Source organism: Mesocricetus auratus, unplaced genomic scaffold, assembly GCF_017639785.1.
Source record: "Mesocricetus auratus isolate SY011 unplaced genomic scaffold, BCM_Maur_2.0 Super-Scaffold_100023, whole genome shotgun sequence".
In the NCBI taxonomy this organism is placed as follows: Eukaryota; Metazoa; Chordata; class Mammalia; order Rodentia; family Cricetidae; genus Mesocricetus; species Mesocricetus auratus.
The window spans coordinates 4,294,124-4,364,976 of record NW_024429204.1 but is presented as its reverse complement, the minus strand read 5'-3'; the positions used below and the strand labels follow the sequence as shown (position 1 = coordinate 4,364,976).

The following is a 70,853-nucleotide window of genomic DNA, read 5'->3' as shown; positions in this document are numbered from 1 at the left end:
AGCAGTTTCTTGCCAAATGGCTAATCTTGCCATGTTGAAAGCAAACTCCATAACAAGTTTCTTCGATGCCCATCTCATATGTAATTGGTGCTGCCAGGAGCAGACATTTCTCATTGTCAAGAAAAACCCTAAACCATTTTAAATGCTATTTTCTGAAGATCTTTGAAAGGTTTGAAGACTATCTATCTATCTCAAATATATTTCTGTATATCTAGAAAACCTAACTTACTTAACTATAAATTCTGACTATTATAAGTAACTATCTGTAATCTGTATTTAATTATGCATTACATTTTAAAAGATCAGTATAAGCACAATACTTAATCAAGAGGAGAAATATACACATCACAAAATTGACCATGAATTTGTTTCAATAAATGAAAAACCATACCAATACAAAGTACTCATTTCCATACCACATAGCAAATGGCCAACAGCTGTATAATTAGTAAAGTGTCTCGTGTTGTTATTTGGGGGCTGAGACAGCAGCAATGGGACCCAGGTGGAAATCCCACAACACACACACACACACACACACACACACACACACACACACACACACACACACACAGGTGCCAGTAACTTACAAGATAACAAGAGAAGAGATTTTTCCACCATACTAACATAGAGGCTGCCTGCTATTTTAAGGACCAGTGCTTTTTACTCTGCCCATAGCCCCGTTCTGTCTAGGCGACTGTGAGTTTTTTTGTTTTTGTTTTTGTCTTTTGAGACAGGGTTTTAGCCCCATTCTGTCTATGTGGCTGGGAGTTTTTTGTTTTTGTTTTGTTTTTTGAGACAGGGTTTCTCTGTATAACCCTGGCAGTCCTGGAACTCACTCTGTAGGCCAGGCTGGCCTTGAACTAAGAGATCTGCTCTCCTTTGCCTCCTGCATGCTGGGATTAAAGGCGTGTGCCCCACACTCAGGTTAGAAGGCCATGTAAGCCCTGACTGCCATAGGCCTGCTCTGCTGGCTCTCGGGCTTGGAGGCATATCAGTGCCCCCTACAGGAGTATTGAAAGATGGCCGAGACTCTAACCTGAGCTGAGCCTTCTCTGAAAGGCATCTGGCTGCTCTTGCAGAGGGACCTGGGTTCGGTTCTCAGTACCCACATGGTGGCTCACAGCCATCCGTCCTGTAACTCTAAGGCCAGGTAATCACACACCCTCTACCAAGCTCTGCGGCCACCAGGCATAAAGCTGGTGCACGTGCACATGCGCAGACAGAACACGTAACACAAACAGACACAGCTTTCCTTTCGGTAGCCCTGGTGCAGAACCCAGTGGACCAGAGTCCCCACATGTGGATGCTAAGGCCGTTCACAGAGCCTGTCTCCCCTCTTTAGTCCTCATCTTCATTCTCAGCCCCGACCGTGGGGTCACATCATGGGTTTGACACGTCGGAGATGCGCGTTGATCCTTACATGTGTTTAATGATATTTGTTTTTTTTTTTAACTTTTGTTTGCATTTATTGGATGATTGTGCGGGCTAGTTTCATGTCAACTTGACACAAGCTGAAGAAGACACCAGATAGGAGGGACCCTCAAGCAAGGCTTCCATGAGATTTGGCTATAGGTTAGCCTGTAGGACATTTTCTTAATTGCTGATTGGTGGGAGAGGACCCAGCCCATCGTGGGTGGTGCCCTCCCTGGGCTGGTGGTCCTGGCTGCTACAAGAAGGCAGCTTGAGCAAGCCTTGAGGAACAAGCCAGTGAGCAGCTCCCCTCCACGGCCTCTGCATCAGCTCCTGCCTCCAGGTCCCTGCCCTGTGTGAGATCCTGTCCTGGCTTCCTGATGGGCTGTGATGCCGACGTGCGAGCCGAATAAACCCCTTCCTCCCCAGCTTGCATTGGCCGTGGTGTTTCCTTCACAGCGACAGGAGCCCCCAACTAAGACGACGTATTCCTGTACCTCACGTGTTTGCTTCTTCAGTTTCCGGGCGCCTTTCCCCTGTGTGCAGCCTCCTCTTCTGACTTGAGAACAGCTCGTCCCGCGTTAGTGAGGTTGAAAGCTCCCGGTGGTGCGGAGCTCATGCATGCTGTCACTCAGCTCTCAGTTCAGCGGCTCCTCTTAGATGCTTTGTCCATCTGAGACGCTCAGTGACTGGAGAATCCATACCCTGATTCCTTAAGTTCGTTATTACTCTCTGCATTTTTAAGCTTGTCCAGCAAAAATCCGGCACTGTTTCTGGGCCTGGCCCACTGACTCTTGTCCCTCCCTACTGTGCGCCTTGGTGGACCAACCGGGCTCCACCCTTACACTGCCAGAGCGCACACATTACTTCTTTTGAAGTGGCATCGTTCAGACACTTGGTTTTGTGGCTACCCATGCCACACCATTGATGGCTTGGGCAGTTTCACAGCTGATTGGCATGATTTGGTAGGGTTTTGGGGACTCAAGAGAGTAGCGAACCTTTCTCAAAGGTCACCTCAGGCCGCTCAGAAGAAGAAAGGTGTGCGTTTTTCAGTGGATACTCTGTTCTTGTTTTCATTCTTAAAGACAGGGTTTTTTATGAAGCCCAGAATCCCAGGATAATCTTGAATCTCTGGTCCCCTTCCCGCTGGGATTGCAGGCATCGGCTTGAATGAGGATGGCCTCCGCTAGGCTCACATGTTTGAATGTCTGGATCCCAGGTGGAGCACTGTGTAGGAAGGATTAGGGGGTGCGGCCTTACTGGGGGGACGTGCGACCTTGTTGGAGGAGGTCTATCACTGGGCGTAGACTTTAAGGTTTCAAAAGCCCATGGCAGGACCAGTCTCTCTCTGTCTCTGTCTCTGTCTCTCTCTCTCTCTCTCTCTCTCTCTGCCTCCCTTTTGCAGATCAGTGGTGAGCTCTGTTACTGCTCCGTGCTTCCCACCATGACCATCACGGACCAACCCTCTGAAACTAAGCAAGCCCCTAATGAAATGTTTTCTTCCATAGGCTGTCTTGGTCATGGCGTCTCTCCACAGCAATAGGACAGTGACTAAGACAGCCGCCACACCCGGTTATATACTGGGAACCAAGCCGGGCAGATTCCTGCTAGGCCAGCGCTGTACCACACGGGCAAGGGGATAGGTTTCCTTGTTCCTTTCCTTTTCCCCTCATAGCAGGGCTGAGGTTCTCTCATTGTGGGTGAATAGTTCATTCAGGGTCACCTAGTCCAACGCTGCATTCTCAAGGTGGCGCTGTCAGAGTCTTCAGCTCTGCCCAGCTGTGACTGTTGTACACTGGACCCAGGGACCCGGGGACCCAGGGGAGGGACTTTTTGGAAGAACCCTCACTTGTTCCCCACATCCTCCCCGAGATAGAGCTCCACCTGCCTCTGCGCCACCTCCCAGCATCCTCCTTGTTCTTGACACAGAATCAGCGCTGTGGCTCAATGAGTCGGATGTGTGATCTTCAAGGTTTCCACACACCTCCCTGTGGGCCCTGCCAGTGCCTAGCTGAAATCTGAGACACCCTGGCTGCTTTTATTCCACACAAATCTCCCTTTTGGGGGGGGGGGTTCGAGACAGGGTTTCTCTGTGGCTTTGGAGCCTGTCCTGGAACTTGCTCTGTAGACCAGGCTGGCCTCAAACTCACAGAGATCCACCTTCCTCTGCCTCCCGAGTGCTGGGATTAAAGGCATGCACCACCAATACCCGGCTACAAACCTCCCTTCTGAGCCTTGGAATTGTAAGGAAGAAATGAGGGGGGCCGACTGCAAGAATTTATTAAATATGAGTCTTTTCTACCAAGTGCTGTGAAACTTGTGTTTGGGACAAGGAGTTTAAGTCTATGATCTCCCCACCTAGTAAGACTTTTATGCAAATGTGTTAATCTACCCACCCAGTAAAACTTGCTTATACAAAGACCCCAGGTGTTGTATATGGCAGAGGCCATATGTGGCTAATATAGCAATAAATCTATGAAGTCGTGATCTGTTGCAGAAATTTAATACCCAGATTAACATTCCTCCATTATCAAAAATGGACCATAAACCAACTTATGTTTATGGAGAAAATGTTATAAGGCACTATATAAAATAAACACCGACCATGCAGCTGTACAAACCAGAAGGAGCTGCCAGGCAGATACCATGTAGCTGCCAGGCAGATAGGACGGCGGGCATTCTGGTAAGCCAAAACCACACGGAGATACACAGATTCACAGATATGGGGCCGGGCGTCGGTGGCGCACGCCTTTAATCTCAGCACTCTGGAGGCAGAGGCAGGTGGATCTCTGTGAGTTTGAGGCCCTGGTCTACAGAGCCAGTTCCAGGACAGCCTCCAAAACAATACAGAGAAATCCTGTCTCCAAAAAAAAAAAAAAAAAAAAAAAAACTGAGAGCTAGCCAATAAGAAGCCTGAGCCATTGGCCAAGCTGTTTACAATTAATATAAACCTCTGTGTATTTATTTGTGACTAAAAAGAAAGTCTGCCTACCAGGTGTATTTCGAGAATTTGATGGCCTGGAACAGTCCCCTTTCCCCTTACTTCATCTCTTGGGCTCCAATTCTGTTCAGACTAGCCAGCTGAATAAGACTGTGAGGTCGGACCCCAGCCATGGGGAAAAGGTACAGCTACCACCTAAATTAGAGTGAAAGCCAAGTATGCTTCCAATCCCTGTGTGTTTGCTCTTCCAAGCCCACCCTGTAGATCGAGTGGAATTTGCCTTGTCTAGACACTTCCGTGGGAGTGACAGTCAGTATCTTTCTTCTTCGCCTGAAGCTTATTTCTAACGCCATTCTACGTGATCATGGACCTTAGATGATGTCTTGTATTCATTTTCTGTGTTACTGTAACAAAATGCCACAAATTTAACTTAAAACAACACTAATTACTTTCTTCTCTTCCAGGACATTAGATCCAGCAGGCCTGAGTCCCCTTTGCAGTCTGGGGGGGGGGCTGTTTCCTTGTTTTGCCCAAATGCTGGAGCCTACCGTTGGTTTGTGTCCCTCTGGCTGGGATTACTTCATACTCTGCTTGTCACAGCCCTGCCTCTGGACGGGACCCTCTTCCCTGCCCTCACTTAAGGATCTTTTTTTTTTTTTTTTTTTTTTTGTTTTTTGGAGACAGGGTTTCTCTGTGGCTTTGGAGGCTGTCCTGGAACTCACTTGGTCGACCAGGCTGGCCTCGAACTCACAGAGATCCGCCTGCCTCTGCCTCCCAAGTGCTGGGATTAAAGGCGTGTGCCACCACTGCCCGGCCACTCTACATTCTTTAGATAGGTGTCCCTCACTGTCACGGCTAATCTTGGTTGCCGACTTGACTGGATTTGGAAGCATCTGAAAGGCAAGCCTCTGGGCTCGCTTGTGAGGACGTTTCTTGATCTGCTCCGTAGAGTGGGGAGACCCATCCTATGCGTGGGCTGTAGCCACTGGTGGCAGTCCCGAAAACAAGGCCCCCCAAAAGACGCTTTGCTTACGAATACTTGCCTTGCTCTGACTGGCACGTTCATCTGAGCTATAGGAAAACCCAGCTTGAGGGGGCTTCCTACAGGGGCTGAAGGCAAGAGGCTCTCCAGGAACCCTCCAGGCTTTAGCACCAGAGTGGGACTGCTGAGACGCCAAGCCTCGGGGACTGAGAAACCGCCAGGTCCTCTGCCACTCGGTGTGAGGCAGCCATTGTTAGCCCTACCCAGATTACATTGTGTAATCCAACTGAATATGTTTCTTTACATGGGTAGTCATGCCGCAGCTTCTGTCAGTCTGGAGAACCCCCATCATCTCCATTCCTCAATGCTGGGGTTATAAGTGTGAACAACCACATCCAACTTTTGGTGGGTACTGGGGATTTGAACCCGGGTCCTCCCACTTGTGCAGCCTGCACTCTGACCCACTGAACCATCTTCGTGTAGCCTGGCATCCATACTTTACAGCCCCTCAAGTGATTCCCAAGTGCAGCCACACTGAGAAAACCAGTTAAAGGACACAACTGTGCAAATAAATGTTTGTGTTTCCTCTAAGAATCTAGACCAGCGTCAGCCAGTTCCTCCCTGGGGTCCCTTCATTCTTCCTTTATACTTCTTGGCAACCAAGAGCCAACTCCGGAAGCCAGGCGTGTGATGCACACCTTTAAACCCGGCACTCAGGAGGCAGAGGCAGGTGGATCTTTGTGAGTTCCAGGCCAGCCTGGTCTACATAACCGAGTTTTCTGGTCAGCCAGAGTTACACAGTAAGACCAACCTCAAAAACAACCAAGAATGGCTTTTGAGCTATGTCAGTGAGGATCCACATTCAGTTGTTGAAACTGGAATTCCCTGCTCCGTTGACCTTTTGTGCCTAAAACCAGTTTCAAGAACTGGAAAGAGAGAGCTGCAATAAATCCCCAGGAGGCTTCGAACTACCCCGAGCCACAAGTGCAGTCAAAACCACAGGAACGCCGAAACACTGGGGTTGGATGGTCGCCTGTCTTGGATCTGCGAACACGCCCTCCCCCAGTAAAATCCACAGTCCTGTTGGGCTTGGGGAGGAGGTTGCAGCACCACCAAATCCTCACCCAGCCTTAGCTTCCACCCAGACTACTCTCACAGTGTTGTTCTTTGTGTGTGTGTGTGTGTGTGTGTGTGTGTGTGTGTGTGTGTGTGTGTGTGTTGCCTCTGGGTTTAGAGGTTGTTGGGAATGGAGGACAGGAGATCAGACCTCACACCTCCTGTTCCACCGGGTTCCTCAATTCTTCAGTTAGCTAACTCTGCTGGGAGTCAAACCAAAAGACTAGCACACAATGCCGTCAGATTGCAGTTATGTATTCAGTTTCCTACACACTTAAACTACGCGGGCTATGGGAAGGGGAAGAGAAAGTTGCTGACGAGCTGCCTGGTTGGAGGACTGACTTCTGCTAAGACATGGCTTCTGACGTACGCCTTACAAGATCATCTTCCTACAGGAGAATCGACTGCCACAGGGGTAGCAGGGGTTGCAGGGGTTGCAGGGGTTGCAGGGGTCGCAGGGGCCGCAGGGACCGCAGGGGCCGCAGGGACCGCAGGGGCCGCAGGGGCTGCAGGGGCTGCAGGGGTTGCAGGGGTTGCAGGGAGACGTGCAAGGGTAGCAGGGGGATTCGATCTTGACACAGCTGCCGAGCCCGTAGGAGTATGTCACGTCTTTCTCGTCCACGCATGGCGGCAGGCTGAACTCTTTGCAGATGTTCATGTAGCTGTACTTTTTGGATCCCAGGCAGTCGTATCTGTTCTCCCTCTCGGCCGACACACAGACCTTTCCGTCCTTCACGCGCACCTTGACCTGGTCGGGTTCAAAGCCGCACACGTTCACGGATCCTAAGATGTTGCTGCTGCAGCAAGAGGAAGCCAGAATTCTGTTGGTTGTCCTTCTGAGTCTGTGGTTGGGAAGGAAGGGAGGGAGGAGAGAGGTTAGACCTCGGGACTCAGTCACAGCCACCACAGCCCCACCTCACCCCCTTTTGCCTCAAATCAGACTGATCAACTTCAGTGGCCTTTCAGCGTTTTCTCTAACACTCGAATCCAGCTCCTCCGGTTACCAGCTATAGAAAGTTGGCCTTTCTGTGACTCAGTTTCCTTACCTGTGATAATGGTGATAAATGCATCACAACGCCTTTTGGCGGGTTAAACAAAACGGTGTTGTATTCGGTACTGAGCCCGTTTCATTCTACGTCTTGCTCAATTACTACCACGAGCATAGCTGTTATCCCAGACAATTTCGTTCTGGTTTTCTGACGCTGAGGTCTGAGCCTCGTGCATGTTAGGGGAGCACTCCCGACTAGGCTCCATCCCAGCTCAAGGTTCTTTTATTTTTTTTTAATGAGACACGACCAATAGGCCAGCATTCGAACTCTGCATCTTAAAGATCAAAGCCAGGAATCATGCTATACACATACACTTATACACTTAATAAAACATCATGGGACTGGCTTAATGATGTGAATTACTAGTATTGTATTGAAAATTACAAACTAAGACCCGGCTAATTACAAAATGGTCAATAGAACTCATCCCTAGAGGACACTGCCGCAAACAATACATCAGATGACACAGAGCCTTCACCTCCCGTCCGCCTTGGCCCTGGGGAAACTGAGGGCGGCGTGGTAGTCAGTCCATGCCCTGTATGTGCTGGTGTGCTTTAGGTCACACCAAAAAGGGAGGAAGATGGCTGGTCCCCTTGAAACCACTGTCTCCGTGAAATAAGTGGACTTAGCCCCATCTCCCTGGGAGGGCAGAGAGGAGCTCACAGAGGTGTAGGGGACTAGCCTGGACACCAGCCCTCTCTGGCTGGATCATGGCTTGAAGAAGCAGCCAAAGGCATATGTGAAGGGTTGTGTGTGTATGTGTGTGTGTGTGTGTGTGTGTGTGTGTGAGAGAGAGTGCATGTGTGTGTGCACGTGTATGCTCAGACACACAACACAGGGACAGTCAGTCTTGGTTAGGTGGGAAGCATCGAGCCCTGACACGAGTGACAGTAAAGACAGGCTGTGGGACCCAACAGAGCAAGCCGAGAATCCCGAGCAGGTTCCCTGACCCCTCGGTAGATTCTTCAGGAAAAGCTCAACCTTCTCACCACAGAAGCTGGGGCCTAGCCTAGGAAGCTGCCTTCTCAGTCACAGCCAACTTTCAGATCTGTTTCCTCTTGGACACCTGAGTCCCAGTTACAGTCAAAAGTATTCTGTTACTGGCCTCTCTTCGCCTTCCTCTGTTCCTGTCACTTGGCTCCTTTGACCCCCCCCCCCACACTGTCCAGGGGACCCACACTGTCCAGGGGACCCACACTGTCCAGGGGTTCCACATTTGAGACCCTAGAAGACTGCCTAAAACTCTCAACCAGACCAGGTTTCATTTCTACGTTAGTGGTTATAAGTTGGAATGTGTGGTTGCAGGCAAACTTGTTGGGCTCACATTTGACTCATCAAACTCAACCCGAACTTGGAACATGCCTCTTGCCTGGTATTTTCCTGATACTGCAGGGAACATGGCCTCCTGTGTGCCCTAGTCCCTTGGATTAAGGACGCTTGCCAGCTTGGGGCTGGGGGGGCTATGCCTATGCACAGAGATCCCCACTTTTCTCCTGGTCACAGCTGCGTTCACTGCCATGTCCAGCTACACCCTTGAAAGCAAACACCCTGCCTCCCTGTAGAGTTTTATACTCAGCTGTTTCCACAAAGGTCAGTTTCCACCCCGAGAGGGAGAAAGTAACAAGGACCTGACCTGAAGACCACAGACAGGCGGGCCTCCCTCTAGACTTCACTGGGATGTTCTTTTACCTTTTAAATAAATTTAAACCCATTCCAAAGTGCTACCTAAGGACTGGAGAGATGATGGCTCAGTGGTCAAGAGCCCTGACTGTTCTTTCAGAGGACCCGGGTTCAATCCGGCAGCTCACAACTGTCTGTAATTCCAGTTATAGGGGACCTGACACCCACGGCAAAACACCAATGCATATAAAATAAAAATAAAAAATTAAAAACTAGCCATCCCAGATGAAAATATTAATTAAAAAAAGAAAGAATCCAAAGAGCTACCTAAACTCCACTCCTCACGATCTTCACCTGCCTCCTCCTGCCCCATGTATGTACACATGTTCGTGTGTGTGTGTGTGTGTGTGTGTGTGTGTGCGTGCGCGCGCTCGCGCACATGTGTGTGAGGAGGCCCAGGTTGACCTCAGGCAACCTTGGTTTTTGAGACAGGGTCTCTCTCTGAACCTGGACCTCACTGATTAGATTAGACTACACTGAGATCTTCCTGTGTCTGCCTTCCCAGGGATGAGGTTACAGATACCATAGCACTCAGCTTTTTTTGTTTGTTTTTCAAGACAGGGTTTCTCTGTGGCTTTGGAGACTGTCCTGGAAGTAGCTTTTGTAGACCAGGCTGGCCTCGGACTCACAGAGATCCGCCTGCCTCTGCCTCCCGAGTGCTGGGATTAAAGGCGAGCGCCACCACCACCCGGCTAGCACCCAGCTTTTTGATGTGGGTGCTGGGGATCTGAACTCAGGTCTCCGTGCTTGTGGGGTGCTAGCCCTTGAGCAACTGAGTCATCTCCTCGGCCCCTCTCTGCTTTTTCCTTTCCTCTGACTTCCGGGGTAGACAGGGTAGACAACCGTCACTCCGCAGCAGGAAGCAAGCTGTGTGGTGTAGGCGCACCCTCCTTCCTGTAGGGCTCACAAAGCACAGGTGTCTGGTTCCCACCTGAGTTCTACATCTACTAGATTGGTATAGAGCTGTGACTTTGCCTGTCTAGCAAGTTCCAGATGATGCCGCTAACACTGGTTCAGGGCCACACCGAAAATTGACAGGTAGCTGTGCTCACATGCGCTAGACTCTACCACCTCCTAGTGATCAAGAACACTACTCCTTAATGACTGAGAGTAGTCGACTGCGGTGTTAGGGGTATTAAACAGGAAATGCTAGGTACCTAGTTTTCACTCCGTGAGCTGTAATTCATCAGGCTGTGTAGGCTCTACCTCAAACACTTACCCTAAGTCTGAGACCTTCAGTGAACCAATCCCAAGCCTGTATCATTAAGCAAAAAGGTTAAACCAAATAACAGGTGTGCATTTGAGACTGGAGGGTAATTCAGTGGTAGGATACTTACTTAGTATTCACAAGGACCTGGTGTTAGTATTCAGGCATCTGTACTGGCCTGTCCTTGGGGTCCTGACAGGACACACCCTCAGCTGCAGCCACTAAGAGCACCACCTGTGCACATTCACTAAGTTCCCTTTTAAAAGGGCCCCCCATCCCCCATTCTCCCTCTCCCTCTCTCCTCCCTCTCTCCCTCTCTCCTTCCCTCTCTCTCTTCCTCTCTCTCCGTTCCTCTCTCTCCACCTCTTTCCCTGTCTCTGTTCCTGTCTCTCTCATCTCTTTCCTCTCTCCTCTCTCCTGCTGCTCCTGTCTCCATAGGCTGGTCTCCCTCCTCCCCCTTCCCCCTCCCTTTCCCTAATTAAGAAAAAAAAAACCCTCTGCTTGAACCCTGGCCATGGCTTCTTTATCTTGAGCGCCGCTTTTCTTAAATTACAATACCTGGGTTTTATTTCCAGCACAGAAAATAAAATTAAAAATTGCATTGACCTACATGGTCTTGCCTGTGTAGTTGAGTGATGATGGATTCTAGACCCGGGGGTTTGAAAGATCTAAAAGACACTAAAAGAGGCTGCTTTACTTCCATCCTTTCCGTGGACACCGAAGAAGAAAGGGGGAAGAAAAATCAACTTTTTGGTAGCCAAAAAACCTCTGCCTTGCATCAGCCTTGCTGACTGAGTAGCTTCAGTGAAAACCTCAAACTGAAGTGTGGAAGTAAACGAGAAGAGAAACATTCGAGGTTTTAAGATGGCATATTTTGAGTGTGGGATTCGCCAAGGAATTTATTAAGAGTCAGGCTAAGCACAGATGCCTGGGGAGGTGGATGAAGGCAGGCAGTCTTGGGATTGGTCTCTAGGTACCAGGGAAGGGCACAGAGATTGAGCCCAGAGCAGCTCAAGGGCACAGCTCCAAACTGAGGTGCACCGGGTTGTAAGTACTCGAGTCAGACGTCAGTGTCAGCTCGAGCATCCATTGGTTAGGGTTACAGAAGGACAGGGCTTTGTTAGTTTCTCTATCTTTAGTACAAGAGACGGGGAGGACCGTGAAGACTGGATGTACAAGCTTAACTCAGGTTGGTGGTGTGGCTTCATGAAAGAAAACCATATTCTGGCCGGGAATTGGTGGCACATGCCTTTAATCCCAGCACTCGGGAGGCAGAGGCAGGTGGATCTCTGTGAGTTCGAGGCCAGCCTGGTCTACAAGAGCGAGTTCCAGGACAGCCTCCAAAGCTACAGAGAAACCCTGTCTCAAAAATCCAAGCCAAAGGGGAAAGGAAGGAAGGAAGGAAGGAAGGAAGGAAGGAAGGAAGGAAGGAAGGAAGGAAGGAAGGAAGGAAGGAAGACCAAATTCTGTCATCACCATCCCTTTGAATCCAAAAGTGAGGGAAGAGATAGTTGACTGCTGGAATTTGGAGTACAAAATGTAAAAACAGGAAAATCCTGAAGCAGATAAGAAAACAGAAGAGCTGGGTCTGGTCCCTGCTAAGGAAGACACTATCTTCTAAAGCAGAGACTTAAACAGTGGTAGTGGGCAGGACTTTTTAATCGTCATCTAAAAACAGCCCACTGTAATCACCCAGCAGAGACTTGCGGAGGGAATTTTAAAAAGTTATTCCAGTTCTCTACCAAGTGGAAGGAAATACTAGGGACACAGAAGACTCCCACACAGGGAGAAAAAGTTCAATGTAGCTGAGACAATTGCAGATCAAGGACAAAAGAACCTTCTGAACAATAGTCAGACATCTGAAGAGACATGTCACAACCCACCAATGTCCAGACATTCTTTCAAGGGGTGAAAGGTCACACAAATATGAATTCTAAACTCAAAAAGCCTTGAGTTAATTTTCATACTAAAGATGGTTTAAAAAACAAAACTGAATGGAGGTTGATTATTTCAAAATCTATTCAGTAATGGGTCAGGAGCTAGATTGAAGATAAAGAAAATAAGAAGGCATTTCATTGAAAGAAAAAAAAATTAGTCACGAGTCCTTTGGGATTGGAGCTCAGATCTGGGCCTTATCAGTTTTCACCCCTTCTCTGGAAAAATGAAGTTGTAGGTTTACAGGTGGCACCAAACCCTTCCAGACAGTGAAAGTCAGGCTGTTGGAACTAGACATGGAAGTCTTTCATGGTGGCATGAATTGGAAGAAAAACGCTGGAGAAGAGATCAAGGGGGCAAACTTGAGAGTCACAGGTCCAGGAACCAAGTAAGGTCACTGCCCACTTCCCACATGCTGCCTGTACTAAAGAGACACAGGCCCTACCAGAAAAAGCACTCTAGACCTGAGAAAGGCTGTTCCCTCTGAGTCAGTCTACTGAGTGTAAGGCTTGAGGCTGAGTCTACTGAGTGTAAGGCTTGAGGCTGAGTCTACTGAGTGTAAGGCTTGAGGCTGAGTCTACTGAGTGTAAGGCTTGAGGCTGAGTCTACTGAGAGTAAGGCTTGAGGCTGAGTCTACTGAGAGTAAGGCTTGAGGCTGAGTCTACTGCATGCTGGGAAATCGTCTTGTGGGAAGGTAGGGGACGCAGACATCAGGCAGAAAAAAAATCTGCCCTGGAAGTGTAGGAAGTGGGGGCAGCCAGATGGTCAAGACAGAAGAATTTAGAGCCGTGGAGAGAAGTCACAGACCAACTCACAAAGAACACTTAATATTTGGAGCAAATATGAACTAGTTCCCACTTCACAGTGTGAGTTCAGTAACTTGACATCCTAAGGAGAAAAAAGAATAAGCGTTGGTTCAAAACTGTAGATAAATTCGTAGGTGACTACTTCCTCCCCCATTGTCAGGAGGGTCGGCTCCTGACCTTGTGACTGATGACATCATCACTGCCCCATTACCCTTCTCAACAGAGCATCACAGTCACTGTTGTCAAGGGGCTTTGTTCACTCACCCTCGACCCTTCCATCTGGTCACTAATCATCTTCCCATGTACCGGCCCTACTTTTAAGGATAGTCCTTATTAAACGTGACTTTCCTGCCTCTTGCCTTTTCGCCGTAAGCACCCGCACATAAAGAACGTTCCGACTTTTCATTCCCCCTTCTAAAGTCTTTTGAAACAGTCTCGCATCGCCCAAGCTGGCCTCATACTCGTTATGTATCAGCAGCTGGCCAAGGGCCTGTGAGTCTCTGTCCCTCTACCTCCCAAGTGCAAGGGTCTACGGGCATCAGTGGCCACGCCTGGTTCTTTAATCCTCTCTTCCCATTCCAGTGGATGGGTGTACAATAACTTATATAACCAGGGGACAAAGGCCCCCATCTATTTAGACTATAAGTATAAGTGAAAAGTTAGAAAAGGATTACAGAAAACATAACTCCCCCTGTTAAATTACCCAACTCAACGAAAACCCCATTTGAATCTACTGTGAAAGCTGTAGGCTGTCGAGCGTTCTTTCTGAGGTGGAGGGCGAGGCCAACAGAGCAGCTCTTCCTCTAGATCAACTCTGCCTGAGACTGGATAGGAGAAAGATTCCCACACACAAAGAAAATGCCTCTAGCGTTCAGTCCACCCTCTACCCCGAGGCTTCTGGCGGACATTACGGATTTGATCAACGATTATGACCTCTCCTGCAGTCATTTCTGAAAGTCCAAAAGTCCTCAGATCACTTCCATCATACCCAGAAGAAATGTTGAGCTTGCTGCTTCCAATAGCTTTTTAAAGATGCCCCCCCCCGTTTCTTTCCCTCATTAAGGACACCGTATTTATCACAATGGCACTCTTGTTATAAACGCCCATCGACCTTGCCCGCCCACCACCCACTCTCCCTTTGGAGAACCCGACTATGGGCTCACTATTCTTTCCTAAGCCTCAGCTAGGTCACCCGAGTCACTGTCTTGATCCCCTTCCGTGTCTGCTCCACTGTCCCTGTCCCCGCTGTCCCCCTCCTTCCCACCGCTATGGCTGCTACTCTGACTACATGGCCTATGGTGACAGCCTCTCACTTGACCAACGCTCTTTTCTCATCCTCGGTGGCGCAAATTGCTTTCCTCTCTAAGCTGCGGAGTGATGGGCGAAGGCAGTACAGCTTGTAGTCACAGAGGCAGCACGGGTAGTAGAGGTCGCACAGGCCGCAGGAACGGGATCGCTTGGAGTAGCAGAGGCAGTAGGGGTAGGGGTGCAGGTCACAGCAGCAGTACGGGTGCATGTACAGGTCACACAGGCAGCGGGAGCTGATTTCGTCGATACATCTCAATTGTCTTAATTCTCTGTCCACCTTCTTTATGTCCCTCCTAACACTGTCCAAAAGACAACTCAGTGCAGCCATTACAGTCACACCTTATTGTTCTGTGAGTACCCTTGGGAAATGGCACTCAGAGGAAAAAAATTGTTCTAAGCTCTGCTCAGAGGCCTCCTTTAAAGTTAAATGAGCTGAGCATGATTCCCTTACTTTAAAGCTTGGGTTCTGTGACCCCGCCCACCCTTAAGTATGTCATAGTGTCTCCTGGTTACCATGCCAACTGCAAACAATTATGGTCCCAAAGCCCCTCAGCAGGGCTGCTCCCAAGACCCTGCTCACACTGAAGCTCACTCAGCTCAGATTTGTTGGGGTTCTCTAACAGTCACAGCCCTCTGGGGTTCATGGACTAGCCTTTAGTGTCCTGGACTTGTATGTGTTAGGAAGATATGGCACTGGTGTGACTGTGGCTCTGATCTTGGTGTTTCGGGCAGGAGTTGCCTGGCTTTGGGCCTTCTAGTGCCAGCCCTGAACCTTGTTGTAAGGGTTATTTTGGCCGCAGACAGGCAGAGTGTAAGGGATTTTCCCGTTGGTCCTTTTCTCCTACCAAGTCAACCTCAAGTCTCCCATTGCCATTGGCTTTATCAGTCCCAAATCTCTTGAGTCTCATCCATGATTATTATTATGTTCCCGGTGCCAGGGATCAAACCCAGAGTCTCACACATCACATACAGAAGCCCATCCATCAGCTAGGGTTCTAGCAAACTAGGACCATCAAGTCTCCACTAGTCCAGGGCTCCTGTGCCCTCATTACCGTTTTCAGCCTCCACCTCCCAGCAAGGATACCTGTGGTCCCGTTTCTAAGCCTTGAGGTGTCTGGCCCCTGAGTGCCTCCCAAGCATTGGCCCTGGTCCTTTTCCATAAGCCTGAAACCCTTGCCTCAGCTGCCGTCGTGTTTTAACGTGAACCAACCTTCCCTAGACCACACACTCGGCTTCTGACTGGACTTGCACATCTGAGATACTTCTGTCCCTCAGACCACTTCTGGCTCTCAATTCCCCTTTCCCTAGGCTAAGCCCTAGTGTAGTGGCGTCTTGCCTTGCCTTGCCAGTGAACTTGTAGTAGTGGCCACACCCATTGCCGAGAATGGCTGAGGTTAAGAGCACTGGCTGCTCTCTCAGAGGTCCTGAGTTCAGTTCCCAGCAACCACATGATGGCTCCCAGCCATCTATAGGGAGATCCTAGTGAAGGCACATGAGTACAAAGTAGATGTGACCCCAGAGAGGGAGCTAAGAGCTAGGTTTGAAGGCCACAGTAAGGGGGTTGAACTAAGAGCTAGGTTTGAAGGCCACAGTAAGGGGGTTGAACTCTTTATTTTGAGTTCAATACAGGATCATTGGTTATTCATCCTCCCCCATTGACAGATGCTGGAAGATTAGCCCCAGAGAAGTCTGAGCTGGTTGATGGTCATGGCTCAGGTAGCATAAGAAGGAAGCTGGAGGGGTGGCTCAGTGGTTAGGAGCATTCGTCCTCTTGCAGGGGGCCGGGGTTCAGGACCCAAGACCCACATCGTGATTTAGAGTCATTGCAACTCCAGACTCATAGGATCTGGTGCCCTCTCCTGACCTCCACAGGCACCACGCACATAAACGCACACAAAGTAGAATGAATAAATCTTAAATTTAAAAAATAAGGCAGCCATAGCCGGGCTCCCTTCCTCCCTCCTTCCCTTCTTCTTTCTTTCTGTTCTCTCTCTTCTTTCTTTCTTACTCTCTCTCTCTTTTTTTTTTTTTTTACGAGACAGGGTTTCTCTGTATTGTTTTGGAAGCTGTCAGTCCAGCCCAGCCTTGAACTCACAGAGATCCGCCTGTCTCTGCCTCCCGAGTGCTGGGATTAAAGGCGTGCGCCACCAACGCCCAGTAAGATATCCCCGGCTTCATTTCAATGGGGATTCTCCCATTATCCCACCTCCCTAGTAATTTCACTCTTGTGTCATGAAATACATTTAAAAATATTCATTCATTCATTCATTTATTATGCCTGCATACCAGAAGAGGGCACCAGATCTCATTACGGATGGCTGTGAGCCACCATGTGGTTGCTGGGAATTGAACTCAGGTCCTCTGGAAGAACAGTCAGTGCTCTTAACCTCTGAGCCTTCTCTCCAACCTGAAATACATTTTTTTAAACATTGTTTCAAGTGATCGAGGAAGTACATTTAAAGATTTGGTGAACGGTTGTGCTGGCTCACACTGGTAGGATAGGCTGAAGGGGCATACGCAGAACGGTCATGAGCCCAAGGCTAGCCTGGGCTACATTATTGCTGGGCGTGGTGAGGCAGGTCCTAGTACTTGGGAGAGCAGCCATAGGTGGATTTCTGGGATGTCGGTGATAGCCTGGGCTGCATAGTGAGATGCCTCAAATCAAAAGAAGACAAAAGAGCAGGTGGGATTGTGACCCCTTCACACCAGAGGGACAAGGCTGAACGTAGACGGAGTTGTCTGTCACACCTGGCCTCGTAGCCGGTTAACCCCAAATGAACACACGGAGGCTTATATTAATTGTAAACTGTTCGGCTGGTGGCTCAGGCTTCTTACTGACAGGCTCTCTCTTAATTATTAACCCGTAACTATGTGATTCCACACGGCCTCATCTCACCGGAGAATTCCCGGTATCCTATCTTTCCGGTAGCTGCCCGGCGGTCTCCCTGGTGGTCTCCCTGGTGGTCTCCCTGGTGGCTTCTCTCTGCGTTACTCTTCCCAGCATTCTCCTAGTCCGGTAGCCCCCACCCATACTCCCTGCCTGGTCGATCAGCATTTATTCATCAGCCAGTAAGAGAAACATTATATTCACAGTGTACAGGACATCCCCCCCCCATCAGCTGAAGTCATCAGAATCTGCTAAAACTCCTTAAGGACAAGCTACAGACACAACCCCTTGCACTATTAGCACAAGCACAGCCATGGGCTCCAATGTGGAGGTGGGGGTGGCTATCCGTCACATGAGATTACATCCATGAACACGCCCACTCACTTTGGCTGGCACCCAGACAGACCCTCCTCTGGGACAGAGGGTGCCAACGTCCCAAGCCAGGCAGAACTTGCCTGGTCCCGATGTCAGCAGAGCTGGGTGCCAAAGACGCCCTCTTCCGCTCCTCCACCGGGCAAGGCAGGTACAGGCCAAGTCCATTCACTAAGCCAAAGCCACAAAGGTATCCATCTAGCGGTGGGATCAACACAGAGTGGGTAAACATTAAACCCCAAATTATGCACTCAACAGGGCTTTAAGTCTGTTGAGAGGGAATCCATTGAAGGAGAGGGAGGCCCTTGAAAACGGACTGCGGTTTCTCTGAGAAGTAGGGTATAGGTGGCTCGGGAAGTCTTCCTTCCTAGGGCTGGGAGTACAGCCCAGCGGTAGAATTGTGCGAGGTTAGGGTTCGATGCCCAAAAAGCAAACAAAAATGTATTTAGTCTATTACGTGTGTGTGTGTGTGTGTGTGTGCATGATATGTGTGTAGTTACATGTGCCTATTGCACATGCTGAGTGATCAGATACTACTTTGGGGAGCCAATACTTTTGCTATCCTATGTCTAGCCCTCCCTATCCACTAAAGGCTCACCTCCTGTCCCATCTCCAAAATCTAGATGAGAGACTGAGGAGATGATGGCTCAGGGAAGAGTCTCTCTGAAGGCTTGAGGGCCAGCCCTGGGGTCCCCAGGTCACACGTAAAGACCAGCAGGGATGACAGTTCACCCGGAATTCAGAGATGGGAGGGACGACTCCCTGGCAAGGTGATTAGCTAGATTAGTCAAATTGATGGGTTCTAGTTCAGAGGCGGATCGTCCCTGCCTCAGTACCGTGGAGAGATGGAGGAAGGCATTCAGCATCATGCGCAACCAGGACCATCCCTCCGAGCGGGCCACTGCGGGAATGTTCTGTAGGACACGTCTTTGGGGGCTGGAGCGATGGCTCAGAGGTTAAGAGCACTGGCTGCTCCTCCAGCGGTCCTGAGTTCAACCCGGCACCTACATGGTGGCTAACAACCATTTATAATGAGATCTGGTACTCTCTTCTGGCCTGCAGGCAGATGTGCAGACAGAACACTGTATACATAATAAATACATTTCAAAAAAGACACATCCTAGGGAGGCAGAGGCAGGTGGATCTCTGTGAGTTCGAGACCAGCCTGGACTACCAAGCGAGTTCCAGGACAGCCTCCAAAGCCACAGAGAAACCCTGTCTCGAAAAACCAAAAAACAAAAAACAAAAAAAAAACAAAAAAAACCCACACACATCCTGGCCTGTCCATCATCCACGAGCCTGCTTGTCGGTGAAAACTCTCTCCCCCTTCCCCTCCACCTCCCCACCATTAGGTATTGCCAATGAAGTTGCCTGCCAAGGGACGGGCACCTCACCCTGTCAACCCACTGTCCTGGGACCTCCAGTACCTAAGAACATAGTCCCCATTTCCAAATTAGCCCTCAGCCGCTCTTCTGGGCTGTCAGCTCCTCAGATATTTCCAATGACCTCATCTTTTTCTTTCTCTCCTCTTTTCCTGTTTTGCGGTTTTTAGACAAGGGTGTCACTGTGTAGCCCAAGCTGGCCCAGAACTTACCATATAACAGCCCAGGCTGGCCTTGACCTCTAGGCAATCCTCCAGCTTCAGCTGAACCCCCCCCCAGGCCTGGCTCAAAACCCTCTGCCTCTTTTTACTTAGGGGGGACCAACTTGGCATTGGTGTGGGTGCTGGGATTCAAGTCCTTCAGTGGCCCTTGTGGTAGGTTCTCAAGTCCAAGGCCAGCCCTCTACAGTTCAACAGAACTGAAAAACTGGAAGAATCGGAGTACGGTACGCGAACAGAGCATTTGCCGAGCGGGAACGAGGCCCTAAGTTCCAGCCCCGGGACCAGGAGGGAAAAAAAACAATCCAACAATCAAACACGGAACTCTTCTGGAATGACAGCCTTCTCCCTTTGGCCTACTGGCAGAGACCACTCCAGGCTGAGCTTGGAGATGTCGGCAGCTGCTGGCCCACAGGATGTTACCTCACGTGAGCCCTGCTGCTCCCTCTTAGCCCAGATGTTGGTACGTCAACAGCAGCTGTCACGCTGAAGGCCTATGGGTGTGGAACTGAGATGGTGAGTCACGTAAGGGAAGACGACGGGAATGCCGGGAAGACCATCCAAGAGCAGCGTCCCTAGGGCAAGAGAAGTTTCCACGGGGCCAGAGTCTCAGAACATCAGCTCTGAGAAAGAAGCTCTTATGCGTCTCCCCCAACAAACGGTCCAGCTGGGCACCAGGGCAGCTGACTGCCTTGAGTGACAATAATCTTATCTTCCAGTCCCGTGAGGTCTTTGGGAAAGAAAGATTTATGTATTTGCGTATCTTCCGTGTATGTGTGTGTGAGTGTCTGAGTATATGTATGCTTGCCACACGTGTGTGCAGATTAACAGAGCAGTTCCAGGCACACCTGCCCACGGGGAGACCCAACCACGGGTCCTCCTCCTCGAGATCAGCAAGTGTTCTTAACTGCTGAGTCATCTCTCCACCACCACCCCCTCTGAAAATTTTATGAGACAGAGCATGTGCAATTAAGGGAGAGCATGGGCACACGTGTGCTCTGACATGTATGAACGTCAGAAGACAATTCTAAATAACCCCGTTCTCTCTGTCTACCATGGGTTCTGGGGGAATTGAACTCTGGTCTCTGGCTTGCACAGCAAGTGCCTTTACCTGCTAAGCCACCTGGCTGGGCCCCATGGGAATCTTTAACAAACATCCTGGGAGGGAAGGTGATCCCCAAGGGGAGAAGGGCGTGGCACTTCTGATCCTGCAGCTACAACCAACTGTGCTCCTTTGGCATCCTGGAGGCTGCTCCTGTTGGGCGGGGTCTAAGATCTGGAGGGTGGAAATGAGTGAGTCTTCCTTTGGCTTTTGGACTACTCAGACGTTGAGGAGGGATGGGAAGTTTATGCTCAAATAAGCAGAGTCATTTCTTTGTTAAGATTTGAGAAGCATGCCAGGAGGTGGTGGCGCACGCCTGTAATCCCAGGCAGATTGGGAGGCAGAGGCAGGCGGATCTCTGCAAGTTCCAGACCAGCCTGGTCTAAAAGAGCTAGTTCCAGGACAGCCTCCAAAACCACAGAGAAACCCTGCCTCGAACCCCACCCCCCCCAAAAATAAAATAAAAAACATTTTAATAATCCAGTTTTATCAATCAACATTTACCATATTAAAAGTTACTGCCAAGAGCTGAGAGTGTCATAGAGTATGTGTTTTCATTCACTAGGTTTGACTCCCTGTACTACAGAAAGAAAATCAAATTGGAATTAGGATGCATAAAGTGTATATTCGTTTGAAGACTAACAAGAATAAAACAGAGTGTGGTGTGCGCACCTGCAGGCCCGGCACTCTGGAGACTGGGGGAGGGGGAGGGGAAGGGGGGTCAGGAACTTCAGAGTAGCCCGAATTACAGGGAGTTTGTCTGAAAGAGCAGCAGGAAGAATGCACACTGCTCTCCAGAATTTGGTTCCAGCACCCACATCCAGTGATCCACAAGGATCTGACATCCTGGGATCGAAGGCTCGAGCACACGTGTGTGCGCACACGCACACACACACACAACCTGACTTAAGAGAGCAAAGAAAAAAAACTCTGGCACCAATAACATGTTCATACCAATTGTGTCTTAATTTATTTTTCTTCTTGCTTTTTTTTTTTTTTTTTTTTTTGCAGTTCTAGGGTTTGAGCCCGGAGTCTGTCACACGCTACTAAGCAAGCAGTCTATCTATGCAGCTCTGTACCCGGCCCCAGACGACTGCGCGCTAAGCTCACACAAGGGTCACTGACAGGTACCCAGCTCCGGTTCCCAGCTCTGTGCACATGCAGGTATGTAAAAATCTGCATGTTGGTGTCTTGCTTCCCTTACTCGGAGAGTCATCTGTGTCAGGGGGCCTTACTCATCCCATCACGCTGCTAATACAGTCCCTGTCTTCACGACCACGCTGCAAACATACCCCCACCGTATTCACCGCCGTGCTGTAAGTGCCCCCCCCCATGTCACACTATTTAGGACGTAAGACTAGGGACTGCGGTGACCAAGGTTGTACATGTCATGCTGGTACGTGTTTTGGTGAATAAACTCTGCATTTCTGTGGCCTGGAGTCACCTAGTCTCGGCTGCGCGTTTGTTCAGCTTCACTGGACTCTGCTAGGCAGCCCTTCCGAAGCAGGGTGTAGGCAGTGAGTCACCGTGGAGGCTAAACAGGGTCCAGTCCTGTTCTGAGTTCGTGCTTCCAGGATAGGACCTATTCCACGCCCTGTTCAACATTCAGCACCGGCTAGCATCCCTCAGGGATCACTTGTGGATTAAGAAATTAGTTAAGCAAACAGCTGGAGTTCACGGCATGCAGAGAATAGCGCATGGGCAGTGTCCGGGGCTGTTACCAGAGCTCTCCCGGTGACAAGACGGTCTCTGGGAAAGAGACAGAGAGTGCTGGCCTCCCACGGGCAGCCTGCACAGAGGGCTCTGCCTCTCAGTGGCCGATGCTGGATTGCACGCAACCAAGGAGGAAGCTGTCTCCCCATTCCAATTCGAAACAGTGTTGGTTTCCCAACGGCTCCAAAGAACACCCCTTGGCTCCCCCACTCCTGCCCTAATACGTGTTGTAGTGGACCCTGGTGTCCCTTGTGGCCTGGGGGACACCCAGGTGCTACCAGCTCTGCCTCCCGAGAGAAGCTGCTGAAGGCTAGTTACCACTTTGGTGAGGACATCCGCGTCCTCATTTGAGAACTTCCCCAGAACAGGGGCTGAGGCGTGTAGGTGACTTCTAGGCCAGAGGACCAGTGACATCATCAGAATCAGCTGGGATAAATGTAAGGGGCAGGGCAGGGCAGGGGCGGTGCTCCGCGGGGGACAGTGGCAGGGACCATTGTGAGACCCTTGCTTGCACCTAGAGGCTCTTGAAAGAACTTGTGGGAGCACGGGGGACCCCCAGCAGAACACGGCAGCTCTCAGCCCTCATGCAGAGAAAGAATGTGGCTTATTACACGCCTTCAGAGGCCCTTCTGGACCCGAAAAGGGCTTAGGCCTTGCTTCCCTTAAGATCTCATTTGCTCCTGATTTTGCAAACAGATGTCTTTTACATGAATAGAACTGGGGTGCTGTTTCCCTGAATATTCTCAAAGCCCTTCTTCATACACTACCAGAGGCAGGGTTTGGATGAAGGAGCATGGCCACCAGCGAGAAAAGCCTCCTGTACGATGTTGCCCATCTCTCAAATAGTGACTGCCATGGCAGGAGGGGCTGGGGGCTGGGACACAATCTTTCACCCCTTCTGACTCTCTCCCTGCTAACCGCTGCCAACCACCAGCCTGGGGTCTGTGTGAACCCCCAGCCTCTTGAACGGCTTGCCTTCACTTTGGGACCCATCCCGAGGTCACCCAGTTTCTGTCACCTCCCGGAACTGCTTCATCTCCCCTATCTTAGGTTCGAGAACCCTGCTACTCCCTAGCTTCCTCCCTCCCCTGATAGCACACTGGCTTTTTTAAATTGTCCTCGGGACAAGCCTTGCTTCTCCCAGGGCACAGCCTCTTCCCGCTGTCCCGAAATTCCAGATACCGGGACCCGTGGGAGGAGACAGGCCCAGGACAGACGTCAGACTGTGCACAACCCTTCCCCCTCACCTCTTTCTCCGTCCCGCCTCACGCGGAGTCCTCTCCATTTAGCTGCTTGTACCCATTGCTCAGATCTCAGCTTTAACACCGCATCCCTGAGGACGACCGCTCCAGTCCACCTGAATGATGTTTCAGAGTGGCCGTTCTGTGTGCCCCAGAGTCCCTGCCACGGTGTTATCCGTTCGTCTGCACGGCCAACTTACCCTAGGACTTCAGAAGTGAGACAATTCCAGGCGAGGGACCGGGGGCAGCCGCTGAGGGCACAGAACGCTGCGTTGACACGTAATCGATGCGTCCGTATGCCGGGGCCCCGCAGGCTTTGCTTTATGGAGGCTCTAGAGTCTTTCCTCTGCCTTCCTCAGGGTTGACTCTGTGCTCAGGCTTGCTTCCCTCACCCTGCGGAGGAGAGCTACCAACAATCATCACCGTTACCTGTCTCCTAAGTGACATCTGGAGCAGAGGCAACATCTGCCAAGCAGTTATCGAGACAGTCTTTCTGGGTGTGGTGGTTCAATGTCTGGAGCAGGAGAACCAAGAGTTGGAGGCCAGTCTGGACTACATAGCAGGATCCTATCTTAAGGGGAGGGGAGGGGAGGAGAGGAGAGAGGAAGGGAGGGGAGGGGAGAGGAGGGGGAGGGGAGAGAAAGAGGGCCAGGGTCCTTTCTGATCACAGCAACTGATGTTCCGAGCTCACTCCCAATTGCTGTAAAAGGTCACTGCTATCACCGGGCTCAGCAGGTCCCAAGAACTTACGTGGGCAGAATATCTCAAAGCCGCAGCCTCCCTGTGGCTTTTGTCTCTGAGGCCAGGTGGCTGTGGCCCCTCACCCTCTGTTGTACTTGACCAAGTTGTAGCTAGCTGGTGTGAGATGCAGCCTGTCTATCTTCAGGGCTCCCTGGGGGGTGACAATCCAGCTACTCACAGGACCCCCTGAGCCAAAACCTCATGACTTCTTAGAATTACCGGCCTCCCCGCTTACCACCGGGCTAGGGGAACCTGGGATACCTCCAATTCTCTCTTCCTTGGGAGTTTAAGTATCAACGCACCTGAAATAAAGCAAATCTTCCCGAGGGCCTGCCACACGGGTTATTTGCTGTTCTTGTTGTTCTAACAAAATACGTGAGCGTGATTTAAAGGGTGGGAGCATTATTTGGCTTGCGATGTAAGGGGGTGTACTTTCTATCCCAGTGACTGGGGTGGTCTGTCCACAGAGGCCAAACCTTACAGAGTGGTTCATTTATTGCGATGACCTCTGCAGAGAGCTCAGGTAGGAAACAGGGTCTGCCCATAACCCTCCCAGGCCCATCCCCGGTGACCCTCCTCCACCAGCTGTGCCTCTTGTCCCCCTCCCAAAACAGTCCCACATCTGGGGACCAAGTGTGCGGATGGTGCTATAGACTAAATCGTATTCCTCCAAATTCCTGTACTGAAACCCAAACCCCCAGAGTAATGTATTTGAAGATCGGGAATTTAGAAAGAGTATTTATTGCTGAATGAGGCTGTAATAGGCCTGGCAGAAATGAAGACATTCTTGTTTTTGTTTGTTTGGTCAAATTTGCCTTACGGTGGTATCGCTGCTCCCGTGAGGGCCAGCATCAAGCAGTCACTGTGATCTCCCCGAACAACCATTGAGAAGAAATGCCCAACATTGGCTTTTGCCGTCCAGTGCAAGCTGGCTCCAACCTACCCTGCTCATCCTCCTCCCCGCCAATGGCAGGAACAAAAAAACCTTTAGTAGCACATTGCATGGTGGTATCTTTCATAATAAAATAGGATTTTCCTAGTTTGCTGTCCCCAACGGCTACACACACCCACACAAAACCATATACACACACTCAACATACATATACACACACATGTACATATACACACGCACATATACATTCACAAACACACTCACAGACATACACACATACAAACAAATATACGTATATACGCATACGCACATATACATATAGACACATACACATTCATACACATACTCATACATATACATACACATTAACACACATACATACACATACACACCACACACATATGCATGTATACACACACACATATACATATACTCACATACACACACACAAGTTTAGCCATGAGCTCTGCTGCTCTTATTTTTCAATTTTAAGGCTCTGTGACATATTAATAAAACATAGGAAACAATAGTACAAACAGTCTGGCCTTCCTTTCAAAGGCAAAGAGCTCCCCACGAGGGCCACCAAGAGGAAGAAAGATGTTTCCCACCAGGCTGGGGCATCTGCCTTTCTCAGGTCCCCCCCCCGCCCCCGTCCCCCCCCACCCCCGAGGTTACTTCAGTCATGCAAATGAACTATTTCCCAGAAACCCTGGCTTTCATTCCCATTGTTTTCCTATCACACTGCAATCCACTCATGGAAATATGTGATAATTTCATATCCATCACGGGTTTCACGTCTCTTCCCGGAGCAGTTTTTAAAGTTCTTGGAATTCTTGTCTGAGCATCTGGCTCCGGGAGCACAAACTTGAATCGTTCATTGGACATCTTCCACTCCAGCTCAGGGAGTACAGGACTTGTGTCCTTGGAGCCCTCTCCTCCCATCTACTTCTGGCTGCAGCTGACCCTGCTTCCTCGGGCAGTGGGCAACATCTGCATTTCCTTTTCTCTGAACTCCATCTTCCCTGAGTGGCAATGAGCAGAATTCACAGAGAACCCTTGCCCCCCCTCTAAACATTTCGCTGTTTTTCAGTCCCATTTTTCTGCGTAGATCTCGTCGGACTCTACTCCTGCCTTAAGCTCTTTTTTTTTTTTTTTTTTTTTTTTTAGGTTTTTCGAGACAGGGTTTCTCTGTATTGTTTTGGAGCCTGTCCTGGAACTAGCTCTGTAGACCAGGCTGGCCTCGAACTCACAGAGATCAACCTGCCTTAAGCTCTTAGCTCCTGCTGCTGCAGTCAGACCCCACTTCCTAAGAAAGCCAGGTTAGGGAGGGAGAAGTTGGCCATTACGACAACGTCTCCCAGGCAGAGCTCTCCGCTCTCAGCACCCCTAGCGAGAAGCCGCTCCTGGGCGCAGTCTGGGAGCCCGAGGCTCAGATACTCTGCTATTCTAGTCTTCTTGGGAGTCTACCCTAGGGTCACGGGGATGATGCTGCACACGTGTAGCTAGGTAATTGCAGGAGGATCTTCCCGGAGTATGGAACTACTTTTGCAGAACTGGGATGGAGCAGATGTACAGGTGCCAAAACAGTCAACTGTGTGCATCTCTTTCCCAATTCCACCTGCCACCGTGGGGCTGGTGACCAGTGCTGAGTACGCCGGACGCCTTGGCATGCACGTCAAGGAGGAAGAAACGAAGGAGAGAAGGAAGCAAGTATGGGGGGGGGAGAAATCCACCACACAGGGGGTATTCATCCCAAAGAAAACACAAAACACACCGGGCAGTGGTGGCACACACCTTTAATCCCAGCACTTGGGAGGCAGAGGCAGGTGGATCTCTGTGAGTTCGAGGGCAGCCTGGTCTACAGAGCGAGTACCAGGACAGCCTCCAAAACAATACAGAGAAACCCTGTCTCGAAAACCAAAAACAAAAAACAAAAAAACAGGTAGGCACCTCTCCTATTCCCTACAGTTCCTTCTCACTTTTCCTTAGTGAATCTACGTTCCCTCTGTTTTAAGGAAATAAAAATTAATTCTGCTTTCAAATCTTTCCCGACGTAACTGGGTGTGGTGGCCCACATCTGTGAGCAAGGGGATGGATCATCACGGGTTCGAGGCCAGCCTGAAGTACAAGTACATGTTCTGCCCAGGTGAGGCTCTGCCTGGCCACCTCCAGCCTAGGTAAGGATCGCCAGTGGGCACAGCTGGCTGACCTCACCAGGACGGGCTGCTCGTGTTGACAGGTGAGCCTCCTGTCTTCGATCTACACTGTCCTCTCTGTGAATCTGTCTCTAATAGCACCTCGATCTACGGGCAGGGCTCTCTGCTCCCGGCGGTCCCCACGTGTCAGGGTCAGTACACATAGAGACTTCAGGGCGCGCGCAGCCTCCCAGCCACTCAACGGTAGTGAGGAGAGCAGAATTTTTAATCAGCTGCCTGGGAGGCTAGGATACGCCCAGCCCAGCTCTGGTCTCCATCGACCTGGCAATTGGAATCTACCGAAACAAAAACAAACAAGCAAACAAACAAAAAACAGCAAACACTGATAGGCTTTTTCAGCAGGGCTGAGGCTAAGAGATTGGGAGGCCAGGGCCGTTCTGGGGCTGACAGCAACACCTGGGGATCCATGCTCTGTCTCTCTCCAGTTCATACAATATGGCGTCTGGCTGACTTTAACTACCCAGGGACGGGAAGGCTGGCTCTGAGGTACTGGAGGGGATGAGCTAATTAGCTGCCTTGTGAAAAGCCTAATTGCACCTCATTTTCTCCTTTGTCATTTTCAAACAGAGCACAGTCTTCCGGGCAGGAGGGTGAGATGCTCCCAGCTGCCCCTAATCAAAGGTGAAACACCACCATTCCCCAAGTGACTCGGGGTGACATCCTAACTCTGCTCATCCGTGGACGCCTCCCTCCCATCTCCATGGCTCCAGAACTACACGGTAGGAATGAATCACCCAGGGAGCTTGTTAAGCAGCCGAAAGTTCTGGGCATCTGCCCCGCCCCTCCAAGCCCAGCTGGTGCGGGGTAGGGGTGTAGGAATCCCCTCATCTAACCAGCTCCCTGGGTGAATGACTTCAGGGCGCTAGCTTTAAGTGCAAAAGTTGTTCTATGAAATGTCCGCCCCGATGCTTCCCCGAAGGGATTCTTCTAGAGACACAGTGAATCAGCGTTTTCCTTCCCACTTGGTGAAAGCAAATACTGTGTCTCAGAGACCAAACCAAGCGATTCAGCTGGGGAAAGAGAGTATAGAAGGGGCCATCTGGTCAACCTTACTTCCTGGGTATGGTGAGCCTGCAGGCAGCATTCCAAACAGGTGGGCTATTCTCTTAAAGGGAAGGGAGGCTGGGGTGTGGGGGGCAGAAAAGCCCCCAGCTGCCACAGCTGGATGGAACATTCCCCCACCGAGACGAGGGTAAATCACCAAATTAAATGTTTTAATGGCTGAAATTGCATATGTATTTCTTTTGAGACCAGAGCGTCGTAAGAACACGGTCTCCACTCCCCTGCTTGCTTCCAGGGAAAGGGGTGTCAGAGAGTCCATTTTAATTTCGTTACAGAACAGGCTTGAGAAATAAAGGCGCAAGACTGAGGGCGTATTCCCAGCCAGCTGTGATTTAATGAGCTCGGTTCAAAGCTTGGAACCTGCTAGCCACATCCATATTAATATGTCTCTGGGAGAAAAAAAAATGACAGAGAAAGCGATAGACTGCTATTCCTAGTATTTGAAATGCTTTTTAAAATAACTTGAAATGGCTAGCACAGTGAGCTCAGCTTTCTCCTCCCTGCCTGTCACTCAGGCCTCTGTGTATCAGCCCCCCCCCCCCAATCAGGAGCTGGGTCGAAGGGTTTGGAAGCTGTGATGCAGCTGGGGTTTGTTACTGGTTGGGAACCAGATTCCTCCCCCAAGGCCCCAGCCAGGAAGAGCCTCTCCCCTCCCGGGCATTATCTCGAACTCCTTGTTGCATAATCACTGGAGTCGTTATGTTCGTGATAGTCTTTGTGATTTCCATTTTTTCCCAGTCATGAGCACATGAAAATAATAAGAAGAAAAAAAACCAAACAAACAAATGTCTTGTTCTGTTTGGGGGTCCTAAGAAGAAAAGGTGCCGGGTGAGCCCGCAGTGTTAGCATGTATCAAGAGCAGACAAAGGGAAAGCCGGGCGGGACCTTAGTGGGGTTGCTTCGACATTCCGCGAGAAGCAGCAGCCACCTGGTCTGGAAGGGCAGAGGCAGGTCTTGGGTACCAGAGGTGCCAGCAGGAGAGGCAAGGCTCCAGGAGAGGGGAGGGGATGGAGGCGGGTGGGGATGAGTATGACCACCCCGTGATAATCCTCTCCAGGTGAAGGTCATTGCGCTATTCTGGACTTGAGTGAGCTGTGTGTGTGTGTGTGTGTGTGTGTGTGTGTGTGTGTGTGTGTGTGTGTGTGTGTGCTCGCGCGCGCGCTCAGCCGAGAGGCTGTGGTGTGTTACAGCTCGGACTTTGCCATTACTTAACGCTGTGTGTGTGTGTGTGTGTGTGTGTGTGTGTGTGTGTGTGTGTGTGTGTGTGTGTGCTCGCGCGCGCGCTCAGCCGAGAGGCTGTGGTGTGTTACAGCTCGGACTTTGCCATTACTTAACGTCAGATTCAATTCAGGCTAGGGGCTTCAGCTCCTTTAACTGGAAACAGAATGGATTAGGCCTTGTCTGGGAGCTAACTGAGAAAATGTTAGCCCGTGCCTAGACTGGGGGTCCCGGGGTGGGGGGCTGGGGTGGGAGGAGGGACTGCGTCGTGGTCTCAGACACCGTTCCCTGGTGTGGAGGGACGTTCAGCATTTGGCCACCGGGGCTAGCGCCGAGCGGTGAGAACCCCGGAGAGCTGTAACAATGTCTGACGATGAGGGGGAAAGCGCTCTTCACTTCTGGTTTCCCGTGGTGACCGGATAGCTACACCCGAGTAAGCCCTGCGGTGGGCCAAGCCTCCAGCCGTGGAGAAGCGGGCTGTGGCCATGGCCACTGTGACTCAGGGACTAGGCTCTCACCTAGCTAAGCGGCAGGAAGGGCCAACAGGGGTGGCGGCGGCGGCGACCCAGCACAGACAAGCTCCAAGGTCAGAAACGCCCAAGTCCCCGGGAGTCCCTAGGGGGATCGACCCCAGTCTCCTCCGCAGTGGAGGGGGCAGCAGGGGTTCCCCGGGCATCTGCGGAGCTGACCACGCCCGGGTCCATCTTGGTGATGGCAAACCCCACACGCACACCCGGAGTACGAAAGGGGTGAGAGAGGGTTAGTCCCCGCGGCCGGCGGCGACGGGGACGCACTGGGGGGTGGGGGCGGGAGCGTTGTCCCCAACGCTGCTCGCCTCCTCGAAGGGGTGGAGACTCCTCCATTCGGAGGCTGGAAACGCTCTCCCGAGCACAGCCCCAGCCCAGGGGGTGCGGTTTCCGGGCATGCTCGGTTGCAGCAGGCGTACTACATCTCTGAGCATGCTCAGTTTGAGGTCATAGGTCAGGAAAGGAAAGTGGGGGAGGGTAGGGGTGGGACACACACACACACACCACACACATTAGAACTAGACGTGCATAGTTCGGTATCACAATGAGCCAAGTTTACAGTCGGGGGTGTCTCCGAGTGTGAACTACTAGCTCGTTAATAAGTTTCTCCAAAAGAGTTTCAGCTGGGGCAAAGACGGTCACTACACCGAGCCATGTTTTAAAGGGCTGGCAGCCTGCTTCCCTTATGGGCTCACAAATGCAGCGCCGCCAATGGCATCCAGCCGCCTTGCCCACTCCAGACAGGATGCAACCCCCCCCCCCCCCGTCTTACTCAAGGTTCTATTGCTGTGATAAAACACCACGACCAAACCCGGCGTGGGGAGGAAAGGGTTTATTTCCGTTAATAAATACCAGGGCACGAGCCTAGACCCCGGGGGGTGGGGGTGGAGAGGCGCCTTGGTCCTGCCTCCACGAGATGATGGAGCAGACTTAGTAGACTTCCTAGGGGAGGCCGCACCCCTCTTCCAAGGAGCGGATGGTTGGGTGAGAGTGGGGGGAGCGGGGAGGGGGCAGGGGAGGGAGGGGGAACTGGCATCGGAATGTAAAAAATTAAATGAATAATACAATAAGATAAATACCAGCGTACACTTCATCACTGAGGGAAGTCAAGACCATAACCTGGAGGCGGGAGCTGGTGCAGAGGCCATGGAGGGGAGCTGCTTACGGGCTTGTAAAATTTTGTATTATTTTTTTCAATTTGCATTTCTTTTGTATATGTTGTTGGTTGTGCCAGCTTTTAATAGCAAGGCTTTGTCGAGTTGTATTGCTATGTGTGTCCTGCCTCCCCAAACCAATTTGGTCTTTAGGCCTTGAGTTTTAGACTTTTTTTTGTGGTCAAGCACTGCTCAGTATGTTGGGTCTTGGGTCAGTGGGATAGCGAACAATTGGACTCTTTCAAAGAGTGTTGGGTACTGCTGGGTCCTGGAATTGCATAAGGAATTCCACCTGGAATTGGGCAGGAGAACAGACCACCAGAGTCTATTAACTAGAAACAACTTTATTCAAAAACACCGAAGGGGGAAAATAAAGTCTAACTGGAATTATTTGACTCTGAGGCCTGGAGGTAGGGCTACAAGCTCCTTTTTTTTTTTTTTTTTTTTTTTTTTTTAATAACCGAAGGTTATACACGGGGCAGAGAGTTGGGGTCTATGGGATCTATGGCATTTCAGGCATCTTGAGCCAGCATTCTCCGGGCACCTCTGGATGGAGAGGGGTCGAGATTTATGACCTCTGATTACAAGGTTTTAGCTTAAAATGTTTACATAGCTGTGGGTTCATTTAAATTGCCTTTCCCCTGCCTGGGAGAATGCAGGGCGAAGGGTCCTAATACACTCAGAAAACTCAGAAACGCAGTGAGAGCAAGTTCTCGTCCATTTCCTCAGTGGGCAAGGGTTTACTGAGAATGTACTCCATACCTCTGTGCCTTCGCTGTAACACTATCAATTAGGAACAACACAGCTCCACTCTTGAGGCAGGGAATCTCTGAGAGTTCAAGGCCAACCTGGTCTACAGAGCGGAGTTCCAGGACAGGCTCCAAAGCCACACAGAGAAACCCTGTCTCGAAGAAACAGCTACAACAAAATCCTAGTCTGTACATTATGCAGGCCCTTAATACCAAATTCAACACAGAAATGAAAAGAAAGCAGAACTAGAAAGACAGCTGGAGCACTGGTTGCTCTTACAGACGATCCCGTGTGATGGCTCACACGACCCTAGTCCAGTTACAGCGGATAAGAAGTCTTCTGACTTCTGTGCACCCCAGGCATGGTGCACAAGCATGTGAATAACAGACATTTATACACAGAAAATAAAAATAAAATAAAAATTTAAATACCAATAAAACTGCTCTCTCTCTCTCCTCTCTCTCTCTCTCTCTCTCTCTCTCTCACACACACACACACACACACACACACACACACACACACACGCACACACTTTTCATTTCTGATTTGTCAGGATGAGGCACCCTGACAAATTAGGGGAGAATTCCAGATTACAGCCCATCATATCAGGGAGGTCAAGGCACTGATCCCCACACCTCAAGGCCATAGCTAGACAAAACCCACACAAAAGCGACGTTCCGAAAAAATAGTTGTGTAGCAAAGCATGTCACTGCTTGTTTTGGGGGTTCCTGGACAGCTGGAGTCAGCTATTTTTCGATGACTAATGAGCCACACCCAGTATCCAATGTTGGCCATCATGGCCGGTGCCAGACACCGCTATCTGCCATGTTGTCTAGTCATAAAGGAAGCTGGCCCAGGTACAGTCACTGTGAAGCCTCGAGGTCCGCACTCTGTAAGGAGCCAGGTCAAAGCTTTGTTCCCTAAAAGGTACAGTGAAGATTACTGTGTAAGCACTTATATGACATCTCCCCAAATTTTATGCTGACAAAATTCAAGGTGTAATCAGCATAAGCTTAAAAAATTATTTTTGCCTACTAATAGGAAAAATGAAATTCTTGGAGAGAATGTTTCGCTTAACTGGCTCAGAGTTAGTAACACCCATTATCAAAATCTATGCCAAATTAGCAGGGTTTTTTTGTTTTGCTTTTCAAGGCAGGGTTTCTCTGCATAGCCCTGGCTGGACGTCCCGGCACTCAGTGTGTAGGCCAGGCTGATCTTGAACACCCAGAGATCCGCCTGCCCCAAGAGTGGAACTGTGTTGTTCCTAATTACAGCAAAGGCAGAGGGGTGTGGAGTACATACTCAATAAGCCCTCACCTGCCTCCCAAGTGCTGGGATTAAAAGCGGGTCCCACCATCGCCCGGTGAAAACAGTTTAAGTTCTGTGGGGGAGGTGGCTCCGTGTTCCCTGGCTGCTTTTCCAGAAGGCTGGGATCCGATTCCCAGCACTCACATGGCAGCTCACAACTGCCTGCAACTTCAGACCCAGGGGATCCAACGCCCTCTTCTGGCCTCTGAAGCAATGCGAATAAAAATATCTTGTTCATCCTAAGCAAGTGCCGACCTCTGTTTTTCTTGTGATTATTCCTAATGACCATTGCCACCACACTTGGTCAACATGATTCCTGGCAAGAATAAGTAATCTAGATGATTTGAAGTATATGGGAGTGTGTACACGGACTGCACACAAATGCCCCGCCATCGTGTGTGTGTGTTCTTTGGTATGGATATTTGTGTTCATGTACATGGCGGTCATAGGTGGATATCATATGTCTTCTTGACCTTCTCTGAAATGAGACTAGTCAACCAGAGAGCTCAGGGGGCCTTGCCTGGCTCTATACCCCAACATTGGCACTACAGGTGCATGTGGCCACACCCACCTTTGTGACCACACCCACCTTTGTGACCACACCCACCTTCGTGGGTGCTGAAGGTCCTGCTTTCAGGTCTTCATGTTTCAAAGGCAAGCAATTGACATACTCTGCCTTGTACCATTGAGGACTTAAGCATCCTTAGGTTTGGGTACTTTGGGGATCTTGGGACTGATGTCCCTCAAACCGCTAAACTTAAGTTTTCCCATGAGATCTCCGAGCCGTTCCTGGAAGCAGGGAACCTGAGGAGGTGTTTGTGGGAGCCTCCGACTCGTAGGCTGCTAGGCAGAAGTCCCAGGGGCCCAGACTGTGGCTGACATCCAAAGTTGAGGTGTCCTGTGGGATTGGGGACTTAACCTGTGGGCTCTGCTTCCCGGTCCAGGTCGCCAGTGTCCGAATCACACGCAGTTGAAACACCAGTAACCACCCTGGCACTCGCCTGCCATGTGCAAGACTTTGGTTTCACCTCCCAGCACCAGGAAAAGGCAGAGTCACATTTCCTGACTTCAGGTCAGCCAGTGCCATGATTCATGTCGACAGCTCGCTCGTGAACAATTCAAAGTGTTTTACCGGGAGAAGCAGCATATTTGGGCTTAGCATAAATATTGATTCGCAGGAAAAGTCACAACTCCAGCTCTGATAACAAGATAACACTTGAAAGGTTAAGAAAACACCGGTGCCATTGATAGTCTTTCTGAAATTGGCATCTGTGTTGGTTACTTTTTTGGGGCTGTGGCAAAGTATCAGGACCAAAGGCAACTCAAACTATGAATAGTTTATTTTGGCTTATGTTTCCAGAGGACTAGATGTCTGCGGTGGTGGGAAGGCGCCGTGGCAGGCGGCTGGAACAGGAGACTGATGGCATCTCGACCATATACAAAACTCAGAGAGCTTGAGTTAGAAGTGGGGAGAGGCTGTGAGCTCTTGAATGTGCGAGCCTATGTGGGGACGGGGTTGTTAAAATGCCTAGGTTTACCCAGTAACGAGACACAGACGGTGACTCAGCGATCCCATGTGGAGTTTATTGGTGGACAGGGAGGGAAAGGGGGGTGAGAGGTAACCAACCCGTGCAGAGCTGAGAGAGAGAGAGAGAGAGAGAGAGAGAGAGAGAGAGAGAGAGAGAGAGAGAGAGAAACAGAGACAGAGACACAGAGAGAGAGACAGAGACAGAGAGACAGAGAGAGAGAGAGAGAGATGAGAGTCAGAGAGGAGATGAGATGGAGAGTAAAAGAGAGGGTAAGAGAGAACATAAGCGGGCAGGGGTCAGTCCTTTAAAGGGGTCCTTTGCATCTGCGTGGCTCTCACAGAACCCTGGGCTGGCCAGAGTGCTGCCTGAGTGCATCCTGCCAGGTAACAGGGCAGGCCAGCCTAATGCCTGAACCTTTCAGTCGGTTGGGGGGGGGCACTTCTCATTCCAACCCTCATAGTATCTTTCTAAAAGACTGATGAAGAGGAACAGATTGGACTCCTGTTAAAAAATGCCTGCATATCAAAACAGCAGGAACTACCTTAGAAAAAAGAGAATAAACCTACTGAAAAATTTGGGACAACAAACCAACAGTGATATGTCTACAATGTAAAGTGTTCCACAAATCAGAAAACAAGTCCCGTGTCCCGTCTGCCCACCTCCCCTCGCCTCTGCCCAAGGCAAAGACAAGCCATAAAAAGAAACTAAACATATAGAAATACAGTATTTGACTCTCAGGCCATAAGAGAAGCAGAAGGCGGAAATAATGAAGCATTCTAGGTGTAGGGTCATCTCGAGGCACTGTTCATCTCTCGCTGGCTTCCCTATGCCCAGCCTGCCCCTCAATGACTCCTCCCAGCGTTAGATACCCTTCTCTCACACAGTTTTGGGGAGCCACCTGCTTCCTGTCAGGCCCTTACTGGTATGTAGCCGCATGTAGCACACCAGAGATCTGTTTACAAGTTCTACATACAAAGTGATAAACAAGCTGAAACTTCAGCAAACCACCCAAAGAAGACGCTGGTCGAGCACGTTATGATACCTTGGTTCAGATTATAAAAACATGTTAGAAAAAAAAAGGAAGAAAAATCTGCTAGTCTGTGGTGACACATTGTTTATGATCTAATAAAGCTACTGGGTGTGTTTGTGGGGGGGGGTCAAAGCTAGCCACAGCCACAGACGCCGGGAGGTGGTGGCGCACACCTTTAACCCCAGGACTCAGGAGACAGAGGCAGACGGATCTCTGCTAGTTCGAGGCCACCCTGAGCTACACAAAATTGATCCAGTCTAAAAGAGAAACAGTTCACACAAAGGTGGTTTCAGCGTGTTTTTAATCCCAACACTAGGGAGGCGGCAACAGGAGTGTTATTATGGCAGGGCAGAGAGGGGAGTATAAGGCGGGACAGGATTGCAGTCTCAGGCTTGGTGGAGAGCAGGGTAGTGAGCATTGTGCTCTGAGGATTCGTGGAGACAGGACCAGCTGTTTTGGTCTGAGGTAGAGGTAAGAGCTAGTGGCTGGCTAGCTTGATCTTCAGCTTGATCAGGTATCTGTCTCTGGGTTTTGTTTTGGTTTTGGTTTTTCGAGACAGGGTTTCTCTGTATTGTTTTGGAGGCTGTCCTAGAACTCGCTTTGTAGACCAGGCTGGCCTCGAACTCACAGAGATCCACCTGCCTCTGCCTCCTGAGTGCTGGGATTAAAGGCATACGCCACCAACGCCCGGCTGTCTCTGGGTTTTTATTATTCATGCTACACTTGCAGAAGATTGTTACTGATGGAATGGAGCAGTTGCTTTTTTTTGTAACTGGGAAAAATACATTCTTTGCCTCCATGGAAGGCGAGCCCCGTAAGAATACCCCGGTTTAAGAGCGTGCGATCCCTTGTGCTCTGTAAACGGACTAAACCTCCAAGGGCTCCTTCACTCTTTGGGGAGAGGGTGGACTTTAAGGATTCCAGATTCCCTGCTGTTTGCACCTCAAGAGACCAGAGATGTGGCTTTCTAGACGCAGCATCTCCACCAGAAGCTTGCCCAGCTTCCTGCTCCTAATTGCCATCTCAGTCACTGCTCTGGGCTGGTCTCTGCCGCGGAGGGCGGGGCAAAACTGCCTTTAGTGTTAGCCTTGGTTCTGGTTTCCCCGGCTTTCTCCTTCTGAGAGGCCTTCTCCTGACCCAGTTCCGGGAGCCCTGGCTTTTGTTCAAGCTCGCACACTAAGCGAAATTACGTGAACGTGTTTTCCTATTTCCAGCGGAAATCAGGAGCCGCTCGTTTGTCCTAATTCTCTTGTTTTAGTTTCTAATCTTTTCTCTAAAGGGTACTCAGTTAGCCTCACTGGTATCTACTGGTTCTTTGCATTAAAAACAGGCTGAGAGCACATTTGTTCCTCCCTGACCACTTTCCTGTCTCCTCCTTCCCTCTCTCTCTCTCTCTCCCTCCCTCCCTCTCTCTCCCTCTCTCTCCCTCCCCCTCCCCCCCTCTCTCTGCCAATGTTTCTTTTTGATGTAGTCTCAGATAGCCCAGGTTAGCCTCACACTTACTACATAGTCAAGGATGACCCTGTACCTGAAACTCCCTGTCTCCTCTCCACTCCCCCATCTCAGCTCTTCTTTCTGATGTAGTCCCAGATAGCCCAGGCTAGCCTCATACTTACTACATAACTAAGGATGACCCTGAACTTGAACTCCTGACCCCCCTCCCCACCTGATGAGCCTATACTCCTCTGTAAAGCTGGTCTAAAAACAATTATATACTGATGGGGGGGAGTCAGTCACATGGCCATGGGAGAATCCCTCAGAGAGGAGAGGCTGCCCTAGAACGGTGGACTTGCCTTAAGCAATGCTAAAGAGATAAAGTGGAACAATTTTCTCTTTTCTGGATTTTTCAAGACAGGGTTTCTCTTTGTAACCCTGGTTGTCCCGGAACTCACTCTGTAGATCAGGAGAGCTGACTTTGTCCCCAGGGTGGGATAGAGATCCAATAACTTCTTAGCTGTTACACCCCAATTTTGCTAGAGTTCATTTGTTGGAATTGTGTATGTAGAGCCCATGATTCTGTGTGTGGCTTGGCTTTACTAAGCCCATCCTGGCTTCAGACTTGGGATCCTCCTGCTCGATTACAGCCATGCTCCCCAACAACTGTTAGGTGTCAACAGTATGAATGGTGAAGTAGCAGAGAATGTGGGGACATGTTTCTAAAGGACTATGCTACTCCACCCGTGAGGTGGGAAGCTGGTAGCTTTAGCCTAAGAATTTGATCACGTTTTTAAAGTCAAACTATTTTGTGTTATGCAAAGGGAAGCCTGGGGTTGAGCTGAGGGCCAGGGCCCAAGGAGAACAAAGACTATATATATATATATATGTGTGTGTGTGTGTGTGTGTGTGTGTGTGTGAATTTTGGGTGAAAGGAAAGAAGGGAAGGAGAGAGAGAGAGAGAAGAGGAACCATGTCCATGCAAGCTTCCTTAGGTGGTCCAAAGCCTTGAAAGGAATTCCCCCAGATGATAAATATTTGGCGCTGTCTCCTGTAGTGTAGATCAAAGAAAGCTAGCTGCTCATTCGAATGAGACTTTTTTTTTTTTTTTTTTTTTTTTGGTTTTTCGAGACAGGGCTTCTCTGTATTGTTTTGGAGCCTGTCCTGGCAAATGAGACTTTTAATGGTCATTAAATGGCACAGAGGCAGAGATCTGGGTTGAGGGAGTGCTAAGCAGTGACCGAGCTTGAAGGCAGCAGGCAAGCCTGGCGTTGGTGGCGAACGCCTTTAATCCCAGCACTCGGGAGGCAGAGGCAGGCGGATCTCTGTGAGTTCGAGGCCAGCCAGGGCTACAAGAGTGAGTTCCAGGTCAGCCTCCAAAGCCACACAGGGAAATCTTGTCTTGAAAAACAAAAACAACAACAACAAAAAAGGCAGCAAGCAACCCCCAAGCCTACCTACTGTTGCCTGTCTTAGTCAATGTCCTACTGCTGTGAAGAGACACCATGACTAAGGCCTCTCAGAAAAGGAAGCATCCAATGGGGGCTTACCTACGATTTCAGAGGTTTAGTCCATTATCCTCATGGTGTGGAACGCAGCATCACGCGGAAGGACATGGTAGGTGAGGAGGACAGAGATTTCTGCATGCAGATCTGTAGGCAGCAGGAAGAGAGAGCCCTTGGGCCTGGCTTGGGCTTTTACAAACCTAAAGCCCACCCCCCAGTGACTCACTTCCTCTAAGAAGGCCACATCTCCTAATAAGTTTCAACCGGTGCCTCTCCCTGGTGACCAGGCATCCAAATCCATGAGCCTGCGGGCCCGTTCTCATGCAAACCACACAACACTACTTGCGATTCTCAGAAATCTCAAAAGGCAGTGCTGTTCCTGGGGCCCGGGAAGGAAGGGCATCTTTGAAACTGAGCAGCCTATGGCCGTGCCTGCAGTGGAGCTGTTACTAAGCATAGGTCCCAGGGGAAGCTTCCCCAGGCAGGCGAGTCCCGGCCCAGTTTCCAAAGGCAGCCTCTGGGCTGCAGGAAGTCACTGCTAGCTACTCTGCTGCAGCCCTTGGGAAGGCAGGAGCCTTCTGTGGTCATTTATTTTTTTTTCTTTTTCCTCTCTTAACTGACATTGGAGGATTCGCTGTTTCGCAACAGCGCAACAAATCCCTAAATTGTTTTGCAGGATTTCTTCATTGTTTCAAGTCATTTGATTTTTATTTCCTGTCGTAAGGGGTGGTTAGAGAGAAAGAGTATGTGTGGGCTGCAGGCCTAATTAAGTCGGAAAACTACATTTGATGTCATTCAGCTTTGGGCACGCTGTCAGTGTAGCTGTGCCATCCGGCCCCGAGTAGCATCTGGTCTCTTTAGAGAAACATGAAAAGCTCTCTTCAGTCCAATTCAGAACCCTCTTGAAAGAAAAACAAAGCAAAAACCTTCCCAACACTTTAAATATTTAGCAAACACGGTCAACAGCAAGCTCTGGTTGAGCATGGTGGCACATGCCTGTGACCACAGCCTTCAGGAAACTGAGGCAGGAGGGTCAAGACCTTAATGCCAGGCTAGAAGACAGAGTGCGCTCCAGGTGAGCTTGAGCCATGTGAGGAAACCTTGTCTCACGCAGAACAAAACCAGACTGATTTTGACAAGAAAGGCAGCCAAGAGAAGGTCAATTGTGGAAAAAAGTGTCCTAGGGTCCGGTTCTCCAAGACTGTGTCTTAGTGGAGGCCTATTTACTTACTTTACCTGGCTGAGGGTCAGCCCAGAGCCGCACACTTGTTAGGCCAGGCTAATGAGACCGTTCGCGTATAAACGCCTTTTTCCTGGAGTCTTGTAAACCGCTGTGCTTTTCCGAGGTGGTGCTGGGTCTCCATCCTCTTTGGTCAAAAGGACAAAACTATGCGTTTACAATGGCTTTATTTTCAGCAATGGGCAATGTGTCATTTCACAAAACACAGAATGCACTGCTTTGGGCAGAAGACGTTGGTTTTATAGCCAGACAGTGGCTGGCGGTGGGCGGGTGGGTGGTATCGGCAGAAACAAGAACGGGGTGTGTAGACTGCTGCTCCAGGGTTGACTCGCAAGCCAGCGACGGAGAGCAAGAACAGCAGGGAACCATCTGGTAGATTCCATCAGGTTACTTGTGGTTAGACTTTTGTGTGGGGATTAAGGCAGACTCGTGGAACCAGCCTGTTTGAGAATGCTGACTTCTCAGAAGGTCAGACAGACAGCTCGACTTGGTGACGGTGGCTTTAACTCCCATTTTGATTTTCAGGCTCGTCTTTGAAGTGTGGTGTGAGACCCGAGTCTAAAACTATTGCCTCATGTATCACTTTGTGACCTCTAGTGCCTGGCATGCCCTGTGCCCAGCCTGGGCCCAGCAAATGTTTGTTGCTTTATTAATATTATTAACATTATTATGAACATTATTAACACTTGAAGAGTAGGATTGAGTCCCAGGAAATTCATTGTTTGTTTGTTTTGTTTTTTCCAGACAGGGTTTCTCTGTGTAACAGCCCTGGCTGTCCTGGAACTCACTCTGTAGACCAGGCTGGCCTCAAACTCACAAAAGATTCACCAGCCTCTGCCTCCCAAGTGCTGGGATTAAAGGCGTGCGCCACCAACGCCCAGAAAGTTCTAGGAAATTTTTAAAGGCCAAACTATGTTTTAGGGGTTAAAATGAAATCTCTGAACAAATGTTTCCCTTTTTAATTCAGATTGAGGTCTGGGGAGGGGGGCGGGCAGAGTCAGCGGGTCCTGTGGCCGGTTTGGGAAGAGGTAGGACGGTGACAGGTGTTTGGTTGGTATATTGGTCCCTGCTATATAAACTCTTTGACGATGGTGTTTTTAAACGGGCCGTGGTCTGTTTTCAAAAGCGTCACTCCCAAATGTCATGGGAAAATAGCCAAGCGGCCGGAGACTTCAGAAGGATCCACCCCCTGGGAGCCCTCTCTGACATGGAATCAGAGACCTCCCCACGTTGTCCTCCTTTGATCTCTACAGTCTGCGTCCCAAAAATACACGCTGACTTCCATGAGCGGAACAGCTCTTTGTCATCTCAGCTCCATCCAGTGCCCCCACCCTCCAGATGTGCCCCTCGCCTGTGGTTCTCTCCCTCCCCTCCTCAGAGCGTAGGGTGTGGCTGGAGACCCCAAGCGTGCTGGTGGCCCCAGGGGTCCCTGGTATAGACCTCTACTCGGGTGACGCCGAAGTTGCTGACACTGTCACAGAAAAGGAGTTTGAGGACAAGCCCGTCTGAGGCGCTGGACTTCACTGAGAGGAGATGTAGCTCCGATTTAAGCATCTATTAAGATGGAGAGAGAGGTGCGCAGAGAGAGGTGCGCAGAGAGAGTGTATCCTGCAACCAAGCGTGAGTTCAGGCCTCTTCCGTATCTTAGCTGTGGCCGTACGTGCAGCTTCAATGCCGTCTGAAATTACGTCTCAAAGGGTGCCCGGGAGACTTTTCTTTTAAAGGGTGGGTGCCTCTTTTGGCAAGTGAGATCATCAGATCGTTTTTGAGGTGCTGTGGTGGGTGGAGTTACGATCTGATGAGGTAACATGGGTTGCACAGGCGGCTCTCCACCTGTGGGGCGTGACCCCCTGGGGGTTGCATATTAGATATCTGCATTACGACTCATAGCAGTAGCAAAATTACGGTTATAAGCCAGCAACAAAATAACTTTGTGGTTGGGGTCACCCCAGCATGAGGAAGTGTATTAAAGGGCCACAACCTTAGGAAGTTTGAGAACCACTGTGCTAAAAGCGATTGAGACTCCTCCTTGACTACAAATGGGGTTCACAGTCTCAGGAACCCTAAGCGCTAGGCCCCCCCCTCACCTTCTGCTTCTGGGGACAGTTCAGCTCAGGGCTCAGCTCGCAGTCCGTGTAACTCAAATGTGCGGTGGCTCACCCTGTATCCTAGTGCTTAGGAGAGGAGAGGAGGATCAGGAGTTCAAGGCCACCTCAGCTACAGAGTGAGTTTGAGGCCACCAGGGGTTACATGAGACCCTGTCTAGAAAGAGAGAGAGAGAGAGACAGAGACAGAGAGAGACAGGAAGAGAGGGGAGGGAGAGAGAGGGAGGGAAGGGGAGGGAAGGGAGAGAAACAAGGAAACAAAGGAAAGTTATATTTATATGTGTATGTGTATGTGTATGTAAGTAGGTATGTAGGCCTGTGCATCTCAAGCCAAACTGAAAACAAATGCGAAACTGAGCCATTGTCTTGTTTACACTGCTGTACCTTTGTGTGTGAAGTAGATTTAATGTTTACTAAGATTCAGGAAGACAGGGAAATTTACATGGAAGAAAAATCAAGCAACTTCAAAGTGAACTTTGCCTGTCCTCCAGAAGCTGGCGTTCTGGAAACATCCCTCAGGCACTGAGCTAGGTTACACCACGGCTTCCAACCTGGCTTCCTCTATGCTTCTTGACTCTCTTAGGAGAAAACCCAGTTATGTAAAACCCATCACTATCACCACTAAACACACACACACACACAGACACACACACAGACAGACAGACACACAGATACACACACACACACACCACACACACACACACACACACACGCGTGTGCACACACGTGTGCTTGAACAAATGCTTCCCATTTTCCATTCTTTTTCTTTGCATGTTCAAGAACCACAGTGAGAAGTTACCATTTTTACGAATGGATTCTTAAACACTCAGATTCTAGGACAGGCCAACCCCGATCGGCAGGCACTCTTTACCTCGATGTGACTAGGCGACCGAGCCAATAGACTTCGAGTTACTCATTCCCGGTTTCCCCACCTGAGAAAGCTGTGCTGCTCCGGCACACGCAGCTCTTATTCCCCGGGCCTGGCACACACTGCAGATTAATGTCTGCCTGTTCTAGCTTGCTACCGACTTCCTGCCTACCGACTTCCTGTTCCGACACGTAGGCACCAGTCAAGAGCCAGCACCGCAGCACACCCCCCACACCCCCCCTGTGGAGGCTGGGATCTCACAGCCAGCCAGAGCTAATTGCTCCCTCTGGGAATTCTGCACCGGCTTGACTTGACACTTCCGATTGGCAAAGAGGAATGCGAAAGTAAGACCGTGCTTAGATGAATTTCTAATCTGGAGGGAAATGGGTGGTTAGGCAAAGGAATGACCCAAGGAAGGGGTAGAGGAAGAAAGGAGAAGAGAGAGATAATACAGAGACAGCCTGGGGGCCTGAAACTTAAAATCAGCTCTGTGAATGCTGGCAGCCTGTTCTCCAGACGCTTTTTCCAAAATCGATCATGCTTCTTCACTGGTTTCAAGTTTTGTCATTTTCATATAGTGGATGATTTCAACATGTGTGTCGGTCATGGTTCATTTGGGGAGGAAGGTTCGCTGTGAATTATGAGACAGTGAATCCATCCCAGAAAATGGGTTTCACGAAGTTTGGAGAAGAATCTGGGAAGGAGAGGGCAGGAGAAGGAATTCCTAACCAGGCCAGGCCCACAGGACATCTGGGTCCCAGGCACATCCCGGCCCGTTTCTGGAGAGCTGCTGTCTCCTCTGGTTGCTACCTCTGTGAGTTCACAGCCCATCTTCGCTGGGCTACTGTTGTTGGCAGACAAGAACAGCCAGTGTTGGGAACCAGCTCCCCGAGACACACCAGCCCGCCTTCAGTGACTCAGCGCTAGCAGCTACGTCATCATTAACCGCTGTACCCTTTAAAAGGTCCCTGCCATCACAGACCACTCTCTTGTTCTCCCGCTCTGTCTGTCTGTCTGTCACTCATGTGCCGGCCCGGCCTCCACACACACACCAATGAATCTCCTGCCTGTGATCTGTTGCATTGTATAATCTTTGCAGCATTCCTCAGCCCGGACCCACCAAGGAACTATCAGTAAACCCCAGCAGGCAGGTGGGCCAGAGTGCAGCGGCGAGCGGGCGGGGCGAGCGTGCGTGAGGGCCAACCGGGTTCTCCTGGTACCACCTGCAGTCTGTCTCTGACATTAGAGCCTGACTGCCATGCCTCCTTCCCCTTCCCTTCCACCCACGTGCCACGCCAGTTCAGTGACCCTTGCTGCTCCGCCCATCACGGGGTTCTCTGCCTCAAAGGCCTTCTGAGGGTTCTGACTCATCCTCCCTGTCACTCACATCCCTCAGTGACCAGACCCAGCCTGTCCTCCTGGGTCTATCCTCTTTCCCTCCCACGACTTCCTCTGCCGCAGACATCCGCGTTTCCCCAGACGGGTTCTGCTCTTTCCCACCTTGTGCCTCTGCTTCCCAGATCAATGAAAGACCCAACAGCCTTCTACACCCAATCCCAGTGTGTGTGTCTGCGTGTGTGTGCGTGCATGCGTGCGTGTGCACGCGTGTGTGTCCACTGTTAACACAGGTCTGGGAATCAGGCGGCCAATTCTCTCCTCCCACAGTGGGTTGCACGGATAGAATTCATTATACCAGGCTTCACAGCAAATGCTGTCACTCACTGAGCTGCCCCTCGGCTACTCTCATCCCTGAATCAAAGGGTCCTCTTAACTACAGTTCCACTGGGAGAGCTCTCGCCAAATCGCGGAGGCATGAGAACAGGCTGGGTTTCCCTGTCTCAGAGTTCCACATCTACAAGGTCAACCAGCTGTGGCCAGCGAGGGACGACCTGATCTGGAATGTGGTACACACATTTGTCCCTAGCACCCAGGAGGCTGATGGAGGAGGATCGCAAATTTGCCTCCTGCCGCTTCTGCGGGTACCGGAAACCCAAACAAACTCTTTTTTTTTCCTATTGTGATTGTGGTGTTTTACACAGTAGAAAAGTAGCTACTGTACCTCTGCAGATGACAGCACATCTCCTTCACCTTTTCCGGTCCTCCGCCAGCCACTCAACAAATATCTGTTGAGGAACCATGAACGTTGCAGGCGGTTCTCTCCTGCCAGTCTGGTCCTGCTGCCACCTTTCCCCAAATAAGCACACAGACGCTATATTAGTTATAAAAGTGTTGGCCAGTGACTAGGGCTTCTTACTGACTAGCTCTGTCTTAATTACTAACCCATTTCTATTAATCTAAGTATTTCCAGGTGGTCTCATCTTACATGGAGGAGGGTCCGGACCTGTTACTCCTATGGTGGTCTACATGGCGACTGTTTCCAGGTCTCCCTCTGCCTACCTTTCCCAGAATTCTCCTCGTCTCCTAGTCCCGCCTATCTCCCTGCTTCATTGGCCAAACAGTGTTTTACTAATCAACCAATAAGAGAAACACATACACAGAAGGACGTCCCCGCCCCCATCACATGACCATGAGAAACCACGCAGCAGTTTTGACCTTAGGTAGCCCCAAGGTCAAGCCTAGGTGTAATGCTGCTGTAAGGCTGCTTCACTGCTCAATAAGAGAACATGGTCCCGAGGCTAGGCAGAGGGTGAGATTAGAGCTTAGGCGTGAGAGAGCAAATCAAGTTTCTACTAGGTTTATCAAGCCGGAGGAACGTAAAGCTAAAGGGTTTAAACGGGCGGCCTCGGACACAACCCCACAACAGCCCCAGCTGCCAGGTTACCAAGGTCTCGAGGATCGACAGCTGGGCAGAAAAGACGGAGACTTGACTACTCCTTGGTGGGCTGTCGACTCCTGAACCAGAGAGGTAGTTCTGCAACACAGGAAGGTGGGAGAAAGCAGGAGGCCTCAGACCAGGCACACACACTCTTTAATTAGTTATTGGGAGAGGGAGAGGAAGAGAGAGATTTCCAGTCCATTCTCCCCTTGCTCACACAGGGTCTCCTGTTCTGTGATTTCCCCCGTGTCCACCCCCATCTCGTTGTTGGGGTTCTGGGACTACAGATGTGAACCACTGCACCTGGCTTTTTATGTGAGTCCCAGGATTCAGGTCATCAGGCTTGTGTGGCGAGCCCGCTGAGTCATCCCCAGGTCCTAGACCTGGTCTATTTTTATCAGGCTCCAGGGGAAAGAGTTCCATTAATCTTGGATGCTGCTGGAGTAGAGGACAGTATCACCCTCCCGTTCGGAGACCGTTGACAGCGTTTAATAAATGGGATCGTATGTACCCTATAATGCAACACTTCTCTTCCCGGGTTTCCACGCTAGAAGGTTGTTCTCACAAGGGGACTATGCAGAGAAGCGTACTGTTGCATTGTTGATTAAAACTAAGCAATTATAAAACATTCCAGACACCCGTTAATGATGAAGACATGGGACCGCTTTTAAGTGTTAAAATGCAAAATAGCACGCACAAAAGTATGAACTAGATTTTTTTTTTTAAAGTTCTGGGATGGAGCCAAAAGGTACGTAGGTATGTGCTAAGTAAATGCTATACCATTGACCTATATCCCTAGCTCACAAAGCATGGACCACATATCTCAAAATTATAATCTGAATAAGGAAAGTGAGTTATAGAATGATGGGCTCAACACTCCAGCATGGGTAGAGCTATGCCCTGTGCTGTCCAGGGTTACACATGCAAGCCTAGGTTTAAACAGTGGGTTCAAGCGACACATTCATCATTGCAGTTACTTTTGGAAAAGGTAAAGAGGACTAAAACCTCAGAGACAAGCATGTTTATGCCGACAATGCCGGAAGTCAGACACTGAGGCAGGAGAATAGTCAGTTCCAGGGCAGCCTGGCCTGTGCAGTGAGACCTTGCTTCAAAACAATGTAACAATGCTTAAACACATGTGTAAAGTTTTCTTAGTTTCAAGTAATAATAAGAAAAAAACCCCTCAGGGCTGGAGAGATGACTCAGAGGTTAAGAGCACTGATTGCTCTCTTAGAGGTCCAGAGTTCAATTCCCAGCAACCACATGGTGGCTCAAAACCATCTACAATTCAATCTGATGCCCTCTTCTGGGACGTAGGCAGAACACTGTATATGTAATTAATAAATAAATAAATAAATATCTTTAAAAAAAGAAAAGAAAAAACTCCTCAAAACCTTAAAGTACAAATACCGCAACTGAATAGAAAGATAGATAGACTATAAGGACATTTTTATATAAAAAGTAAGTTATTTTTCCAGGGTAAACAGAAATATGGCCTTTGAAGTTGACTCACTCTCTTCCTCCCTCCCTTCCTCCCTCCCTCCCTCCCTCCCTCCCTCCCTCCCTCCCTCTCTCTCTCTCTCTCTCTCTCTCTGTTGTTTTACATATGTTGGGTGGGAAAGATATTGGGTTTTAAAAACAGTTGACCAAGATAACTTCAGGAATATCCATTTGCAGGCAACAGGAGTTAACTTTTGTCATGGTTTTTAGAGTTGCACATTTAACTCACGTTCTTAAACCTGTAATGCCCTCTTTGACCCAATGGTCAAAAACATATCCTCCAGACTCTAGGAGGAAACACATGTACAAGTGGGCATAGTTTCAGGGGCTTTGTAAACCTAGGGTTAAGTCTCCACTATTCCATGCGGCTGGCCACGTTTTCAGATCAGCAAAGTAGAAATGTATGAATGAGAGCCAGGGTGTAGCTCAGTATTAGAGAACTTACCTCTCACACATGAGGCCCTGGGTCTTCATTTCCAACATCTTCAGAGAAATGAAGATAGGAAAAGAAAGGAAGAAAGGGGAGGAGAGGAAACGGAATTCTCTCTCTCTCTCTCTCTGTGTATGTGCATGTGTATTTCTTTGTGTGTGCGTATATTTCTCTTTCTGTGTGTGTGTGCATACGCGCGCACGTGTCTGTGTATGTGTGTGTGCGTGTGTATTTCTCTCTCTGTGTGTCTGTGTGTGCATGTATATTTCTCTGTGTGTGTGTCTGTGTTTGTGCGCGTGCGCGTGTGTAGATTTCTCTGTGTGTGTGTGTGTGTGTCTGTGTCTCTGTGTCTGTGTGTCTGTGTGTCTGTGTATAAAAGCAGCTGAGTCATGAAACAATTACTCATCGTTCAAGGGCCCCCAGTTAGCGTCCCGTGCTGCAGTATAAGTAAGCAAGGCCACTCTGGGAAACCACAGACTTGGGGAAAACGGAACTCACCAGCATAAATGCTGACATCCTTGTCTTCAAAACCAGCCTCTCAGCACAAGGCTGGGAACATACAGAGAGATCCATTTCCTCTTACGTAGATCACAGCGTCTGTTCTCCTGCAGGGACCGTAGAACAGGGAGGCTGTTGCTGAATGGTTCAGCTTACACTGCAGGGTCAGCCTCTGGTGCCCCTCCCTCACTAGAGGCCTTAGATCTACCCAGCATCCCTAACACAGTCAAGACTTTCCCAACCCTAGGGCTCTCAGTCTAGCTACTAACCTCAGTCTAAAAGTAAGGTGGCCTTTTACACTGAAGTTCTTTAACGCACACACTTTGGAATGTGAAACTTTTGAATTTGCTGCCTAGCAAAAAAAAGGAATATAGAGGAAGTTTACTTAACTAATTCTGAAAATTCGTGTGCTGAGGTCTTCGGAGTTGTGATAAAATGCCAGCACCCCAGTGTGCCAAGTGGTCCAAACCCATGAAAAGGCACTAAACATTTAGAGGAGATGTAATCATACCTATGACCCAAAGTCAGATGTGGCCTTGAATATTCTAGACACAAACAAGAAATCTCTGGAGGTCCTCACTAAGGTCACATGCTGACAGACAAAGGATACAGTTCCCAGATTATCTCCAAACCATGGGAAAGGAATCTACCAAGACTCACTTTGTAAAGCTGTTCTGCAATTGTGCCGTGAGGAACTGGCTGGGGCTGAGATGGAGCTATAGGGACCCAACAGGACATCAGATTAACACAGTTGAAAACCCTTCGTCCTTCCTTGTCTGCAGACTCCCACCCCAGCTCTCCCGAAGCTCCTGTTGACTCCTTGTTCAGAAACCTATCTTTGCATGCACACAGAGCCATGGCCTTGAGAGAACCGCCGCCGCCACCACCGCCACCACAGCCGCCACCAACATCACTACTACCTCTACCAATAAACATGCACTCAGAAGTTTCAAGATCAGGGTGGCAGCTGTGGTTGCTGGAGAGGCAGCTCATTGGTTAAGAGCACCGGCTGCTCTTCCAGAGGACCCGAGTTCAATTCCCAGCACCCACATGGCGGCTCACAGCCATCTGTAACTCCAGTTCCAGGGGATCTGACACCTTCTTCTGGCATTCAAGGGCACCAGGCATGGAGGTGGTGACATCCATGTGGGTAAACACCTGTGCACATTAGGGAAATAGAAAGTGGTAGCTATGTGTCCACATTTCCATCCCCAGGGGAATAGTGTCTGGATTACCCCTGGTTTTGTATTGATTTCCCCCTCACCTTATTTTATCTTATTTTTTTATTTATTTTTGGAGTTTCAAGACAGGGTTTCTCTGTATTGTTTTGGAACCTGTCCTGGAACTCGCTCTGTAGACCAGGCTGGCCTCGAACTCACAGAGATCTGTCTGCCTCTGCCTTCCCAGTGCTGGGATTAAAGGTGAGCGCCACCAACGCCCGGCTCCCCCTCACTTTTTTTTTCTTTTTTTTTCGAGACAGGGTTTCTCTATGGCTTTGGAGGCCGTTCTGGAACTCACTTTGTAGACCAGGCTGGCCTCGAACTCACAGAGATCCGCCTGCCTCTGCCTCCCCAGTGCTGGGATTAAAGGTGTGTGCTACCAACGCCCGGCCCTCCCCCTCACTTTAAAAACAACAACAACAACAAAACTAACTTCTTTGAAAGCCAGAAGAAGGGTTAGACGTGCATAGGACTGGCCATACAGCGCAGTCAATCCTAGGTTGCTTTTGAAATCTCTGTGAAAGCTGTTATCCTCCAACTTTTCAATTTAGCCTCAGGCAGATTTTTTTTTAGACAAGGGCAGAAACCAGCCACCTTCGCCAAAATACCACAAGAATGGCCTCTAAGCCACACATTAACGTTCCTCTCCTCTGACATCTCTTGAGCCTCCAGAGTTCAAATCTCCCTCAGCACCACTGTCCTCCATGCTCCTCCTAGGACGGCCCAGTGAGGCCCCACCCACCTCAAGCATTCAACAGCTTTTCTAGTCTGAGGTCCCAAAGTCCACATTCCTGCAGACAAACACTCGGTTGGGCCTACCCCAGCCCCTGATACTAACTTCTTAGTTTTTTCTTTTCCTTTGTTGAGATAAGGTCTCACTCTGCAGTCTTGACTGGCTTGGAACTCCCTCTGTAGACCAGGCTGGCCTCGAACTCACAGAGATCCGCCTGCCTCTGCCTCCCGAGTGCTGGGATTAAAGGCATGCTCCACCACCGCCCGTCTTGTTTCCCTTTTTGTTGGTATGTGTTCCTTGTCTGTGGCACTAAGGGCATTTTCATACAAGTACATAATGTTGTAACCTCTAACACAGCCCTGCTGCCCACAGCCGTCATGAAAGGAAGGTGCGGGACAGGGTTAGCAGGTAAAGTATACTGAGTCCATAGTAATGTATAAAGTGCCCTATTATATACTGCTCAATATTGCCAGCGGTGTGTGTGCGCGCATGCGTGTGTGAGTGTGCGTGTGTGCATGTGTGTGTGTGTGTGCTCCTGTGCGTGCATGTGTGTTATGGGGTCAGTCTCCAAGACTGCTCCTTTTACCCCCACCCCAGCTTGCCCTTCTCAAGTCCTGTCACTGACTGGGACTGTGGAGTGTCCCTCCTGCACACCAAGGTCTTCTGGAAGAGGACCCTTCCTCTCTAACACTTTTGCATGTCCCCATATTGCCTTCTCTTGTGACCTCTCCTACAGGCCCACGCTTCCCTTCGGGGTTGGACACATGGGCTTCTATTCCTGACCCATGGTCTTTCCTATCCTGAAGTTAACCGGTTTCAGATCCGATGTGGACTATGGAATAGGGGAAGGCAATCAGCTCTTCACCGTTCTTGTACGCCAAGGAAGCCCGCCTTTGTATGTATCTTATTCTCTTCCTGTTGCCCGTGGATTCAGACGGGGAACTCTCAGCTCCTTCTCCAGCACCGTGTCTGCCTGCCCGATGCCGTGTCCCTCCCGCCATGACAACAATGGGCTAAACCCCTGAACCAGTGAACCAGCCCCAGTGAAACGGTTTCCTTCCTGCCGTGGCCATGGTGCCTCTTCTCCGACGGAGGCTGGGTTTTAAAACTGACAGGCTGATTGATCCGGCAGAGTAGATTTCGAGGCTAGTCCAGCATCCATGCTGTGGCGGACTTAGGACAGTCTCCTTTCAGCCAGGGAGACGAGATTCTCTTTAAAGGCGGCTTGAGAACGTACCAGAAGTCAAGGACAATCAAGTTGGTGCCAAGGAGAGTACCGCAGCTGCAGAGATGCAAGGATACCATGCTTTGCATTGGGATAACAAAGACTTCTTGGAGGCCTCTGGGGAACTGTCCTGGTTATCTGCATTGCAGTCACTGGACGGACACACACACACACACACACACACACACACACACACACACACACACAGCCGGACACTCATTGGAAAGGCTGTGCTTTGAAAAGAGAAGTCTAGGGTGGCCTGCTCACACACGACTATGTAGGAAAATATTCCTGCATCTTCACCCACCAGGACACTTGGGCTATTGCAGCAACGGTCCGGCGGTCGGTGGGGTTTAGCTACCTCTGGAGCTGGTGGCGGATGGCCTGTGGTGCTGGTTTTCCAGTCACAGAATGTAAGGGCTCTCAGCTCATGGAGGCTCCCGCACAGATCTTAAAGCAAGGTTTGGGAGAGCAGGCTGAGAGTCCCTAAAGGTAGTCTCCCGAGGGTGATGTGTGAAGCTGTAAGGATAAGGGTCCCCCCGCGTTGAAAAGGTCAAGAGCTTGGAATGTCGATCACCAAAAAGCCACAGGCAGCAAACGGAGTCAGTCAAAGACGGGCCACGTGGGCTGAGACTGCCCAGACCACAGAGGCCAGCTGTTGACATCTGCCGGAGGAGGTCACATATCAAGACCACGTGACCCAGACAGGATTTAGCATTTTCCGTGCTGGGCTTTGGTCTTGCTTTGGTTCCCATTCCCTTTGCTCCTTTCCAGTCCCAAAAGGGCGCGTCTGCTTTGGGCCGCTGTCTTGGTTTTCTGGTTACCGGTGTTCACAGCTAAGAACTTGCCTTGACTCCTAGAGGACACTTGGACCTTCATTGGAACCATTAAGACCGCGAGACCCCTGTGGAGATGAAGCACGTGTGCTTTGCCTTATGGGGGGGGGGCACAGCCCTTTCCAGGGCCAGGAGCAGAGTGCTATCGTCCAGGGAGATATGCTTGGGTGTGAGCTTGACAACGGTTTATGGTTAATCTTAATTATCAACTTGACTGGACTGAGAAGTGCCTGCGGTTAGCAAAAGGCACTTCTCGGGCATTTGTAAAGGCTGCAGGGAGCATTCCTAGAAAAGATTAGCTAAGGGGTTGAAGATCCGCCCCGGGGCGAGTGGTTGGAGCCCCCAAGGAAGTCCAGGGAAAGGTAGAGAGCCCCAGAGAGCAGGGGTTCTCTCTGCTTCCTGGCTGCCAGTTGTGAGCTCTGGGTTCTGTCAAACACTGGGTTTCCTTCCCACCACACGGACTGAAGAAACACGCTAAAATGCAGCCTTCCCCTCTGGGAGTCATTTGTTTGGCTTAGGTCACGGCAATGAAAAACAGAATAAAGGGGCCAACACATATAATCTTAGCGTTTGGGAGGCAGATGCAGGAAGATCAGGAGTTCAAGGCTACTCTGTGCTGTATGAATCCCTGTCTTTGTTTTGGTTTGGTCTTTTGAGACAGGGTTTCTCTGTATTGTTTTGGAGGCTGTCCTGGAACTCGCTCTGTAGACCAGGCTGGCCTCGAACTCACAGAGATCCGCCTGCCTCTGCCTCCTGAGTGCTGGGATTAAAGGCGTGTGCCACCAACACCCAGCTATGAATCCCTATCTTGAGAGAGAGAGAGAGAGAGAGAGAGAGAGAGAGAGAGAGAGAGAGAGAGAGAGAGAGAAGAGAAAGAGAGAGAGAAAGAGAGAGAAAGAGATTATAGCTAATGATCACAAGGTGATTAGCCCAATAAACCAGGAGCATGAATAGGCCATTCACACACTCATTTATACAAAAATTCAGAATAAAAGTGTGTGTGTGTGAAACCTTTGCATTGTCACTGGACATGGTTATTTTTCAGAGCTGAGGACCAAACCCAGAGCCCATGCTAGACAAGGTCTCCATTCCCAAGCTACTCTCCCAGTGCCGTCTTACTTTAAAGACAACAGTAAAACCATGCTATTGGGCCCCTCCCTAGACACACTGGATCGAAATCTCTGGTGACAGAAAGGCAGGATCTGAGGCTTCAAAAAGGAAACGCAAGCGGTGTGTGACATCGCGGACTACGATCTCAGCGGGGAGAAGGCCAAGAAGGGGGCTTTTATAATTGATACCACGACCCCGTGTCGCTTTGTGGGCTGGTTGGTGGTCCTGATAAGAAAGAAAACTACAGGGCTTGAGAGATGGGCTCGGCAGTTAAGAGCACTTACTGCTCCGGCAAAGCCTCCTTCCCAGCATTCCCGAGGCAGCTCAAAACCATATATACATAACTCCAGTTCCGTGGTCCGGCTCTCCTGGCCTCTGTGGGTTCCTACATGCGTGTGGCGCTTGTAATGTGACACGGATGAACATGCACACATAAGTAAATCTTTTTCCCAAAAAAGCAAGAACTCCAAAAGATGGCTGCTTCCTGCACATGGACAGGGACGGGATGGGATGGGTAAGAGCCTACAGCACCTCAACCTGCTGAACACAATGGAGAGCTGAAAACCAGGGATGCTCTGTGTCCCGTGGCCACTGATGACATAAACAGCCCAGGACTGGCTTGCAACCAGGGCGCAATATAAATACCCCCACCCCCAGTCACGACGGAAAAGGGAAGATACCTCTCTCACAGAAGAATTCCAACAATGCCAAGCGCTTTACACAGATGCTCCTGGCCCCAGGAAGCAAGGCTTAGTGGTTGCCTCCCCTTCAGCTATGGCTTTTGCTTCAAAAAACCAAAACCAAAACCAAAACCAAAAAACACAGCATCAGAGGAGAGGACAGAGAGATCTTCAAGTGGAGAAACTTAGTGATCAAGGGTAGCTTCAGTGATGACACGCCATGTGGATATATGGGCTTTGGCTGTGAGGAGGCTCCCAGACTTCTGTGGTATTCCTCTACCCAGAACTCCAGTCTAACCACAAACAAAATACCCGATCGATCCAGGTAGAGAAGTATTTTACCAGGCACATAGCGAGAACCTTCAAAAACGTTTAAGGTCCTGATGATCAATGGAACTCTGAGAAACAGTCGCTGAGCAGAGGAAACTACAGAGACAGGACTGCGGAGTGATACGTTCTCCAGATGGATCATGAGACAGAAACGGCAGTTAGCGGAAGTACTGGTGAAATCCAAGTCAGCACAGAGGCTGGCCAACCGCCGTAACGGAAGCAGAGCTCTGGGGAGCTCTGGGTAGACAGCGGGGCCCAGTACAGCTTCTCGTGTGCAGGGGAATACAGGGGGATCCTTACTCCAGACACCTCAACTGTGAGAATTCCAAGCAGCCCATGATGGGTTTAGGGGATATGCTTTGCTTTCATTTTATTTTAGGAAGGGTTTCATGTAGCCAAGGCTGCCCTGGAAATCACAATATAGCAGAGGATGACCTTGAACTCCTGAATGCCCTGTCTTCCACTGAGTCCTAGGATTGTAGGCATGAGTACCTCATGTAGCATGAGTGGTTTGAGGGCTTGAACCCAAGTTTTTGTGCATGGTAGGCAACTGGTCTACCAACTACGCTACATTCCCCATGGAATAATCAGCGGGGGTCTCTCTATATAGACCAGGCTGTCCTGGAACTCGCAGAGATCCTCCTGCCTCTGCCTCCTGAGTGCTGGGATTAAAGGTGTGCACCACCATGCCTTGTTCTTTAATTAAAGGGTATTTATTGGTTCTTTGAGGATTCCACACAGTGATATTTGAACATATTCACCCCTCTCCCAGCTCCTCCCAGATCAACCCCCAAGCCCTTTCCACCCACCAACTCTGAGTCCTTCCTATATTTTCACCCATCAGGTCTAATCTGTGTCGGGCATACATACATGATGTGTGGCCTTCCTATGAAGCGTGGTACATACATGATGTTCGGCCTTCCATTGAAACATGGTACATATGTGATGTGTTGTCTTTCACTGAAGTACATACATGATGTGTGGTCTTCCATTGAAGTACATACATGATGTGTGGTCTTCCATTGAAACATGGTACATACATGATGTTCGGCCTTCCCATGAAGCGTGGTTGACCTCCCAGTGGCAACACTCAAGGCTGATCTTCCGTTTGCCCGTCTCCTTCTTCTGACATGCCTGGCCAAGACAGCCATAGTCCTAACTGCCCGGGAGCTCTGCCCGCCACTGTCCTTGACTTCCCCTTTCTGTCAACGTTGGAGGCTCATCCTTTCCCATAGTTCTCGCTGCCAAACACCAAAGAAGGATTCGACACTTGTCTGTGACTGACAGCTTGGGGAAGTCCATGCGTCAGCCTTCTATGGCTACAAGAAGCCCTCCACAGGGCCTGGAGAGACGGCTCAGCAGTCACCGGCTGCTCTTCCAGAGGGACCTGGGTTCGATTCGCAGCACCCACACGGCAGCTCACAACTGTCTGTAACTCCAGTTCCAGGGGATCCAATGCCCTAACACAGACATACCAATGCAAATAAACGAATCATTTAGAAAGAAGTCTCCCACACCTCCTAAAAGCAGCGTGAATGTTGAGGACGTCTCGGGCAGTGCCGCTCTCCTCAGACATGGCTGTGGTAGCAATGCCTTCCTCAACCGTGGCCCTGGGTTCTGGGTGGAACTCGCTGAAGTCTCTGCTCCCTTGGGATTGGGTGGTGGCAGCAGCAAGTTGATACATTTTTAGTTAAGGTCTACCAGAAGTTCTGAAATATCACCTGGACATCCTGTTCCAGGAGCTCTCGGCAGACGTCCTACTCATAATTACTGTCATGGGTAAGATGTGAGTCGTGCTGAAACAGAAAGCCTCTGAAGATAGAAAGATCGTGAACTTCCATTCATTACGTAACATCTGTGGTCTATTTGGGGCACCGCTTGACACGTGATGAGTGCAAAGCAGACAAATACAGAAAGCAAGTAATTAATAGGGAGCAGCTGACACACTGTTCTGATCGTCCCGACCTAGAGAAGAGTCTGTTTCCTGTGGCACATAATTAATATTCAGGTCACCCCACGGTTTCTCGATGCAGGTATAATGAATGACACTTGTGAATTTTCCTGTAGAATGAGAACCATTGCAAGGTGTGGAATAGTTCGTCGAGAGGCGTCCCGGCGTCCCAATTCTCCTTATTGATGGTCCCTTGCCCTAGGGTCTCTCCTCAAACCAGTCTGCACCTTGCTGACCGCCACCTCTCCCCCCCTCTCCCCCGCCCCCCCGCCCCTGCTCCAAGCATGTACTCCTGCCTTATGCCCGCTCTAGCCTTAGTTCTAAGATTATATCTGGGTGTGGTATCATGTATGCCTGTAATCAGAACACCCAGGAGGCTGAGCCAAAGGGACCAAGAGTTCAAGACTAACCTGGATGATGTAGTAAGATACTGCTCAGAAATATGAATATTATAGACATGTTTTCTTCCTGTGAACTGGAGTCAGGAACATGAGATAGACAGACAGACAGACAGATAGAGATAGATAACTGATAGATAGATGATGCCTGGTCTACAGAGCGAGTTCCAGGACAGCCTCCAAAGCCACAGAGAAACCCTGTCTCAAACAACAACAACAACAACAAAACACACACAAAATGACAGAACTGGAGTTATAGCTTAAGGTAGAGGACTTGCCTACCACATGGAAGACCTTGGGCTAAATTCCCAGCATGGAAACAACAGTGAAAAGTATACTCGGGTTGGGGGCTCACGCCTTTGAGCCTGCCCCTTGGGGGACAGAGGCCACTCTGCTCTGCATAAGGAGTTTCAGGCCAGCCAGGACTAATTAGTGAGACTGTGTCCACAACAACAATGACAAAGAAGACCTTTTGGCACCATGTCACCGACCTCTTCTGACTGCTGTGTTGGGGGCTTTTCTCCTGGCCCTGTTGTTAATACAGAGCCCAGCCTTTTAAACTTTTCCCAGGTCAACAGATGCCCGTAAGTATTCCTTTAAAACTCCCGCGTCCACTTCCTGGTTAAACTTTTCCTAAGGAAGTTGTAGGTGATTCATGCTTATCGGCCTTTTTCTCCTTTATCCGTGACCGTTCGTCCTTGTGACTTAGTTGCTTGGCATTTGCCCACACCGGGAAATGTAATGACCATGGTGCAGACTGCGACACTACCCTGTAGACCAAACTACCCTGTAGACCACACTACCCTGTAGACCACACTACCCTGTAGACCACACTACCCTGTAGACCACACTACCCTGTAGACCACACTACCCTGTAGACCACACTACCCTGTAGACAACACTACCCTGTAGATGACACTACCCTGTAGACGACACTACCCTGTAGACCACACTACCCTGTAGACAACACTACCCTGTAGATGACACTACCCTGTAGATGACACTACCCTGTAGATGACACTACCCTGTAGACCACACTACCCTGTAGACTGCATTACTCTGTAGACTGCATTACCCTGTAGACCAAACTACCCTGTAGATGACACTACCCTGTAGACCACACTACCCTGTAGATGACACTACCCTGTAGACAACACTACCCTGTAGATGACACTACCCTGTAGACAACACTACCCTGTAGATGACACTACCCTGTAGACTGCATCCCCTGTAGACTGCATTACCCTGTAGACCAAACTACCCTGTAGACCACACTACCCTGTAGACAACACTACCCTGTAGACAACACTACCCTGTAGTGGCTCTCAAGCTGGACCAGATTGCAAAGGTTAAAGATCTTAATGTATTTCCCCCTCATTTTGCTCGTGGTCTTATCGTTCTGATTTGATGACACACCGCACAGTCATGTTTAGTTTCTCCTCCTCTGGCTGGTGAGATTTGGTCTCCGTGGCATCTCTGAAAGATGCATATAAGCTCCTCGTAGATGGTGGCCACAACACTCCACTGACTTTCACGTATAATTCCTTTCAAAGAATCCCTTTGTTCTTGTGGGAAATTAAGCCCCCCCAAACACAGACATTAAAATGCAAATTTGGAGAAGCACATGGAGAACAACAGACCCAAGAATTGCATCTCAGATTAGCTGTCAATCGATCCCCCCCCCAAGCCGTGTGTCAACGAGCCCAGGATGCTCTCCTCTTATTTGTATTTATAAATTCAATTAAATTCAATTTAAGACTGCAGTGAGACAGACTGGTTCTCCCGCTTCCCTGCGTAATTCACTTACTTCTCCAGGGTAAATGGCATAGAGAAAGAAAGGCCACTGTTCAGAAGCCCGGGGCCCCGGAATAAAAAAAACCTGTGCATGTCTCGCAAACGCCTGTCCTGCTTGGTGTCAGTGATGTCATCCTCAGCATCGGCAACGTCCTGCTCCTGTCCCTGTGCTCGCTGGGGAGACAGCTTCTTGGACAGCTCTGTATTAAAACTGGGCTAATGTTTCCTGCCTTTGCTCCCTCGAGCAAAGGAAGCGAGTTCATCTGTGTGGCTCCGTGCTTTCCGAGGCAGAATGGTGTTAAGATACGGCGTACAGATCGATCTCTCTAACGCAGGCTTTCCAAAGCATGGCTGGTGGGAGAGATTATAAATGTCTGCCAAGGGACAGTGGCCTTGCTGACACAGTGCTGGGCATCTGGGGGTGGTTCTCTTGAGCTCCCAGGCAATTTCCTTCAGGCACAGGAGGAATTTGAAAGCTAGACAACCCGAGTCGCTCTGACCGGTAAATGTCGGTTTTCCCATGGCTCCCCGCCTCCCGCCCAGCCTCAGCTCCAGGCTGTTAAGAGTTATGAAGTACAGCCAGCTGATCGCATCTAATGGATCCAATATACCTCTGATAAATGTTTTATTTTAAAAAAATCAATGGCTCTACCAAGGCAGAAAGGATACCATGAGTACGAGGAGAGCCTGGGCAACCCAGTAAGCCCTTGTCTAATGAAAGCAAGCAAACAAACAAACAGAATCCCCAGAAAACAAAACAAAGCCAAACCTAGGGTTGTCAATTCACAGGAAGAGCAGATACATAGCGTGTTTGTTATAAAAAGAAATGCCAGGCAGATGTGACGCCGTGTAAAGCTGCACCCTAGCCCAGTGCAGGAATACAGAAGGAAATACACAAGCACTAAGGAGATGGTTCCAGACCGCAGACGGCACCAACCCCTATGTACTCTGCGAGTTCGTATATATGCATAGTTACAGTGACACAACAACAGATCAGAGGAGCCATTTTCCTTCTTTCTTAAATCACGGCTGCAGTGATTGTGTGACTATGCTGAGAGCTGTTTTCTTTAGCTCTATGGTGTTTCACCTACTTACCAAACAGCCTTTAACGCCCAAGAGAAATGACGTGTCCCACCAGGTCTTTGCACACTCCTACAGCCGAGACAAACCAGTGGCAGCTCTCACCCTTCCCGTCTCATGTCTTGTGACAAGTATCTAGCTAGCTAGCTGTCTTAGCTAGGGTTTTTATTGCTGTGGATAAAAGACACCAGTAACCACAGGTGCGTCCTGTTTCCTAGTCCTGGCTCACAGCCCCGGCCTTGCCCCACTGGCATCAGCCTCTAATTATGAAAACACGAACTCTTACACTTGGGGCTTCTCCACTGTACTGTAAGTCTGTATATAAGGCTGCTCCCTCCTTGCAATAACACACATGCATGCACGCGCACACACACACACACACACACATGCACAAACGCACACACGCATGCACGCACACATTCTCTTAGCACAAATGGCCGGGCATTTTATCTTTCACTTAAATCTCCAGGCTTTCGCCCAATACAATAGATTTAAATGAAAGACATAGATATATAGATATAGATGTAGGTTTGGATATAGATGTGCAAAAGCACAAATACATTCACAGAGTAAAGCAAAAAGCCCCAAAGCTGTCACTTATCATCCCCAGTTCTCCATAAGAGCTGTCTTCCCGTTTTATTTTTTATTTACTTATTTTTGTATGCCTATAAAGAAACTTTTATAAATGAGGGAGAGGGAACTCAGCAACCCAGCTGAGAACCTGAATAAGCAATTCCCAGAAAAAGAGACACGAATGGCTTTAGAAAGGGAAAAATGCTTAGACGGGATGATGGTTAGAGGGGGGAAAAATTAAAAGTTGTATAAGAAATGCAATCTGATCCATGGCCTGGCTTGACCACAAATATTGTTTATGTAATATTAATACTCCAAATGTAACTGGCTCAGCGGACAGAATGGACTCGGAATGTTCCAGCTGCAGTCCTCTGTGTCACCTCAATCCTTCAACCCCACAGATGCAGAATCAGTTTCCACAACCTTTCTAAGTACTCTTGTGTTACTAGTGAATAGTCTCGCCCCACCTCCTGGGGGGGGGCAAAGTCCATTTCAGTCTAATATCATAAACCCAGTTCTGATCCAATTTCTGTGTCTCCTTGCCCAAGTTTGGGGTGACAAGGCTTCAAGTTTGTGGTGGGTAAGAAGCGTGATTACGGATGCCAAATAAAATACAACCTGCTCATCTGGATGCAAATTCCAGAGAAGAACACATACTTTTAGGAGAACCAGGTCCCAAATAACACACAGGATTATCCTCACATTGTGTAGGCAGAAAAGTTAACTAGGCATCCAGGTATTCCCAGACTTATTTTTTTTCTTTTTTGATACAGGGTTTCTCTATATTGTTTTGGAGGCTGTCCTGAAATTCGATCTGCAGACCAGGCTGGCCTCGAAATCACAGAGATCCTCCTACCTCTGCCTCCCAAGTGCTGGGATTAAAGGCATGTGTCACTAATGCCCAGCTCTTAGACTTATTTTTATCTGCGTGCGTGCGTGTGCGCATGTGTGTGTGTTAGTGTGTGCATGTGTTGGTGTGCATGTGTGTATGTTAGTGTGTGCATGTGTTGGTGTGCATGTGTGTATGTTAGTGTGTGCATGTGTTGGTGTGCATGTGTGCATGTTAGTGTGTGCATGTGTTGGTGTGCATGCCTGTGTGTGTTAGTTAGTGTATGTATGTGTTGGTATGCAGGTGTGTGTGCACGCAAGCGTGCATGCGTGCTTGTGCACATGTGTGTATGTCATCTACACGCAGCTGCCTGCAGACAGCAGAAAGGACGCTGGTTTCTCTGGAGCTGGGGTTACAGCTGGTTTTGAGCCTCTCACTGGGTGTGTGGAAATTGGATGCAGGCTCTCTGAGGAGCAGCGTCGAGTACTCTTTTTTTTTTTTTTTTTTTTTTTTTTTTTGGTTTTTCGAGACAGGGTTTCTCTGTGGCTTTGGAGGCTGTCCTGGAACTCACTTTGTAGACCAGGCTGGCCTTGAACTCACAGAGATCCACCTGCCTCTGCCTCCCGAGTGCTGGGATTAAAGGCGTGCGCCACCAACGCCCGGCAGCGTCGAGTACTCTTAAAGGCTGAACCATCTCTTTGTTAGACCTGGTAACCTCAGGCACAGACGAATGCCCTTGGGCTCCACCTCCCTCGCCGGGCTATCTGTGGTTCTCCAGGATTCAGGAAGACATGGAAACTTGCACACAATGGCGTGTTCCTGACTTGCATGGCATCCTCGGCCATGATCGACTTCTTGGAGGGTATCATGTGACCAAGGCCGAATCACAGGACCTGGCTGGGGACGTTTCAGATGGACTGACCAGAGGCCTGACTTGTGGTCTACTGTTTGTTGAAGTCACTTTTCACCCTTCTGGGTAGTATTGTCAGTGTGTGTGTGTGTGTGTGTGTGTGTGTGTGCATGCGCGCGTACGCTGAATGCTTTCTTCTATAGACTCTGACCCACAGAAACCTATGTTCCTTCCCCACTGCAGCTTGAAGATCCCAGCTGAACCTCCCGCTCTGACAGTCTCCAAGTACGAGTCCCCACAAACTCCTCGTGACGATGACTGGTCTCTAGGGAGTCCCTGGGGACCCCACTCATTTGACCTAAGCTCCATGACGGGCATCCACCTCCCATTCAGCTCTACAAGTAGAAAGGGGACCCAACACCAACACCACAGCCCACAGCAAAGCCATGGTTCCCCTCCCCCCCGGAGCCCCAGGAAACTCTCAGCCATCTCCTTTCTGGACAGGAGGTGTGTAGTGGCCTTGGCTGGAAGAGTCCCTTGGGAGACATCTCACTTGCAAACCCCACATGGGCTGTGAAGAGTCTCCACTTAGGGTATAAGGGTTCTTTATGCCTATTGTTTACAGCTTTGGAAACTTCACTGAATCTCGGAGACATAAAAGTCTATTTTAACTGTCTATTACATAACTAAAAATGGATCTATAATTACCTCGTGAGGATGATAAAAGAGAAAGTGTTCCTGTCGGGTAGCAGTGTCATAAACTAAACTTCCCCGTTGTCGTAACACAGAGGCAGAGGTAAGTATCCAAAACGGATAATTCCCAAGGCAGACGGACAAGCACAGGACTTACAAACAGGGGGACAAATACCAGTAGGAAGACGCAAATAACTGAAAATACTTGCCCTTAGAAAGAGAAACTGGAGATTGAGGATAGGTTTTTGTTATTATTATTATAAGTGCTTTAGAGTTAATTTTAACAGTGTGTCGTTTGGGTTGTCACCAAACATTTGAATGATAAATTTTGCCGGCCCCACAGTTTAGACTACAGTCAATGAAAAGGACGAGGAAGGCACTGGAACTGTACCGTGTGGTGGAGCACATATTAGCACGTGCGAGGCCCTGCGTCCAATACCCAGTACTCTATCCCCTTCCCCTAATAGACGGCTACGGTGGTTTGAATCAACGAGGCCCCCATAGGCCCATAGGGAGTGGCACTGTTAGGAGGTGTGGCCTCCTTGGAGTAGGCATGGCCTTGTTGGAGGAAGTGTGTCACTGAGGTCTCAGATGCTCAAGCCAGGCCCATGGTGGCAGTCTCTTCCTGCTGCCTGTGGATCTCAGTGTAGACCTCTCAGCTCCCTCTCCAGCACCATGCCCGCCTGCACACCGCCATGCTTCCCGCCACGGTGATAATGGGCTAAACCTCTGAACCGTAAGGCAGCTCCCTTACACGAGTTGCCATGTCCTGGTGTCTTTTCACGTCGATAGAAACCCCAACTAAGGCCGGGCGTTGGTGGCGCACGCCTTTAATCCCAGCACTTGGGAGGCAGAGGCAGGCATCATCTCTGTGAGTTCGAGGCCAGCCTGGTCTACAGAGCGAGTGCCAGGACAGCCTCCAAAGCCACAGAGAAACCCTGTCTCGAAAAACCAAAAAAAAAAAAAAAAAAAAAACCAAAAAAACAGAAACCCCAACTAAGACAAAGGTCTATAAAATAACTATCTCTAACGTTTATAGAGTACCCTGTGTTAATCACTTGTAGTCTCAAATTCTGGGCCCATGGTGAAGGGCCTCTGCCCAGCTCCAGCTGTGGTTCCATAGGCCTTGTCCTCCTCCGCCATTCCTCCTGAAGCCTTGCTGAAAACCGTTAGATTACACCCTAAAGCCAGCCACTGAGGTCTACTCCCTTATTTGGTCACTTCCTCCTCCTGAGGGCGACTACCAAGGTCCAGCTATCAAAGTATTGAACTCCAGCAATCAAGAGCCCCCTTTGTGTTGGGGGGAAGTCCTGTGCATTTGTCAATAAAGCACTGCTGGCCAATAGGAATCTAGATAGGTGGGACTAGGAGTCCAGGAGGACTCTGGGAAGGAGAAACACAGGGAGTCAAGATGTAACACCATGGGGTAGGAAGCCCGGAACTATTCTCCGGTAAGAGAAATACTTAGATTAACAATTATGGGGTAAATACTTAAGTCAGAGCTAGCCAGTAAGAAACAAGCAAGGCCAACAGCTTCATAATTAATATAGCCTCCTGTGTGTTTATTTGGGACTGATGCGGCTCTAGAACCAGGCTGGCAGGAAGGCTTCTCTCAAGGAAAAAGCTTCTCTATACACCTTTGGCTCACCTAATTAGCATGTCCATTCAAAATTAAACCCCTCATCCTAACATGGGGGATTCCTCTTTTACCTTCATAAACTGCCATTCTCCTACAGGCCACGTCTGTCTCCTCCCTATCTAGAGGCAGTCGTTTGTCCCTCTGGGACAAATACCCCTGTCCCCTTTCCTTTGTTCCCTTCCCCTTCCCCCTAGTCCGATATCACCTGTCTCTCTCTTATTCCCTGCCCCCTGTCCCTCGGTAACCCAGGTGTATTCCATCCTAGAGCTCAGAGGCTAAGGACAAGAGGAAGTGGTCTCCTCCATTCTGCAGGCTGGAAGGCAGCAATCCAAGTATGGGCAAGATCATGTCTTAGGGGAGAGAGAGGAGGTTCCCAGCTTCTGGTAGTGCCAAAAATTGCTTCGCTTGCAGCAACCCAACTCCATTCTTCACAAGGATTTCTCTCCGAGTGCATGTTTGCACCTCTATCTTCAAACGGTCCACTTTAAATTTTTTAAGGTGAATTCATTCATCTCGTGCGTGTTGGGAGTGGGTGGGGCGTGGGCACGGAGGTCAGAGAATAACTAATGAAAGCCAATTCCCCGCTACTACTGTGTGAGTTCCGGGTATCAAACGCACTTGGCAGGCCTGGCCACAGGTGCTTTTACTCACAGAGCAGTCTCTCCAGCCTAGACAACCCCCTCTGGTGCATCAACATTACAGCTGACCCTAACAACTCGGTTACAATCTTTGAAAACTTCATTTTGAAATAGATTGTGCTGGGCAGTGGTGGAGCACGCCTTTAATCCCAGCACTCGGGAGGCAGAGGCAGGCGGATCTCTGTGAGTTCGAGACCAGCCTGGTCTACAGAGCAAGTTCCAGGACAGCCTCCAAAACCACAAAAAAACTCTGTTGCAAAAAAGTGCAAAATAAATAAGAAAGAAATATATTGCAATTTTGAGATATTGAAAATTAAGATATTGACATCTTTTTTTTTTTGAAGAATACAAATTAACCTATAACCCCACCACACAAGGACTCATGGAAGCAGGCGATGTCATACGTGTAATTTGCATGTGGGAATGCTGGGACACAGAGAAATTAAGTCATTCTCCCAAGAACACAGGCTAACTACTGGTCACATGAGTGTTGAAATCCAGTCTGGTTCCCAAGTTCCTGAGTTCTTCGCAAGTAGATCCACACTTCCCCAGGAAGTGAACAAAACAAGAAGCATGGGCAGAGTGTGGGACTGTTGGTGTTGAAAGGAATGGAGGGCCGGGGAGCTGGAGGCACAGGTCATCAGCTGAGAGTACTGGCTGCTCTTCCTAAGGACCTAAGTTTGCTTTCCGGATTCCTCGGGCATGGCAGCTCACAGCCATCCTAACTTCAGTTCCAGGGGATCTGAACTCTCTTCTGGTCTCTGTGGGCACCAGGCAAGCACATGGTACAGAGACACACATGCAGGCAGAACTTCCAAACACGGGCAATAAAAGCAAGCAGATCTGGGACTGAGACATGGCTCAGTGGTTAAGAGCACCGGCTGCTCTTCCAGAAGAATCTGGGTTCAGCACCCGCACGGCAGCTCACAACTGTCTGTAACGCCAGATCCCTGGGATCTGACACCTTCACACCAATGCACATAAAATAGAGTTAAAAATAAATTACATTTTAAAAAGTAAGCAAATCTTTACTGAGACACAGCTGTGTGGCAGAGCACTCCCCAGCCAAACCCAAGGCTCTGGGTTCAAGTCCTGCCACCAAACCAAACCAATGCCCACAGATATTTACTGAGTATTTGCAATGTGTCATGAGCTGTAGGACAGGCTGCTGGTGAAAAGATCCTGTCCCCCATGGAAGGTCTGAGGACAGCGACTCTCCCCACACCAGGGTCAGACGAGTTCGTGCAAACCCAAAGAATCAAATGCTGTGACCTGGTTCTGATAAGACGCTGAGCAAGGTCCCCCACACCGCAAGGTCACCGTGTCCTTCAGCATCATGGCCTCCGCAGATACACGTTCCTAAAGCGGGGAGCAGCAGCCCTAGGTCTCCATGGCTCTTCAAGCTCGTCGTCGGCTCCCATGCCTCCTCACCTACTCTGACGGTGTACGTGAGTCCCAGGTCACTGCTGTGGGTGCAAAAACAGACAGACAAGCAGACAAAACACAGCTCTCTCCTCAAGGAGAACAAGGAATATTCTAGAGCCAAACATGACCGACTAAGGTCGATATGAAGACAGAGGAAGGCTACCCCGGTCTCGCGTCCCTGTGTGGGAGCAATTTTATGAAGTTCTGTATTAACGGACCCAAGAAAAGTCACAGATCGAGGCAACTTTAAAATGCCTTGGTGGGTAAATCAGAGAAGCAGGTGGCAGCCAGGCAGATGTGCCCCAGATGTTACCTGATGGAGGTGCTGTTAGCCCTTGAACTGGTAAAAAAACAAAAGCAAAAACAAAACAGGGTTTTTCTACATTAATACCTTCCAAAGATTTTTTTCTTAATCTATTTGTCAGAACGTTAGTTCTGTTACAGAAGTAGACAATGAATAGCTCTTTGAGAGGCTAAAAATAGACCAAACGAAATCGTAATCAGGCTGCTAGATCAGCAACACCCCCAACTCTATAGTCATTGAAGTGTTTATGAGTCTATTAACCGGTGTACACAGTTTCTTTCCAGGAGTTCTCCTTAACACTACTGTATATGCCAGGTGTGGTGGCGCATGCCTTTAATCAATCCCAGCACTCTGGAGGCAGAGGCAGGCGGATCTCTGTGAGTTCGAGGCCAGCCTGGACTACAAGAGCGAGTTCCATGACAGCCAGGGCTACACAGAGGAACCCTGTCTCAAAACATCAGAGACCAAAACAAGACACTGCTTTATACCCCCCTCCACCTACCCCTACTGAAACTCTGTACCCCGCCATGGACGCTGGCCCAGTGCTGGCCCTGGACATAAGGGCCAGGCCGGTGGCCTAGAGCTCTTCTGAAGGTTCAAACTATGGAGACAAATGGCATCTTAGCACAGAGAATAAATCAGGGCTGGAGATAGCGTTCAATTGGCAGGGCGCTTGCCTGGCTTGCATGGGGAGCTCTGGGCTCCAACAACAGAGCTGTATAAAACCAGGTGTGGTGCGTGGGTCTGTAATTCCAGCCCGTGGAAGAAAGGAAGCGTGACGATCAGAAGTTCAAAGTCATTCTTGGCTACACAGCACACAAGTTCTGCACATGGTTCTAAATCTCAACTCCGCATTAGGAAACACTTGTTTGCGGCTCTCCCTAGTTCCGTTCCTAACTCAAAAGCCCTGCCCTCTGCTGATGGCGGCATCTGGGCTTGAACTTGTGGTCCAGGTTATTTCATTTGCTGACAAATGACAGGCGAGTCATCCTCCTGGCTTTGAGGAGGGGGCCAGGTACACCCGCCATCAACATGGGAGACAAACCCTGGGCAAAGCCACTTTGTAACGTGAGCTGTCTTTGTCCCAGCTGGTCCCCCGGCCCTTGAGCCCCAAATGAACACACAGAGACTTGTATTAATTATGAAACTTTTGGCTGATGACCAGGGCTTCTTATTGGCTAGCTCTAGCTCTGTCCTAATAAGTCACTCCTTTCCATCAATCTATGTATTGTCACAAGGTTGTGGCTCACCTGTGACCCACACAGCGCTACTCCTCCTGCAGCGGCTCGACTCTGGCAGGCTCTCTGCCTACCTCTCCCCAGAATTCTCTCGTCTTCTAGCCCCGCCTATCTTCCTACCTCATTGGCCAAAGCGTGTCCAAGCGCTTCTCACCAGCCAGGTCAAGGCTGAGAGGGGGGGACCGCCATCGGTAGGATGAAGCACGCTTATGAGCTCACCCCCCACAGAAGGGAGCTCGTTCTTTCCAGCAGATGAACGACTTGCCACCCGAAGTCAACTCCGGACGGAAGATGTGTAGAACTACCAGCAGAAAACAGACGCATGCAGACTCTCCAGAAGGGGCGAGGTAGGCATGTATATTTGTATAGTGGCACACAGCTTTAATCCCAACATTCCAGGAAAGCAGAGGCAGGTGCGTCTCTTCGAGTTCAAGTCCAGGCTGGTCCATATCAAAAGACCCTTTCTAAAACAAAAACAGGGCGTTGGTGGCGCATGCCTTTAAGACCAGCGCCCTGAAGGCAGAGGCAGGGGGATCTCTGTGAGTTCCAGGCCAGCCTGATCTACAGAACAAGTCCCATGGCAGCCTCCAAAGCTTCACAGAGAAGCCCTGTTTCCAAAAACAAACACAAACAAACAAACAAACAAAAAAACAGGAAAAAACCACAATAAAATTTTTTTGACTTAAAAATTACTTTCATACAGGGCGGTGGTGGCGCACGACTTTAATCCCAGCACTCGGGAGGCAGAGGCAGGCGGATCTCTGTGAGTTCGAGGCTGGGCTGGACCAATAGCCTCCAAAACAATACAGAGAAACCCTGTCTCGAAAAACCAAAAAAAAAAAAATTACTTTCATACACAGGCATTAATTAGTTCTTCTAAAGATTAGATATGCATCTTTTTTTCTAGGTAACATGTGGCCTGGTATATGTAAGCAGGTTGGCGCTGTGTCATTGTGTTTTCTTGTATTCTATTAAGAAAATATGTAACTCAGAAAATGGTGGGAGCCTGGTCAGCCACCATTATTCGGGGAAGGCTCCAAGTCTTCAACTGTACAGCGCAGGGATCATTTTGTCTCGAAGGATTTAGAGCGGTTGTGCCATCGAGTACCCGAGTCAACAAAGCAGAAATCTGTTGATTTGCGCCTCACAGCTTCTCGGGGTGGCATCCAAGGCTGCAGGGCCTTTGCGGGCATGTGTCCGCAGACTACTGTGAGCAGCATCTGGAGAGCTGGGGAGACGCTGCTCCTCCGTGGACTGAACTGTGAAATCCAGCGCAATAGGTTGAAGCATGAATATTCAAAAGCGAAGAAGGCTAGCTCCAGCAGAGTTGGCTGTTTAGAGCAAGCGCAGAGGAAAACTTAGGCAGTACCCACCAGGCGGAAATGCTAGCCGAGGACTTCTTAATCTTGACTCTTCCACACGGCCGGCCGTTCCCAGTGCGCGAGCAGACCTTGGGGGCGGTCGTGGAACACTCCAGTAGTTCGGATCCCATAGACAGGACCTTCCCTCACTGGAGAGGGGTGTAGCCACGAGTGCCTGACAGGGTTAGGCATTCAACTAATGTAGCTCTTCCTGCTTGCCTTCCGTGTTTATAGACAGTCTGCCAGTTACTCCAGCTTCCCCTGTCAGTGTCTCTGCAGGGAAATTCTGGAAAGAGAATATGGACGCCAGGCATTCTCACCTTCACAACAATTATCTTTGACATTGTAACTAATACTTATGGTTATTAGGCTTGTAATTTGGCTTTCAATACAAAGTAACTATGCGGGGGGGGGGGGAAGGGGGGGCTGGGCTACCCAAGTCTGCTCAGGTCATCTGTTTTGCTATTGTATGGAGAGTCTCAGTGAGCACCCTCCCCTCCTGGTCCTTAGACAGAACCTTCTTTAGCATCTCCAAAGCACAGCAAAAGCACCTCTGGAATGCATCCCTGGGAAATACCTCAGTGCTAATGCATCAGTGCTGTGGTTTTATTTACATCTAATCCTGCTTGCCAGGTCTAGATGAGCATAACTGACAAAGCCAGGTTTCTGTCTGTGTTATACCAGAGGCGACCAGTGGACCATGGATTTGTCTTCTGTGGTCATGGACTTCCTCTCTTTCCCTAAGACATGGACTGGAATAGAATTTACTGATGTTATCCGATTATTTGATCAGCCTATGATGCGTAGCTATTGCTTCTGAGTTGAAACATCCCCCCTCCCCCAAGGAAGGAAGGAGGTGCTGGAAGGGAGGGTGGGGAGCCAGAAAGACGGCTCAACAGTTAAGAGCACTGGCTGCTCTTTGCAGAGGACCTGGGTTCGATTCCCAACACCTACATGGCAGCTCACAACTCTCTGTAACTCTAGTTCTAGGGGATCGGACACCCTCTTCTGTCCTCTGTGGGAACCAGGCACGCACGCAGAACCCTAACACACATAAAGATAAAATAAATAAATCAAAAAACAAACAAGAAACACCACCAGGCAAGTCACAGGAAGTTCCTGGACCTTACAGGATTCATGAGGCCTCTTCCTGAGGTCATAGGAACAGTCCCCTGGGGAGGAGACCCTTTAGATGGGCTAGCTACTCGGAAGCTGCGTCTCATGAGGCATTACCATGCCTGGGTGGACTTTTTCCCTGGTATTGTAGCTGTGTGTAACATGAGTAATAAAAACCCAGAGACTGATATTGGGGTTCAAGTTTCAAGCTGAAGACAAGAGAAGCAAAGCAGCCGGTCCCTAGCTCTCACCTCTACCTCAGAGAAAAATGGGTGATCCTGCCTCCACGAATCCTCAGAGACTCCCGCCTTTCCTCAGCATGGCTGGAGACAAATCCTCTAAGACCCACTTTGCTCCTGCCCTATATTCCTCTCCACTGCTAGGATTAAAGCTGTGTGATCCCCAGTGCTGGGATCACCTTTGTGTGAGCTCTGTTTCTCTTTTAGACTAGATCAATTTCGTGCAGCTCAGTGTGGCCTTGAACTCAGAGAGATCCATCTGCCTCTGTCTCCCGAGTGCCGGGATTAAAGGCATGCGCCACCACTGCCTGGCCTCTATGCCTGTGGCTAGCTTTGCACTCTGAACCCTCAGGCAAGCTTTACTAAATCATAAATAATATATCACCATAGCTGCCTTTGGGCCATTCAAAAACTCCTGAGAGTCACCCATCACCTTTGCCCCCTAAGTAATCCTAGAAT

The 70,853-nt window shown here is 49.7% G+C and overlaps 1 protein-coding gene and 1 long non-coding RNA gene across 9 annotated transcripts; both read right to left on the bottom strand.

Annotated features, from left to right (window-relative positions):
• Positions 1-6,688: 6,688 nt before the first annotated feature.
• Positions 6,689-14,896, bottom strand: Odf1 (outer dense fiber of sperm tails 1). Of its 2 annotated transcripts, none has more exons than XM_040730479.1 (2): positions 14,440-14,896; positions 6,689-7,291 (listed from the first exon to the last, which is right to left on the bottom strand). In XM_040730479.1, exons 1-2 carry the CDS (start codon positions 14,760-14,762, stop codon positions 6,823-6,825), a joined length of 792 nt encoding a protein of 263 aa, XP_040586413.1. In that variant the 5' UTR covers positions 14,763-14,896; the 3' UTR covers positions 6,689-6,822. The 2 variants fall into 2 exon arrangements, with proteins under 2 accessions (XP_040586413.1, XP_040586414.1); XM_040730480.1 differs by having other exon boundaries at positions 14,485-14,891.
• Positions 14,897-36,419: 21,523 nt separating this feature from the next.
• On the bottom strand, positions 36,420-58,914 carry LOC110341360. 7 transcript variants are annotated; one of them, XR_005870580.1, is made up of 6 exons: positions 53,937-54,481; positions 48,133-48,239; positions 45,711-45,800; positions 44,988-45,112; positions 42,932-43,622; positions 36,420-38,862 (listed from the first exon to the last, which is right to left on the bottom strand). It is a non-coding gene; the product is annotated as an uncharacterized LOC110341360 (long non-coding RNA). The 7 variants fall into 7 exon arrangements; XR_005870581.1 differs by lacking the exon at positions 36,420-38,862 and adding an exon at positions 46,008-46,142 and having other exon boundaries at positions 42,427-43,622; positions 53,937-54,486; XR_005870584.1 differs by lacking the exon at positions 36,420-38,862 and adding an exon at positions 46,008-46,139 and having other exon boundaries at positions 42,427-43,622; positions 53,937-54,485.
• Positions 58,915-70,853: the final 11,939 nt, after the last annotated feature.

What these genes read in the sequence shown, in the direction of transcription:
- Odf1 (XM_040730479.1), bottom strand. Translation starts at nt 14,762, where the DNA reads ATGGCTGCACTGAGTTGTCTTTTGGACAGTGTTAGGAGGGACATAAAG. An exon ending in GAGAAAAGAGCGTTGGTCAA is followed by an intron (nt 7,292 to 14,439) that starts GTGAGAGGCTGT and finishes TCCCAACCACAG; the next exon opens with ACTCAGAAGGACAACCAACA.